Genomic DNA, 72,089 nt, shown 5'->3' on the forward strand with positions numbered 1-72,089 from the left:
ACCTTTTATGTTCTCTCTTTCCTATTATAAATTGTACTTCCCTCTCACTCCAATTTGTATCTTGTAAGTCAGTAAAGTCTTGTTATTTGATGTCTTCCCCCTGATTTTAATAGTCTTAACATTGTACACCGCTTTGACAATTTATTTAAAGCGGTATATCAAATTTTAAATACAACTTGAAAAATTTGAAACTATAGCTGAGGGGTCATATGCAGATATTAGATGGGGACAAGATGGGTGGTACAGAATTCACTGGGATAAACAGATGGGAGGCTAAACTCAAGGCAAGTTATTTATATAGTTAAACAAGGTATAAGGAACTGATTTAGTTAGTGTGTGTGGCAAGCTAGTCTGGTGCAGAATGAGTGTATAGTCAATCACCTATGTATTAAAGGCTTGGGTAAAGAGCCTACTTCCTGAAGTAGAGGTAGTCTGGAGTTAGACGTAGCCCTCTGGGAGTATCACATCATACATCTTTTGATGAGGGGACAGATAGATGCTCCTTGACAAGAATTGTCAAATGTCTCAACAGTGTATAAAGGGCTAGCTTGTTCTTTAAGTATTCTGGCCCGTGTTGTCTGAGGACATTGAAAATCAAAGAGATTTAAATTTAGCCCTCTAAGATACTGGTAGCCAGTTTAGTTTGTGCAGGAAGGGAGTGATGTGGTCACACCTCTTGCAGCCTTCTATCCTGCTGCAACATTCTGAATTAGTTTTGGTTAAACCAGTATACAGGGCATGGACCACTATGGTCAGACTTGTCTTTTCAATATGGAGAGAGATTTCATAGCTGCAGAAGATAATAGAGGCAGTTTTTAAAGGTTATTAGAATTTGTGGGATCAGAGTGAGAGACATGTCTAGCAGTATTCCAACATTCCTGGCCTGTGATTTCATACTTCCCAAAACATAGTAACATAGTAACATAGTAGATGACGGCAGATAAAGACCCGAATGGTCCATCCAGTCTGCCCAACTTGATTCAATTTAAATTTTTTAATTTTTTTTTCTTAGCTATTTCTGGGCAAGAATCCAAAGCTCTATCCAGTACTGTGCTTGGGTTCCTACTGCCAAAATCTCCGTTAAAACCTACTCCAGATCATCTACACCCTCCCAGCCATTGAAGCCCTCCCCAGCCCATCCTCCACCAAATGGCCATATACAGACACAGACCATGCAAGTCTGCCCAGTACTGGCCTTAGTTCAATTTTTATTATTATTTTCTGATTCCATATCTTCTGTGTTCATCCCATGCTTCTTTGAACTCAGTCACAGTTTTACTCTCCACCACCTCTCTCGGGAGCGCATTCCAGGCATCCACCACCCTCTCCGTAAAGTAGAATTTCCTAACATTGCCTTTGAATCTACCACCCCTCAACCTCAAATTATGTCCTCTGGTTTTACCATTTTCCTTTCTCTTGAAAAGATTATGTTTTACGTTAATACCCTTCAAGTATTTAAACATCTGAATCATATCTCCCCTGTCTCTCCTTTCCTCTAGGGTATACATGTTCAGGGCTTCCAGTCTCTCCTCATACATCTTCTGGCGCAAGCCTCCTATCATTTTCGTCGCCCTCCTCTGGACCGCTTCAAGTCTTCTTACGTCCTTCGCCAGATACGGTCTCCAAAACTGAACACAATACTCCAAGTGGGGCCTCACCAATGACCTGTACAGGGGCATCAACACCTTCTTCCTTCTACTGGCTACGTCTCTCTTTATACAGCCCAGCATCCTTCTGGCAGCAGCCACTGCCTTGTCACACTGTTTTTTCACCTTTAGATCTTCAGACACCATCACCCCAAGGTCCCTCTCCCCGTCCGTGCATATCAGCTTCTCTCCTCCCAGCATATACGGTTCATTCTGATTATTAATCCCCAAATGCATTACTCTGCATTTCTTTGAAGTCAGATATTTATCCACTTACTCCTGAAGCAGATATAAAAAGAGCCTGAACTGATTTAAATAAGTTCTTGGTATTAAAATCTGCTAGTCCCATAAATATTTAGGGCCCCTTTTACATAGCTGCAATAGAGACTCCCATGTGGCAAATGCAACACAGCCCATTCAATTCCTATGGGCTGTGTCGCATTTGCTGCACCGGGATTTGCTACTGCAGCTTTGTAAAAGGGGCCCTTAGTTTCCTGGCTACATTTAGTAAAGAACATCAGATTTTTTTTTTAATCTTAACAAATTTTACTCAGAATTCTGAGTGAGTAAAATTGAGTAAGTCTGTGTGTGTGTGCTTGCAGTGCTGCAAATGAAAATCCTTCAGAAAACAAGATTCCCTAATTAGTGTAGGAATAATACATAAATTAGCATGGAAAGCATTGTTCCAGCCCAAAGAGCCTTAATATCACTAATAATTGCTACAGAAGACCCTTTTGGGGAGGGTCACTGCTCCCTCGTGGCCCGGGGGCCACATTCGGCCCACCAGGTACTATTTTGAGGCCCTCGGTATGTTTATCATAATCACAAAAGTAAAATAAAACAGTTTCTTGATCACATGTCTCTTTAGCTACAAATTACAATACTATTATTAAGACAGCCAAAAGGAAAGATTTATAAACTATAAAGAGTTTTACCTCATGTAAAACTGTCATTTTTAAAAAAATGACATTAACTATTTTTTTTTCTGAGGCCCTCCAATTACCTACAAATCCAAAATGTGGCTCTGCAAATGGTTTGAGTTTGAGACCACTGCTCTAAGCTAAGCAGGAGTTATCTACCTACAGTCCTATCGGTTGGGTGTTTGTGTGTGGGGGGAGGGGTGCCGTTTCACTATCATATTTTTAATTGTGAGGCACAGGCAAACTCTGCAGGGCTCCAGGGAACCTGCCTGACCCTAGCAATTAATAACACAAAACTGAAACATTTGCCCCCCCCCCCCCCCCCCCACTTGTAGTAATGCATCTGGAGGCTTCCCTTTCAGCTTAGAGGGAATTTGGGGGTCTATAAGCATTGGAGCATTTACCACACCGGCTCGTGCTAAAAACCTCTAGTGCAGCTTGATAAAAGTGTGCATAGGGGGAAGTAATGTTTCACTGCTTATCAAAGTGATTTGTTTATGCATGGTTAATTCTGTCACCTATCAATCCAGTCTACAGAATTGCACATAATATTTTTCTAGCTATAATCCTGTGAGTACCTTTTTATTGCATATACCACCCAATTTTATGTGTATAGATCAGGGGTCTCAAAGTCCCTCCTTGGGGGCCGCAATCCAGTCGGGTTTTCAGGATTTCCCCAATGAATATGCATGAGATCTATGTGCATGCACTGCTTTCAATGCATATTCATTGGGGAAATCCTGAAAACCCGACTGGATAGCGGCCCTCAAGGAGGGACTTTGAGACCCCTGGTATAGATAATAATTTTGATTATTTTTATTATCATTGCTTGTTATGATTTTTATTATTTGGATTTCATGTATTTATCCCTTCACAAAGCCATTCAGGCGAAACTTGGCCACATCAGGTGGTATGTTACAATAAACCGCATTCCTCGTCATTTTGATCTGCTTGGAGTGTTTCATCTTAAACTTTGTGCTGACACTGAGTCTGACTAAAACTGAAATGTTTCATTGCCCATCCCTGCACGAGAAATCCTTTCTACCAGCAGCAGCAGCATGCAAACATATCTTTACAGGTCTTTAAATTTCCAGACCTAGTGTTCGTGTTAGGATATTCTGAGATCTGTGATATCTTGAATCAAGCAAAAAGAAGTTTGAATACACAGTTGTTGTTGCTGTATGCAAGATTTATATGCCTCAGAAATCCTACCTTCAGATTTCTGAAGACAAGAATGGAGAGGCTTGGAAAGCTCATGCATAGTCGCAATTGTACACACATTTTTTTTTGTTGCTCTAATAAAAGACATTGCAACCACTAAAGTATCCAGTTCTGTTTACCAAAAACTGAAACATAATCCCAACTTTACATACAACTGTGCTGCCATGGCTTGCTGGAACTGGACAGCTTTATATTCAAGAACTTGGTTTTCACTTTATTTAATTCTCTTCTGCTTCAGAAGCACTTACTTATGTAGCTGTTTCATCTAGGTCAGTGTCTCACAAACTTTTCCACTAAACTCGGAGCCATGGCTGTAGGGTCTACGCACATGTGACGTCCGTGCATGCGTGGAGGCCCTCCAGATGGGCTTGCTAACCCTGAAATGACTACGCCAGTGAAGTGCAGAGAGCTGGAGAGGTGCTTGCAAGGAGGAGAGGCACCAGCAAGAAGGAGAGATGCTGGCGCCAGCTGACTCGCCTATACGATACCTAGAATCTCACCATGGCACACAGTTTGTGATACACTGATCTAGGTAGATGGGTTTAGATTTAAATCCTGGGGTTTAATTTAAGGATTCATTTATTTACAACTTATTTTCATTTCCTATGTATTTTTGGGTGGGGGAGGGGAGTCAGTTTCCTCCTCCAGTTCATTTGCTACAGGCATTTATTGGGCTTGAACATTAATTCATAATTTCCTGGATTTTTTTTCTCCGATTTGTATTTCTCCTTCCAGCTCCATCCAAGCATTAGCTCCCTCTTGAATTCTTGATATTGCACGGTCGAGTCACATTGTTATGACCACCACCTACCTCTGACATCAGGGACACACAGCCAATGAACAAATGCATGAGTCACACACAGACTTCGTGGGTATATAAGGTGGGATGTCAGCAAGTTGCCAATATAGCAATATATTGTGGCTGTCATGGTTTATCAGACATTGAAAAGGCAGCATTTTGAAAATGACAGACTTTGTGAACTGTTCACAGGCTTCTGTAGTTAAAGTGTACCACGAGTGGATGAATGGAACCTTTGATGACCTCATGTGGTAGCTGTGAGGTAGCACGAGCCATCGATGAGAAATGTGAATGTCAACTGCAGGAGCTGGTATAGGCCAATAGCATGCTAGGCTGATTGGCATGCTACCATGGAGCAACTTGCCATCTAAATGAACCAAGGGGCTTCCAAATATGTGTCCAAAATGACTGTGCAATGAACCCTGTTGTGAATGGGGCTGCAGAGTAGACGGCTGGTGACTTGCCCCCATACTCACAAAAGTTCATCAGAAAAAATGGCTGAAATTTGCACAGGAGTACTGGCATTGGATTTGCACCAACTGGCAGAGGGCTGCATTCTCCAATGAGTCATGTTTTGAGCTCCATCAAACAGATAGACATTGGCCTGTCAGACGTGAAACCACTGAGAACAAACACCCAGTAACCATTATTGGATGTACACAAGCTGGTGGCTGTAACATTATGGTGTGGGAAATGTTTTCTTGGTATGATCTGGATCCCTTGATATATCTGGAAGGCACTCTTAAACTAATATGGGTATCTCTCCATCCTTGCCAATCAAGTACATCTGTACATGTTGACGGTCTTCCCTATGGCTCGTGGGATCTTTCAACAGGACAATATGACATGTCATACCACCAGAATTGTTTGCGAGTGGTTCGCAGAGCATGACCAAGACTTCCAGTTACTTTTTTGGCCTCCAAATTCCCCAGATCTTAACCCAATTGAGCATATTTGGGACCACCTCGATCGACATGTTCAACAACTGGATCCACCAGAACGCACCCATCAACAACTGTCACACGCACTGCAGTCTTCATGGCTCAAGACAGCTGATGAAGTGGAATGTTACCAATAGAAATGAATAGAAAAGAAAGGAAAGGAAATGAAATGACAGAGAATTTAAACAAAATGAAATGCAATGGAAGGATATATTTAATTTTGAATGAAAACATTACATTACATTACATTACATTAGTGATTTCTATTCCGCTTGTGCCTTGCGGTTCAGATGAATTGAAAATTATAAGCACGTACATAGCACTTTAAATCATAAGTGCAGTTATTCTTTATACTTCAGTCCCGTTGTTGGTTTCGAGTATCAGAAATGGCATGATGATTCTCTAGAGCATATTTGTATCCCATACCATAAAAGTGAGAGTTTTTCATATATTTATATCATTAAAATAGCAAATGAGGTTTTAAATTATTTAAATAGTAGAAATAAAATTTGTAAGTATTTAAACAATAAGATTTATGCAGTTTAGAAAGTGTAAGATGACTAAAGATTAATTAATTAATTTGGTAGGGAGGTGGAGACTAAGCTGGTGATAGAAGCCAAGAGAGAGATACGTTTGGCGAAGGCACAGGCGGAAGAACAAATGGCTAAAAATGTAAAAAAGGGAGATAAAATTTTTTTTCAGATATATTAGTGAAAGGAGGATAAAAAATGGAATTGCTAGGCTAAAAGATGCTGGGAACAAATATGTGGAGAGTGATGAGGAGAAAGCAAATGTGCTAAACAAATACTTCTGTTCTGTGTTCACAGAAGAAAATCCTGGAGAAGGACCGAGATTGTCTGGCAAAGTTACACGAGAAAATGGAGTAGATTCTGCGCCGTTCACGGAGGAGGGTGTTTATGAGCAACTTGAAAAACTGACGGTGGACAAAGCGATGGGACCAGACGGGATCCATCCCAGGATACTAAGGGAGCTCAGAGAGGTTCTGGCGAGTCCTATTAAAGACTTGTTCAACAAATCTCTGGAGACGGGAGTGATTCCTGGGGATTGGAGGAGAGCGGATGTGGTCCCTATTCATAAAAGTGGTCACAGGGATGAAGCAGGAAACTACAGGCCGGTGAGCCTCACTTCAGTTGTTGGAAAAATAATGGAAGTGTTGCTGAAAGAAAGGATAGTGTACTTCCTTGAATCTAATGGGTTACAGGATCCGAGGCAACATGGCTTTACAAAAGGTAAATCGTGCCAAACGAACCTGATTGAATTTTTTGATTGGGTGACCAGAGAGCTGGATCGAGGACATATGCTAGATGTAATTTACTTGGATTTCAGCAAAGCCTTTGATACAGTTCCTCATAGGAGGCTGTTGAACAAACTTGAAGGGCTGAAGTTAGGACCCAAAGTGGTGAACTGGGTCAGAAACTGGTTGTCGGACAGACGCCAGAGGGTGGTGGTTAATGGAAGTCGCTCGAAGGAAGGAAAAGGTGACTAGTGGAGTCCCTCAGGGTTCGGTGCTGGGGCCAATCCTGTTCAATATGTATGTAAGTGACATTGCTGAAGGGTTAGAAGGAAAAGTGTGCCTTTTTGCAGATGATACCAAGATTTGTAACAGAGTAGACACCGAAGAGGGAGTGGAAAATATGAAAAAGGATCTGCAAAAGTTAGAGGAATGGTCTAATGCCTGGCAACTAAAATTCAATGCAAAGAAATGCAGAGTAATGCATTTGGGGATTAATAATAGGAAGGAACCGTATATGCTGGGAGGAGGAGAAGCTGATATGCACGGAAGGGGAGAGGGACCTTGGGGTGATAGTGTCCGAAGATCTAAAGGCGAAAAAACAGTGTGACAAGGCAGTGGCTGCTGCCAGAAGGATTCTGGGCTGTATAAAGAGAGGCGTAGTCAGTAGAAGGAAGAAGGTGTTGATGCCCCTGTACAAGTCATTGGTGATGGCCCCACTTGGAGTATTGTGTTCAGTTTTGGAGACTGTATCTGGCGAAAGACGTAAGAAGACTTGAGGCGGTCCAGAGGAGGGCGACAAAATTGATAGGAGGCTTGCGCCAGGAAGACGTATGAGGAGAGACTGGAAGCCCTGAATATGTATACCCTAGAGGAAAGAGGAGAGACAGGGGGAGATATGATTCAGACGTTCAAATACTTGAAGGGTATTAACGTAGAACAAAATCTTTCCAGAGAAAGGAAAATGGTAAAACCAGAGGACATAATTTGAGGTTGAGGGGTGGTAGATTCAGGGGCAATGTTAGGAAATTCTACTTTACGGAGAGGGTAGTGGATGCCTGGAATGCGCTCCCGAGAGAGGTGGAGTGGAGAGTAAAACTGTGACTGAGTTCAAAGAAGCGTGGGATGAACACAGAAGATTTAGAATTCAGAAAATAATATTAAATATTGAACTAGGCCAGTTACTGGGCAGACTTGCACGGTCTGTGTTCTGTGTATGGGCCGTTTGGGTGGAGGATGGGCAGGGGAGGGCTTCAATGGCTGGGAGGGTGTAGATGGGTTGGGAGTAAGTCTATAACAGAGATTTCGGCAGTTGGGAACCCAAGCATAGTACCGGGTAAAGCTTTGGATTCTCGCCCAGAAAGAGCTAAGAAGAAAAAAATAAAATAAAATAAAAAATTTAAAATTGAATCAGGTTGGGCAGACTGGATGGACCATTCGGTTCTTTATCTGACCGTCATCTACTATGTTACTATGTTATATTATAAGGAAGCAAGAGATAAAGGCGCTTTCCTCCTGAAGAAATCCCAGTATGGGAAGAATGTACTCAGAAGTCTGAGGCTTGTCCCTGCAAAATTTAAAATTTAAATTTAAATATGTATTAATGATTGAATGAGTATAATTTAGAGTCCATGTTCATTTTTGATTTTCTAATGGTTTCCAATATATATATATTTCAACACTAGATTACCATTTGATTTTTTTGTTGTTTTGTTGTATCAAGAAACCTCTAGCAACATTCAGCATCTTATTGAGTCACCTCCACGGCATCTGGCTACCAGAAGAGGATATTCTGGATATTAGCAGGTGGAACACTCATTAATTGTCATGTCTACCTCTATTCTTTATTATCTGGATCACCACAAATCTGTTCTCTTAATTTCTCTTGATCTCTCGTCTGCTTTCGATACAGTAGACCACAACCTTCTCTTGGAAAGATTAGAGGCTATAGGTATCACTGATCAGGTTCTTTTGTGGTTTCGGTCCTACTTCACTAACCGATCTTCGACATTTTCATTCAACAATTCTACCACTGAAAACTCAGCAACTTATGGTATTCCATTCTTTCACCTCTCTTATTCAATATCTTTCTAGCAACCTTGATGACCCTCTGCCAATCCATCGGTTTTAAAGCATTTGCTTATGCCAATGACATTCAGCTTTTACACCCTTTAGACCAGGGGTAGGGAACTCCGGTCATTGAGAGCCGTATTCCAGTCGGGTTTTCAGGATTTCCCTAATGAATATGCATGAGATCTATTTGCATGCACTGCTTTCAATGCATATTCATTGGGGAAATCCTGAAAACCCGACTGTAATACGGCTCTCGAGGACTGGAGTTCCCTACCCCTGCTTGCCTTAGCAATTAACATAAAACTTGAACAAATCCACCAATGGCTCGATATTAACAAATTGGCTCTCAATATTACCAAATCGAACGGAATGCTTTTTCCCTGGAAAGACAACCTCAAATTCGACCTTCCTATCACTCTCAAGGGCAACACACTCCAGGTGGTCACCTCTATCAAGATCTTAGGGGTTATTTTTGACCAGAAGCTATCAGTAGTATAGTCAAAGCTACTTTCTACAGACTATGTCAAATTTGTTCTGTTTCAAAATTCTTAGAATCCAAATCACTTAACATACTGATTTGCTCTCTGGTAATTTCTAAAATCGATTATTGTAATGCCTTATTTAAGGGAATCGCCCATAAGGAAATAAGACGATTACAAATCATCCAAAATGCCTTTACCATGAAAGCTAAGAAATTTGATCACATCTTGCCCCTCCTTAAAAAAGCTCATTGGCTTCCAGTGTTTCATCGTATAACCTATAAAATATGCCTATTAACTCTCAAGTCTCTCCTTTATAAAGTCTCAGCCTTCATCGATAGACTCGTGATTCTGTATGCCCCAGCCAGAAACACTTAGATCCAACAATCAACAATCAATGACTGTCCCCTCTCATAAAATCATCAACACACGTCGACAATTCAATTTCTCTATCACAGCGCCTCAAATGTGTAACTCCTTTCCTATTCAATTGAGGGAAGAGCGTCTTCTAGACAAATTTAAGAGCAAGTTAAAATGCTTTGGGGCTCATAATCGAAAGAGAAAAACATCCAAAAACTGGCCTAAGTCGGCACTTGGATGAACAATGTCATAATACGTCCAAGTGCCGATAATGAAAACAGGTTTTGGATGTATTTCTAAACAACCTAGGCCTTCATAGTGCCGCTGAACGACCAAAGCTAAATGGGGTGTTTCAGGAGGAGTGGTCGAGGGGCGGGAGTTGGATGGGACGTGGGCCGGCTTAGACTTAGTCATACAGCATGTATATCTGAAAGTTATACAGCCCAGCATAGACGAAACTTGGATGTTGTGACTTAGACCATTTAAAACATGGTCTGTCACAAAAACCCACCTAAAGTTACCAGATAAGCACTACAAATACATAATACAGACTCCCACACACTACCCCAGTGATCACTGACCCCCCAACCCCATAAAAATTGTAATCACACCTTTAAAATTCAGCCTCCAGACCATCATCACCTGGCAGGCTAGCATAGGAAAGCCTAGTCGTCCAGCACAGAGGCGGCTTAAGCTGTCTTGGGGGTGGGTTAAGGACCCATGGAGAGGAGGATCCATGCCCATAAGCCCCTGTAATCACTGCATTGATACTTAAACATGTGCAGTCCCTTATACAACCCCAAAACCCTTTTGTACTGCCATATAAGTGGCTCCTGCAGCCATAAGTGCTATTGGGGTGGTAAATAAGTGGGTCTAGGGGAATCTGGAGGTGGTTTTGGTGGCTCACCATGACCTATAAGGGAGTTGTAATGAGATGATGACATGGCACCCTTTTTGTAAAGTTCACAGCAGTGCCCTGTAAGGTACCCCACTATTTAGGTGCCATGTCTGGGTGTTCAAGTCCTTCACTTTGCAGACCTCTCCCACGTCCAACAGGGCTTGTTCTAGGCATTTTTGACTTGGACGAAAAGTTTGAAACGAAAATGTGGTATAAAGATGGACGATTTAGCAACTTGGACGATCAGATCGGCAGAGAACGTAATGTTTTTTCCCATGGAAAAAGGATCTAAAAAAAATTTTCATCTCAGATACTCCTAAATAACATCCCTCTCCAAATAGTAACTACAACAAAAATATTGGGAGTAACATTGAACCAGGAACTCTCGTATCATATTAGTTCAGTAGTTAAAAATTGCTTTTACAAATTACGTCTCATCAGATCATTATCAAAAGTTCTAAAACCTGAAGCTCTCAATACTCTTATTCATTCATTAATCATTTCCAAGTTAGATTATTGCAATACTTTATACCATGGCATAACCAATAAAGAAATAAGAAGGTTACAGATAATACAAAATACAGCAATAAAAATTATTACAAGTTCAAAAAAAATATGACCACGTTACACCACTTTTACAAGCTGCACATTGGCTACCAATTAACACACAGAATAACTTTTAAAATCATATTGCTCACCTTTAAAATTCAACAATCACACGCACCAATATTTTTGGATCGACTTTTGATACTGTACTCTCCATTTAGGCTCTCAGATCAATACAACAAAATTTACTAACTATTCCTTCTCTAAAAATAATAGGGACCAGGAGATCTACCATTTTCTCAGTCAATAGCTTCTCAACTTACCACTGTACCTACGTAATGAACCATCCTTAGAAAAATTCAAGCACTCCTTAAAAAGCTTTCTGTATAAGGATGCATTCAATACATAGACAGCTTAACTTTCCAAATATAAAATCTTCAGATCCTAATGGATTTTATGTGATCCCATCCTATAGGTTCCTCCCTAAATGTTTCTTTTTTTTAATTAAAGACTGTAGTCCATCCTATTAACCCTTTTTGTATCAGTTTGTATTAGAACATATATGATTCGTATGTAATGTCATATTTTGTCCACCCTTTTTTTATTTTTTATGCATTGGAAAATTGTTACACGCATTGAAATATATGATACTGCATAGATAACAAATCTTATTAAACTTGAAATCTTGAATGTATAGTTAGACGATTATCGAAACAAAAAAAATTTGGAGGTATTCTTTTGAAAATGTGTCCTAGGCTGTTTTTTTTACTTTGGACCACTTGCGACTTAGACGAAAACGGACATACCGTATTTCATGTGTATAACGTGCACGCCGTGTAAAACGTGCACCACGGTTTAGCTTGCGGGAAAAAGAAATTTAATGTAAAATAAATTAATATATAGCACGCACACGCATATACCGGCGCATGCTGCTCATTGAATTAAAACCTCCTTCTTCCCCCCTTGAAGTCCTGTCCCCCCTTAAAGGTCTGCCTGTCCCCCCTTGAAGTCCTGTCCCCCCTTAAAGGTCTGCCTGTCCCTCCTTGAAGTCCTGGTCCCCACCCTGAAAGCCTGATGCCCCACCCGAAGAACCGCTGGCCCCCCACCCTAAAGGACTGCTCGCACCCCCACCCTGAAGGACCGCTCGCACCCCCCCGACGTCCGATTCATCCCCCAGGCCCCCCCCCGCCACTGTTTGCAGTGGAGAAGCAGCCTACCATTGGGTTCGCGATGCCAGTGAGTCCTGCTGCTTCCTCTGCCGGCGGTCCCGCCCCTTCTCTGAGCCCTGCGCTGCTTCCTCTGCCACGGTCCCGCCCTTTCTCTGATGTCAAGGAAGGGGCGGGGACCGCGGCAGAGGAAACAGCGCAGGGCTCAGAGAAGGGGCTGGACCGCAGCAGAGGAAGGAGCAGGACTCACTGACATCGCGAACCCACGGTAGGCTGCTTCTCCACCGCAAACGGTGCGGGGGGGGGGCTTGGGGATGAATCGGACGTCGGGGGTGTGTGCAAGCGGTCCTTCAGGGTGGGGGGGCCAGCAGTCCTTCGGGGTGGGGCATCAGGCTTTCAGGGCTGAATCGGACGTCGGGGGAGGGAACCAGCAATGTAAAAAAAAATTTGTAAAACGCGCTCACGCATATAACGCTCATGGTTATGCTTGGTTTGTAAAATCGTGTATAACGCGCGCGTTATATGCGTGAAAATACGGTAGACATTCCTTTCGTTTATGCCCCTCTGTCTTTTTAAAGATGCTTTTGAATGCTAGCATGCTGGATTAGGATCACTTAACAAACTCTGACCTCTGTTCCATCTTAACCTTTCTATCAACTATTGTATTTCTTTCCCTTTTTTTTTCCTCTCAAAGCGAATGTCTGTGCATCTAGTCTAAATTGTGTGTATAGGTCCCCCATAAGTTGTAATTTTATATTGCACATTGCTTAGAATTTTGATTAAGCGATTAATAAAATTTTTAATAAACTTGAACTTGTAATAAAGCTGCAGCCATGTTCATGCTGCCATAATTTAGTCTTGGAATTGATATAGTGGAATAGGAAGTGAGAGGGATGGTGGACGAGTGTGTATGAGTGCCTAAGTTAGATACTCTTCAGATCTGAGGTCTTTGGGAAGAATGGGATAGAAAATGAATTAAATCAAGAAATAAAATAATGTAAGGTCTAGACGAGAGAGCAAACGGGAGACCTGGCAAACCCAAATCTTCCCCATAGAAGTGCATATTTACAATCAAGCAGCCTAGGAAACTTTTCTAAAAGGATTCCACTTAGAAATACAATTGATACTTTCAGGTCGTAAGGAGTGTAAAAATTCCTCTGCCTGTTGTTTTGTGCAATATAGCTTAGATTTCTCCCCTTCTCTTTGCAGGAAGCATCTTGAGAAAGTCAAAGATTTGCAGTTAAACTTTGGTTTACTCTTGAAATGTTGAAAGCTATACACATTATTGCATCAATAACACGGGAAGTAAAAATGATATATTTTCCCCTATGCCCTTTTGTAGCAGTTCTTGATTAAGGGAGTCTAATTTGGTATACATAATTACAGATTTGAGACATTTTCTTTAACGATGATCTAATAATGAACTGTGTCTGTCTGATGACTTCAAAATGTAAAGAAGTCGGGATTCTTGTGTCAGGGGAGCAATAATAATCATGATTAGTCTGATCCATGAAAAAAAACATTATTTTAACAGTGGGAAGAAGGACACGGGTAACTACTCGAAAGGGTCCAGAGAAGAGCGATTAAAATGGTTAAAGGGCTGGAGGAGCTGCCGTACAGTGAGAGATTAGAGAAACTGGCCTCTTCTCCCTTGAAAAGTGGAGACTGAGAGGGAACATGATTGAAACATTCAATGATAATGAAGGGAATAGATTTATTGATAGAGACAGGTTGTTCACCTTCTCCAAGAGTAGGGAGAACAAGAGGGCAGTCGGCTAAAGTTAAAAGGGGATAGATTCCATACAAACGAAAGGAAGTTCTTCTTCACCCAGAGGGTGGTGGAAAACTGGAATGCTCTTCCGGAGGCTGTTATTAGGGGAAAACACCCTCCAAGGATTCAAGATAAAGTTAGACAAGTTCCTGCTGAACCAGAAAGTACGCAGGTAAAGCTAGGCTCGGTTAGGTGCACTGGGTCTTTAAACCAAGGCTTGCCGCATGTGCGGACTACTGGGCACGATAGACCACTGGTCTGACCCTGTAGCGGCGATTCTTATGTTCTTATTTTTGTTCTTTTTTTAGGGGGGGTGGAGGTAAGAGCAGCTACCTAAAAATTTATAAGCATGTCATGGGACTTTATTTTCCAGTTATAGAGAATCTCCTTGCCCAATCATACTTTTCTGACATTCCATATTACTACTACTTATTATTTCTACAGCGCTGCCAGATGTATGCAGCACTGTACATCAGACTTGTAAGAGACAATCCATGCTCAATAGAGCTTACAATCTAATCAAAACAAACAGGGCAAATAGGAGTTAGGGAATTTCACAGAGGGAATGATAAAACAAACATTAAGCAACTCATTTAGCAATGTGCTAACATAAATGTCTCATTTATCTAAAAGTGTTGGCTCGCTCCCACTGTCCCTTCAGTTTTCTACAGGCTAAGCAAGATAAGATATATTTCCCTTAGGATGTGACTTCCATAGAACAATTAGCTTGTGCAGAGCAGAAGGGTAATTAAAAACTTACTGACTTACCTCCTCATAAACCCCTTCCTTTTACAAAACCGCAAAAGCAGGGTTTTTTTTTTTTTTAAGCTCAGGCCAGCGCACTGTATCCTCTGCGCTGCTCCCAATACTCATAGGAACTCTATGAGTACTGGGAGCAATGCAGAAACCTTCAGCACGCCGGCCCTGCACTATAAACCGCTTTCACGGTTTTTGTAAAAGGGGGGGGGGGGAGTTAGTTTTAGTCTACACCAAGGCATATTGCTACTTAAAAGACTATTAGACTTTCTCTCTCCAGTGAATAATTATTGAAATTAGTTGCATCTGTTTTGGGTGATAAGAGGGGAAATCCTGTATTCACCCTTCCAGATAAAATGGCAATATACTGGAAACTCCAGAGATCGGAGGCAGAGCAAAAGGAAACATTATTTTTTTCTTTTGATACCTTTTCCTTTCCTTTTTTTTAACTTCATTAAAGCATTAGGGGCAAGAGTACATGCTGAGAGCCCTTTAGCCACAGTTTAGATGTGGAGGTTAGGTTTGCTATAAGACTGGTCAAATGGCTTTTTAAAAAAATGCTTAGAGAAGAAGATGACGAACAAAACTCCACAAACTATAATCAACAGATAAACACCAAAGTAGAGCGACAAAAAAATCTTACCTCCCTCTTTTACGAAACTGTGATAGCAGTTTCTAGTGCGGGGAGCCACGCTGAATGGCCCGCGGTATTCCCAACACTCATAGGAACTCGATGAGCAGCGCAGGCCATTTGGCGTGGCTCCCCGCACTAGAAACTGCTATCACAGTTTCATAAAAGGAGGCCTTAATCTTCAATAATTATATCAAAAATATTCATTGTATCTATTATGCTGTATATGCTGGATGTAAATTCCAATGCATAAAGAGGGGGGAAAGAGCTCAGACTCCTTTCAAATCATTTCAGACAACCAATGTTGGTCAATTGAATGGAATATCTCTTTAATCATTGGTCTTAAATAAACTCCTATGGATTCTATTTTATTTTTTTAATCAAATGCCTCATAAAATCAAGACACAGAAAAAGGACTTAGCTTTTTTGGGAGAAATCTTCATCTCAATGGGACTCGTTTCACACTAGGCTTCTTCAGGAGATCAGTAAAAATAGCTAAACATGGGAACTGCTATTGGAACCCGTTCATCCTTTTTCAAACCTTGTCCTGCAACAAACATAACAAGCAATCAGCCAACAACCTCTTATGACAAACATAACAGACAATCAACATACAAATTCAACCTATTATACATAATATAGAAATCTAATCCTAAAAAAGGCTAACAAGCCCTGAAGGAAAGACCTCAAATGAGAAACATAGAAACATGATGGCAGATAAAGGCCAAATGGCCCATCCAGTCTGCCCATCTGCAGAAACAATTATCTCTTCCTCTCTCTAAGAGATCCCACGTGCATATATCAGTACTTTCTTGAATTCAGACACAGTCTCTATCTCCACCACCTGTTCCGGAAGACTGATCCATGCATCTACCACCCTTTCTGTAAAAAAAGTATTTCCTTAGCTTACTCCTGAGCCTCTTAACTTCATCCTATGCCCTCTCATTCCAGAGCTTCTTTTCAAATGAAAGAGACTCAACTCATGCACATTTACATCACTTAGGTATTTAAACATCTCTATCATATCTCCCCTCTCCCGCCTTTCCTCCAAAGTATACAGATTGAGATCTTTAAGTCTGTCTCGATGTGTCTAATGACAAAGATCATGCACCATTTTAATAGCCTTCCTCTGGACCGACTCCATCCTTTTTTATATCTTTTGAAGGTACAGCTTCCAGAATTGTACACAATATTCTAAATGAGGTCTCACCAAAGTCTTATACAGGGGGCATCAGTACCTCCATTTTCCTACTGGCCATACCTCTCCCTTTGAACCCTAGCATCCTTCCAGCTCTCGCAGTCACCTTTTCAACCTGTTTGGCCACCTTAAGATCTTCACATACAATCATAACCAATTCTCGCTCTTCTGTCGTGCATATAAGTTCTTCATTCCCCCTATAACTGTATCATTTCTTTGGGTTTTTGCAGCCCAAATAAATGACCATTTTAAATTTTAGCTGCCTAATTTCAGACCATTTCTCAAGCTTCACTAAGGGCTCCTTTTACGAAGGTGCGCTAGCGTTTTTTAGCGTGCGCTACAATTCCATATATGCTAACCCCATGCTACATGGAAAATACTAATGCCAGCTCTATGGAGGCGTTAATGTCTAGCACGCGCAGCATTGTAGCACGCACTAAGCGCACGCTAAAACCACTAGCGCACCTTCAGTAAAAGGAGCCCTAACTGTCTTTCTTCATGTTAGTCACACCATCCATGGATGTCTACTCTATTTCAGATTTTGGTATCATCCGTAAAGAAGGTAAATCTTACCCGACAGCCCTTCAGACAATATCGCTTATAAAAATGTTAAAAGATAACAGGCCCTAGAACAGAATCTAGAGGCACAGTACCGGTAACATCCCTTTCCTCAGAGCGATCTCCATTGACCACTACCCTCTGTCATCCTCCACTGAACCAGTTATCTGACCCAGTCGGTCACTTTGCGGCCCATCCCAAGGGCACTCAGTTTATTTTATTAGACGTCTATGTGGAACACTGTCAAAAGCTTTGCTAAAATCTAAATACACCACATCTAGCACACTCCCTCTATCCAATTCTATGGTCATCCAGTCAAAGAAATTGATCAGATTTGTCTGACAAGACCTACCTCTCGTGAATCCATATTGTGTCCAGTCCTGTAATCCACTGGATTCCAGAAACTTACCATTCTCTGTTTTAAAAGTGATTTCCATTAATTTGCCTTACCACAGAATCAGACTTACCGGCCTGTATTCCTATTTCTTCTTTACTTCCACTTTTGTGGAGAGTGACCACATTCACTCTTCTCTTAGTCCTCTGGTACCGCTTCCAACTCTAAAGAAGCATAGAAAAAGTCAGTCAGTAGAGCCACCAGAACTTCCCTAAGTTCTTCAGCACCTTTGGATTGTACACCGGCCCCGTCGCTTTGTCTACCTTTAATTTAGCTAGCCAGGTTACTGTCTATTTGTCCCAGTTAACACCAATTATAGCCAATAATTGATTGAGGTAAATTATCACTAATTAATTCATTAAGTGTACACTTGCAACTGAACTTATTGTATAGGTTGTGCATGCAAATTGCTGCAGTAGTTGATAATTTGGGCCTGCACCTTCCTAGAATTAGGAGGTCTTTGTGTACTGTCGAATCATGAGTTTAATTTCTGGTACGTGAGTGCACATGTACAGCAAATTCACCAGGGGCCTTAGTGCTACTTAAAAATGTGAGGCTCAACACTATCTTCCTAAGCCCCAACATCAGCATTAAAGATTTGTAAATGAGCCTCCTGGATTAAAAATTAAAGTATTTTTGAATCTTAGCCCTACATTTCTAATGTATCTTTATTCTCTGATTGACACTCTGAAACTGATGTTTTCACTTGCTGACATGTAGACTTAAAAATCATGACCTCCTGAAATTCATTATGACAGAATGTACTGTGAAAAAATGCAATTTTAAATAACATCATTAGAAGAAAGCAAACAAATAGGCTTCTTTTATTGTCTCAGTTTAACTTTCTTTAGGCAATGAGGTGGGAAAGAGAAATACAATCAGACATTTTACTTAGGCCCTCTTTTACTAAGCCGTGGTAGAGGGTTTCTACCATGGCCCGAAATGCTAAATGCTTCCTGGCACTACATAGGAATTCTATAGAAACATAGACATAGAAACATAGAAATCGACGGCAGATGAGGGCCACGGCCCATCCAGTTCTGCCCACCCTAATGACCACTCCCCTGAAAACACACAACGCTCTGGACCATGGGCAGAAAACCTCTACCACAGCTTAATTGTTTTTGTACAAAATGTATGTAAAATGAATACATTTTTGTGATACACAATTGAAAAAAAATTAAATTCTTAAAATTGTTTTTCATAGTAATAATAACAATCATCCTCTTTTATGAAGCCACGTTAAGCTTTATTATCACTGGCTAATGGCGGTAAAAACTCCAATGCTCATAGAATTCCACTACAGCCGTCAAAAAAAAAAAAAAGCCTAACGCGGCTTCATAAAAAGGGGGTCAATATCTCTTAAGAAAATTTTTTTTTTCTAAAAATAAAAAATTGGGGGTTAAATATTGTATCTTAATACTTCTTTAATTATTTCTGCTGGAAAAAAAAACACAAATCCCTAAACTCCTATATAACGATGTTTACATTTGCAAAGCTGAGATTTAGGGCTCCTTTCATTAAGCTGTGATAGCGTTTTTAGCGCATGCAGAATTTTAGCGCATACTAAACCCGTTCTACGTGGCTAGAACTAACGCCAGCTCTAATGCTGGCATTAGTGTCTAGCGCACACAGGTAAATTCTGCGCACGTTAAGCGTGCGCTAAACCACTATTACAGCTTGGTAAATAGGAGCCCTTAGTGAAAAATAAACCATTGGGGAGACTGTGAAAATGGAGGGAAGGTGCAGAGATGCAATTCTCATAATGCACAGACAGCAAGAAACCACAGGCTGAGCCGAGGCAATGTGTTTCTATCTGTCTCTCATTCTGAATTACAAAGATAATAGAGAACAAGGAACTCAAATGAAAAGAATGTTTAAAATACATTGATGCTTTTCTTGAATTACTTTAATTTCAGCTACCAATCTAACATTAGACTGAGCTTCCTGTTTAACGGCAATAATGGCAATGGGCCTCCTTCCCCAAATATTTTGCAAATTTCCTTTAAAAAAATGCCATCATGTAATCTTATGCTATTTTATAAATTAGGCATTTTCAGCTGTGAAAATAAAACACAGTACGGATTGAACATGCACAGAACCTTTAAAAGGCATATCCCAAACAGGAAAACTTGGAACATCCCTCCTCCTCAGGATCACCGAGCTGTGGAACAGCTTTACTGCCCCTCTTCGGAGTTCGTCCTCCCTCCAACACTTCAGAAAACATCTGAAAACTTGGCTTTTCTCCAAAATGTAACTCCCTCCCTCTCCATTATTTTAAATCCCCCATTTCCTTTCTGTTTACCAATTCTCTTTCCATTGTAGTTCCCTTCTTGTTTTAATTCCTGTAAACCGTGTCGAGCTCCACTCCTGTGGAGATGACGCGGTATATAAACTTAAGGTTTAGTTTAGTTTACTTCAGTTTAGAACCTGGCAGTCCCAACCAGAGAAAAACCCTATGTAAAAGGAGGTCCAAAGAGAAAGAAAGTAGGATTTGTGAATTTTCCAATGTCTAACCCTACTTTCTTTCTGTTTTGAACATGCAAAGAACATAATCTTTTGAGAAAAGCAAAACTGCAGTGCTCTAAACCCACCTTTTACACAAGCTTAGCACAGTTTTTTAGCATCAGCTGCAACATGACCAGCACCAAAAACCATGCTATGCTTTTGTAGAAGGTAGGGTAAACAAAGTTAAGAAGTAACTTACCCCCCCCCCTCCCTTATTCAAAACTGCAAAACGATTTTCAGCACAGGCCAGTGTGCTAAATGCTCTGCACTGCTTCCGACGCTCATAGGAACTCTATGAGCGTCAGGAGCAGCGCAGAGCATTCAGCGCACCAGTAGGTGTTAAAAATGCTTTTGCAGTTTTGTAAAAGATGGGGGGAGGGGGGGTTAAACTACTAAGATCCCAAAGATGGAAAACATCAACAAGGACCAAAAGCTTCCAGTCTGTACAAAGCAATAGTTTATTATATTACAAAAAAAAAAAAATCATATCCATTCATTTTATGAGACTTCCTTTACCAAACTTTTTACAGATTTAGGTTTGAATTTAGCCGTCTCTGGATTTGATTCTTCTTCAGCAAAAAGACAAAGTGGAATTGTCCCAATCAGAATGGTGAGCACTAAAAAAGTGTCCTTCAACTCATCTGATGAATGCAAATGCCTTTATTGGTTCAAAATCTTGTGTATATATCCAAAGACTCAACGACCAGACATGCACATGTTTCGGCCCAACTGGCCTGCCTCAGGAGTCTTATGAGCCTTTAACAGTTGTATGAGAAAATCATGTGAGATACAAGTTTGCACACACCCTCTACGGGCAAGTATCTCTAGGACGTGGACAACTGGCGATCACAATGGACGTACTGCATTTTTTCCAGATCCATACAGCATTGCATAAAGATGTACCCCCTCTTTTACTAAGGTGTGCTAACCTAATTATCTTAGACCGCCCATCCAAACCCACACGCAGAATCCATCTGTTTAGCCATCCAACTCTAAAGAAATGCCGTTACAAAAGATACCTGAATAGAACTCTCACCTTCCAAGCAGGTCAGCTTAATAATTGGCTGGCCAACATTATCTCGAGCTTATCATCCTACCTAAACTTCAGGAAACTACTAAAAGCTAACCTATTTAACCGATTTATAACCTAAGACCTCTATGCCCAAACTATGGCCCCCTTTTATTGCTCCTGTATCCTGCTTACCCATTTAAACTGTATCTTCATTTGCTGATTGTACTTATTTTCGCTGACTATCCAACTCCCTCTATATTCACTGATTGAACCTTTATGCAGACTGTCCTGCCCTTCCTTGCTGTATCTATTTTCTCTGACTGTACCTATATTCGCGGATTGTCTAGTCCTTCTTTGTTGTAAACCGCCTCAAACTACTACGGCTTTGGCGGTATATAAGAAATAAATTATTATTATTATTATTATTATTATTAATTAGTGCATGATCAACGTTAATGCGTTAGCGTTTAGCGCGTACTAATTGTTTAGCACACCTTAGTAAAGAGGGCCTAAATAAACTTGAAACTTGTACATCAACCTTTGCTATTACCGTATTTTCGCGGATATAACGCGCGCGTTATACGTGATTTTACGTACCGCGCATACCCCTCGCGCGTTATATGCCTGAGCGCGGTATACAAAAATTTTTAAACATAGTTCCCACCCCGCCCGACGCCCGATTCACCCCCCCAGCAGGACCGCTCGCACCCCCACCCCGAACGACCGCTCGCACGCGCTCCCACCCGCACCCGCATCCACGATCGGAGCAAGAGGGAGCCAAGCCCTCTTGCCCGGCCGACTCCCCAACGTCCGATAATTCCCCCCCGGCAGGACCCACTCGCACCCTCACCCCGAAGGACCGCCGACTCCCCAACAATATCGGGCCAGGAGGGAGCCCAAACCCTCCTGGCCACGGCGACCCCCCAACCCCACCCCGCACTACATTACGGGCAGGAGGGATCCCAGGCCCTCCTGCCCTCGACGCAAACCCCCCTCCCCCCACCGCCCGCCCCCCCCCCCAAGAACCTCCGCCCGTCCCCCAGCCGACCCGCGACCCCCCTGGCCGACCCCCACGACACCCCCACCCGCCTTCCCCGTACTTTGTGTAGTTGGGCCAGAAGGGAGCCCAAACCCTCCTGGCCACGGCGACCCCTAACCCACCCCGCACTACATTACGGGCAGGAGGGATCCCAGGCCCTCCCTGCCCTCGACGCAAACCCCCCTCCCCCCCAGCCGACCCGCGACCCCCCCTGGCCGACCCCCACGACCCCCCCCCCCCCCCCCCTTCCCCGTCCCTTTGGAAGTTGGCCGGACAGACGGGAGCCAAACCCGCCTGTCCGGCAGGCAGCCAACGAAGGAATGAGGCCAGATTGGCCCATCCGTCCTAAAGCTCCGCCTACTGGTGGGGCCTAAGGCGCGTGGGCCAATCAGAATAGGCCCTGGAGCCTTAGGTCCCACCTGGGGGGCGTGGCCTGAGGCACATGGGCCAAACATGTGTCTCAGGCCGCGCCCCCAGGTGGGACCTAAGGCTCCAGGGCCTATTCTGATTGGCCCACGCGCCTTAGGCCCCACCAGTAGGCGGAGCTTTAGGACGGATGGGCCAATCCGGCCTCATTCCTTCGTTGGCTGCCTGCCGGACAGGCGGGTTTGGCTCCCGTCTGTCCGGCCAACTTCCAAAGGTACGGGGAAGGGGGGTGGGGGGGTCGTGGGGGTCGGCCAGGGGGGTCGCGGGTCGGCTGGGGGGGAGGGGGTTTGCGTCGAGGGCAGGAGGGCCTGGGATCCCTCCTGCCCGTAATGTAGTGCGGGGTGGGGTTAGGGGGTCGCCGTGGCCAGGAGGATTTGGGCTCCCTCCTGGCCCAATATTGTCGGGGAGTCGGCGGTCCTTCGGGGTGGGGGTGCGAGTGGTCCTGCCGAGGGGGGAGAAGAATCGGACGTCGAGGGGGGGCATCAGGCTTTTCAGGATGGGGACAGGACTTCAAGGGGGGACAGGCAGATCTTCAAGGGGGACAGGCAGACCTTCAAGGGGGACAGGACTTCAAGGGGGGACAGGCAGACCTTCAAGGGGGGACAGGCAGACCTTCAAGGGGGGACAGGACTTCAAGGGGGACAGGCACGGAGAGGCGGGGCAGTGCACCGAAAGTCAGGGCGGGTGAACGGTGAGTCGGGGCAACCAGAGGAGAGTCGGGGCAGTGCACCGAAAGTCAGGGTGAGTCGGGGCAACCAGAGGAGAGTCGGGGCAGTGCACCGAAAGTCAGGGTGAGTCGGGGCAACCAGATGAGAGTCGGGGAGGGCGAAAGGAGAGTCGGGGTGGCCAGAGGAGAGTCGGGAGAGAGCGAAAGGAGAGTCGGGGTGGCCAGAGGAGAGTCGGGCAGCATGCGCGTTATATGCCTGAGCGCGGTATAGAAAAGTTTTTGTACATATCATCGTGATTTCTGCGCGCTATACCCCTGTGCGCGTTTTACAATGGTGTGCGTTATATCCGCGAAAATACGGTAGATTTCATTCAATTTAAGGTTATAAAAGAGCATTAAAACCTGAGAAGATGAATAATGATGAGATCTCTTCATGTCTCAGCAGCCAGTTTGGTGGTCATGTTATGGACTTGCATATGATAGAGGGCTGTTTCCCTTTTTTTTTTTCCCCCCCCCCCTTTTTTTTATCTGGAAAATTGAGAATCTTCCCTGCGATCATCTTTGAGACTTGGCACCCTTTCAAAATGAATCCTCAGACACCACAACATCCCTGGCAGCATGTCAGTTTTCCTAAGTCTAGGCAAAAGTGGAGTCTCCAAAACAGATTTGTCACCCAGTGGTGTAGAGAGGGTAGGAGGCAACCAGAGAGGTGGTGCCCCCATGCCCTCCTCTCCGCCCTCCCCTGCTCCTTCTGTGCCCCCACGCCACACTTGCACCCTCATTTCCCACCCTCATACCTCTTTAAATCTTTGCCAACGTGAGCAGCTTCTCTGGCCTGCTGCTCATGATGGCATTGGCTTTCCCTCTGACATCGCTTCCTGGCCCCATGACTCAAAAGTGATATCAGAGGGAACCAGGCCGGCACAAGCAGCAGGCTAAAGTAGTTGTTTGCGCTGGCAAAGATTTTAAAGAGGTACGGGGGCAGGGAAGGGAGGGCACGAGTATGGGGGGGGGGGCAGGTGTCAGTGCCCCTACCAAGTTGGTGTCTGGGGTGCTCCGCCCCCTGTCTCTCTTACTATCGTACACTATTGTTATCACCTGATCAGTATTTTCAGAGCACTAGATTTCAGTACTGTCTTAGCTCTAGAGAATGAAGGGTCAGTATAGCGACTCTTATTGTTCTTTACCTACTGAATATAATTATTGATTTCTTTGAGGCAATGGGCTGACCATCTATAACACACAGAAAAGATGGAAGAATTTCATAAGATACTTAGATTTGAAATAGTTAATTTAACAACCATTCATTAAAAGGTGTAATACTAAAAACAGAAAAATGTGCATAAAAATGACAGAATGTGTTTCATTTTACTTGTATTGCACTTTAGTTGATCCTTGCATTCTGAGAAGGTAGTTTATAAAAATGTGAAATATCTATGTACCCCTAAAGCTCCTGTTATTTGTGGATCTATCAGTTTAATTTTCCTGATGCTTTTTAAAAAATGGACTTGATGGTAGCATTTTTCTAAAACAAAAGTGGAGCAACAAAAAAAATCATAATCTTTAATAATGCTGAAGGGCTGTCAGGTAAGATTTGGCTCTCTGCGGATTATACCAAAATCTGCAATTGAGTAGACACCCAGGATGATGCAAATAACATGAAGAAAGACCTGGCAAAGCCTGAAGAATGGTCTGAAATTTGGCAGCTAAAATTTAGGGCTCCTTTTACAAAGCCGCGCTAGTGGTTTTATCGCATGGATTAGCGCGCGCTAGCTGGAAATCTACCGCCTGCTCAAAAGAAGGTGGTAGAGGCTATTGCGTGCGGCAAGTTAGTGCACGCTGTTCCGCGCATTAAGGCCCTTAATGCTAAGAAATGTAAGGTCATGCATTAGGGTTGCAAAGACTCAAAGGAACGGTACAGTTTAGGGGGTGAAGAACTTATGTGCACAACAGAAAAGCGAGACTTGGGTGTGATTATATGGGATGATCTTAAGTTGACCAAGCAGGTTGAAAAGGGAGAAGTATGGCCAATAGGAAAAAGGAGGTACTGATGCCCCTGTATAAGACTTTGGTGAGACTTCATTTAGAATATTGTGAGGATGTTGGGGTGTGAGGGAGTGTTGAGGTGTTGAGGAATGTCAGGTGGATGTTGGGGAGTGTTGGGGAATGCTGGGTGGGTGTTGGGGTGTGTCGGAGGCCTTAATTCATATATTCTTAGAACTCCACTTCTCATCAACCAGAATATCCAATACTTCCCAGATGATTCTCCCCTCACCTAAAGGAATCAAATACAAACATATATTCAACTCACTCTTCACCTACATTGCTATCAAAACCTGGAATTGTCTATCAGTAGACACAAGAAAAGAATCCTGCTACCTATAATTAGGAAGAAAACTGAGAAGATTTCAATTCTGCAAACCACCAGGATCATAGAAACATAGAAATAGACGTCAGATAAGGGCCACGGCCCATCTAGTCTGCCCACCCCAATGACCCTCCCCTACCTTTCTGTGAATAGATCCCACGTGTCTATCCTATTTGGCCTTAAAATCAGGCACACTGCTGGCCTCAATAACCTGAAGTGGAAGACTATTCCAGCGATCAACCACCCTTTCAGTGAAAAATAATTTCCTGGTGTCCCCGTGCAGTTTCCCGCCCCTGATTTTCCACGGATGTCCCCTTGTTGCCGCGAGACCCTTGAAAAAGAAGATATCTTCTTCCACCTCGATGCGGCCCGTGAGATACTTGAATGTCTCGATCATGTCACCCCTCTCTCTGCGTTCCTCGAGTGAGTACAGCTGCAACTTATCCAGCCGTTCCTCGTACGGGAGATCCTTGAGTCCCGAGACCATCCGGGTGGCCATTCTCTGGACCGACTCCAGTCTCAGCACATCCTTACGGTAATGCGGCCTCCAGAATTGCACACAGTATTCCAGGTGAGGCCTCACCATGGATCTATACAATGGCATAATGACCACACAACAGCAATCCTCTTAAACCCCCTTACACCACACAATACTCCCACACTTCTCTAATGTCTAACAAACTTCAGGCAGCTACTACTACATATGCTTACTTGTATTACTTAACTGACTCCATTGTATAACTGATTGTTTTGTATTGTATAACTTTTATTCTATTAAAATCATTCTGTAAGTTCCCCATGTTCTGCCTGGACTCTTTGCATTGTAAATCACCTTGAATCTAATATACCCCCCTTTTACAAAAGCGTAATGCAGTTTTACATACCAGCCCTGGCAGTAACAGCTCGGATGCTCATAGAATTCCTGTGAGCGTCTGAGCTGTTACCGCCACTGCTGGACCTAAAAACCGCGCTACGCTTTTGTAGAAGGAGGGGATAAGCATAGTGTAATCAATTTGATTAGATTAGAAATTAGAGATGTTCTTTCATTTGAAATGACAGTGAGAATGGCAGTTATATTTCTTATGTCATGTCATATCAGGGTTTTTTTGCCTGAAATGATGGGAAAAATGAAATTTTGAGTTTGCTCCTGAATTGTAAATAATGCACCCTCTTTCTGAAGGGTGCCCACTTTTTACAATATTGTCACCGAAACAAAATAAATATTTTTTGGCTTCACACGCCTAACAGATATAGGAGGGGCATTCAATAATTTATCTACCTTACTATAAAAGAGTTTTTAAAAGATGTTTGTTTTATTTTTCAGTACAAACTTTTATAAACCCTGCTGCACCAATGTCTTTTACTACATCCTCTGGCAACAAATTTCACAGCTTAATTATGTGTCGAGTGAAGAAATATTTCCTCCGATTTGTTTTTAAATATGCTAGGGGTGTTCAATAATTTATCCACCTCAGCAGGAAAGAAGAGTTTTCAAAATAATTTTCTCCATTTTGGACTTAGGATCTCTATAATAGACCCATATGATATGATAGACATAATTGTTTTTCTATGACAGAGAGAAACTCCTATACCTCAAGGTGGTGAAGAACTTGTAAAATTAAAGAATCAAGGAGTCTGCATGGTCACTTGGTCCATGTCAACTATTAGGTCCACAGCAAAAATACACTACTGTACATGACTTGTTTTGCCCTTACAAATCACAAGCCTATTAGCTGGGCTTCAAAAGAAGAGAATGGTCACATTTTTAATTGACCTAATTTTAGGCATCTTTTCTGTTGTTAAATGAATTCCCATCCCTAGGCCCTATTAACTTAAGAGTTGTCAGGGTTAGATTTACTACAGTGTGTTAGTAAGTACTTATACAACAGCACTTTAGTCAGTCTCAACTCAGTCACCTTAGTTATCTGGACAAGAGTCTTAGGTCCCTCCCAGTGCATCCCAGGATGCATCAGGAAGGGGAAGGCCTGCCATTTTGAAGAGGCGGATCTGCCAGCTGGGGGGTGTAAGCATTCCTCCTGCTGTCTTCTGAATAAGGTATGGGATGTGGGTTGAGAGTGTATGGGTGGATCCAGGTGGCTGAGGCAGGAAGAAGTGGGTATCCCTTCCTTGCCAATCTTCACGGGGGGCTATAGGGGGGATTCTAGTGGCTGCCAAGGCAGGAGGGAGTGGGCATCCCTCCTGCTGATCTCAATGAGGGGGTCAGGGGTCCAGTGTGTCTGGGGGTCTGGCAGGTAGCTGAGGCAAGATGAGTGTACATAAAATGTGCCTTTAACACATGCGTATATGGCCCTTTTCCTTGATGGTAACACGCTTACCGGCATCTCCAGACCTGATGGTAATTTTGGGTCATTAGAAGTACTGCTCGAAAGGGTCCAAAGAAGAGCGACAAAAATGGTTAAGGGACTGGAGGAGTTGTCGTACAATGAGAGGATAGAGAAACTAGGCCTCTTCTCCCTTGAAAAGAGAAGACTGAGAGGGGACATGATCAAAACATTCAAGATATTGAAGGTAATTGACTTAGTAGAGAAAGAGAGATTGTTCAACTCTCCAAGGTGAAGAGAACGAGAGGGCACTCACTAAAGTTAAAAGGGAATAGATTCCGTACAAAAGTAAGGAAGTTCTTCACCCAGAGAGTGGTAGAAATCTGGAACGCTCTTCCAGAGGCTGTTATAAGGGAAAGCACCCTTCAGGGATTCAAGAAAAGGTTGGATAAATTCCTGCTGGACCAGAACATATGCAGGTAAGGCTAGATTCAAATAGGTCTTTGTCCTAAGGGCCGCTGCGTGAGTGAACTGCTGGGCATAATGGACCACTGGTCTGACCCAGCAGCGGCAAATCTTATGTTCTTATGTACTTATTACTACATTTTGTGCATCACAAAGTGATATTAGAGCATCGGTCAGAGTGCTCGTTTTAATATTTAGGACCTTGTTTTAATACTAATGGTCTCATTACACTATATTTGCATAGCAGAGTCGGAGGAAAAGCCCAGCTGCATCAGATGGTAAATTACTTTGATGCTAAACCGGTTTAAACCGGTTTAGTGTTGATCATTACAGGCAAGGTGACCAGATACATAGCATCTGGTCCTTAGGCTCTCTTCTACTAAGGTGTGCTAAGCATTTTAGTGCATGTGTAGCGTGCGCTAACTGCTAACGCATCCATAGGATAACATAAACGCGTTAGCGTTTAGCACATGATTAGCGCGCACTAATATTTAACGTGCATTAAAAAGCATAGCACACCTTAGTAAAAGAGGGGGTTAGTGGCCAAAGTTGCTTCCTCAGCACCCTGAGGTTGCAAGTTCAGTCCCAGCTTGCTCCTTGTGACTCTGGGCAAGTCACCTAATACTCCATTGACCTAGGTACCACAGTTATTTATGCATTATTTATTATATTTTTAGTATTCATACACCACTTATAGCCTAAGCTGTATACATTCAGGTACTCAAATATTTCTCCCTATCTGTCCTGGTGGGCTCACAATCTGACTAATGTACCTGGAGCAATAGAGCGTTAAGTGACTTGCCCAGGGTCATAAGGAGCAGCGCTGAGCTTGAACCTGCAACCTCAGGGTGTTAAGGCTTGCCTAGCTTGCCGAGACAGATAGGGAAAATATCTAAGTGTACCTGATTACTATTCAATGAATTGTGTAGCATTTTAGGTGAATATCTTCATGAAAAAGTGGTTAATAAATCTAAATTAATAAATAATAATAAATAAATAAATTTTTCTTCTAAGGAATGGCCTAGTATGTGCAAATTATTTTTCATATTTATTTATTTAAAAATGTATATACCACCTAGGGCTCCTTTCACAAAGCTGCACTAGCTGGCATTAGTTCTAGCCACGTAGCCGGGTTTAGCGCGTGCTAAAATTCTGCGTGCACTAAAAACACTATTGCAGCTTTGTAAAAGGAGCCCCTAGAGTCTCGGCGGTTTCCAAGATATGAGGAAGACGTTTTTAAAAAACAACAAATTTTGATCTCAGTATTAGCAACCATTTAACCAAATGGCATAAAAATTGCATTTGGCAAAGAGTGCAAGATATTTCCTAGAGCACAGAGATATCTTGAACAGAGAGTTGAAGCAAGTTTAGGCCCCCTTTTATGAAGCAGTAGGCTTTTTTTATCGCCAGCTGCAACGGTATTAGCTCCGGTGCTCATAGGAATTTTTTGAGCATCGGAGCTTTTACCACTGTGGCTGGCGATAAAAAAATCCTTAACGCAGCTTCATAAAAGGGGGGATTAACCTTGTAAATCCCAGTAATCTAAAGAAAGATGTCAATAGAAAGCAGCCTGGTAAGGAGCAAGAGGAGAATAAGGCGAGACTCAAAAGAGAGCTACACTGAACAATTCAGAATGCAGTTTTGGTTTTGAGCTTGAAACAGGCAGAGAAACTACAACAGGAAAGATAAATTGTGCCCTGTATTTCTATCTTTGAAAACATTAATAAAAATGATTAAAAAAAAAAAAAAAAGTAGGAAATCAGTTTACCAATGGCACAAATTTCTAGCTGTCACCAGCAGATGGCGAATTTTCTTCAGGATTGCATGCAGAGTCCTTTCGCTGTGTGCCATTGATATAGTTTGAGATGCAGTGGTAAATCTTAATTAGTCTAAGAACCGTGATGACCAGTTTTTGTCTAAAGGATGTCCTATGTTGAGAAATTATTTAAACACTGAAATACTACTTCTAATAAACAAGAAGTGAATCAAAGCCATATTTGTTAAATTCCAGCAAGAGAAATTAAAAGGAATAATATTTTAGTTTTACTAGTGTCTGTAAATCAGGGGTGTCCAACCTTTTGGCTTCCCTGGGCCGCATTGGCCGAAAATGCTGCAGCAAGACAGAGGAGGGAGCCGGCAAGACGGTAAACACCCATGGGCATCAGAAGAAAACACTGCATCGCCCTTGACTGGGGCCGCACAAAATACTTCACGGGGCCGCATGCTGCCCTTGGGCCACAGGTTGGACACCCCTGCTATAAATTAAGCTATATACCAGCCTGTCTAGCCTGTCTCTCTATCTCTCCTATACCTCCTTCCCAAATCTCTTATATATGAAGAGTAACCAATTTACTTCTAAATTTTCTTTCTGAATTCCAGATCTCTATCATTTAACTGGTAGTTCATAAATACATGGCTATAACCTCAATATTGCATATCCAGTGAATATTTTGTACAACCAATTAATTTAAAGTTTAAGAAGAAATTAGAGTCAATGAATATTTAAATACTGTATTCAAATTTTATAAGAACCATTTGCTTCAGAGAGCTTGCAAAATATTTTCATTCTGTTTGTACGGTATCTGCAGACATCAGAGTTCTAGAAGAAACTGGGCTTCTCTAGTATCTAAGCTGGTTTGTTTCATTTACCTCCATATCTGAATATTAAACTTTAAACTGCAAAATATGAAAAGACTGACAACCAACTATGCAGTTGTATTGGATATATTTCTTATTTTATGTGGTTCAACAAAAGAACTCCTGGTTTTATGGGTTTTAATTGAATGAGTATCTTTTGTTGACTGACAGTTCCCTAATGCAAAGTGGCACTTGTGCTTGAGTTTGAACATTTTGTAGGGGGGGGGGTCATAAATACAGCTGCCACATTTTTCTTGTTAAGGGGATAGAAGGGTATAGATAGAGGATTACTATACAGGTCCTGGACCTGTCCGCATGAGCGGACTGCTGGGCAAGATGGACCTCTGCTTATATTCTTATGTTTTATCCTGTTCCCAGTGTGGAAAATCTAACTTCATATAAGTGTACGTTCCTATATTAAAACATGATTCAGCAATAACACTTTCTTAACTATCAAGACAATCAACTTCATTTATCCATCAGTGAATGCTCTACCTACTGCTTCTTTGTGGGAGATAAAGGAAAATTGGACTTGACACATCTTGCTTAAAGATGTGCCCACTTCAGCTTTAAAGTTGCAGTATTAAATGGAATTAGCAAATGGATGGTCTAGTAACATTTAGCTGTTTCTATCAAACAAATCTTTAAGTTGCTTTATGAAATATATAAGTACTAATGACACCTCCCTATAGAACAGGGATCTCAAAGTCCCTCCTTGAGGGCCGCAATCCAGTTGGGTTTTCAGGATTTCCCCAATGAATATGCATTGGAAGCAGTGCATGCGTATAGATTTCATGCATATTCATTGGGGAAATCCTGAAAACCCGACTGGATTGCGGCCCTCGAGGAGGGACTTTGAGACCCCTGCTATAGAAAGACCTATTACAGGACTTTTTATGCAAATTATATACATATATAATTTTTGTTTAATTTCACAAAATTTAATTTAATTTCACAAAATGTCTGTTCCACTTTGCTGAAAAAATTTTGTTACATCAACTCCCTCTTTTTCCTAAGGTGCGCTATGCTTTTTAGCATGTGATAAATATTATCACGCGCTAAACGCTAATACGTGCGTGTTATCCTATGGACACATTAGTGGTTAGCGCACACATTGATTTAGCCCGTGCTAAACACTCGCTAAAACGTTTAGCACACCTTTATAAAAGAGGGCCCAAGCTATTGCATTATATGATTATGAGAAAATATTAATTAATCTCCTATGAATGGGTGCTGAGAAGTCCTCAGACCAGCCAAGAATGATGTGGATAAGGTTCAATCAATGATCTGAAACAATGTCAAAGCATAGAATTTCGTTTCTGCAAATTGGCACTTAACAAAGTGGGGAAGTTGGTTGGTTGGGTTGAGAACTTTTCAGCACACCTTGTATTTGCATTTTGTCCGTTTCTTTGCCCACCCTTTCCCCTGAATGTATGTTCACTGCTTTCCAAAGCAGAGTTGTTTGGGGACTCGTAAGCATTCAACTTTGTGAATGCCTGTAAAGCTCTCCGAGAGCTGATGAATTTGCTGGCATCTGATTTCTCATTTGGGGGCTTATTTTTTTTGCTTCCAACAGCTCTACTCTGTTATCAGAAGCAGTTTCAGAGTCAAAATGCTGCTGGGGGAGAGATATTCATCGGATCCCTATGCTTACCCTTCAAGAGGTTGTAGATTCATATTTAATCAGTTATATTACAGATTGTTGTATGTTTCATAATGCTATTAAATGACAATGTAAATTATACTAACATAAGTATTGGAATGTCTTATTATTTTTTTTATTTATTTATTTATTCAATTTTCTATACCATTCTCCCAGGGGAGCTCAGAACGGTTTACATGCATTTATTCAGGTACTCAAGCAGTTTTCCCTCTTATATAGAAATATGCTACCTTCTGGCTTGAGTTCACTCTAACTTAGCTCACGAGCTTCTCGTCCAAATATACACCCCTCTCCCATTTTACAAAATCGTACTGTGGATTTTAGCGCCAGCCACGGCGGTAACAAGAATTCTATGAGCATTGGAGCGGTTACTGCAGCAGCTGGCGCTAAAAAAACGCACTACCGACAGCTGCAGATTTAAAATTAAAACAAGCTTTAGAAAGAAAAATCATACACAATAGAAAGAAATAGAAAAATAATCCATTAAAAATATTCTGTACAGCATGAAAGAAAATAGTAAACAGTGAGTAACCCATTCAATTGCAACTTATGGGCTACTCAGCAGGGGTAGGGAACTCCGGTCCTCGAGAGCCGTATTCCAGTCGGGTTTTCAGGATTTCCCCAATGAACATGCATTGAAAGCAGTGCATGCAAATAGATCTCATGCATATTCATTGGGGAAATCCTGAAAACCCGACTGGAATACTGCTCTCGAGGACCGGAGTTCTCTACCCCTGGGCTACTGTAATGGAATTCCTACTTGCTGTTCAAAAATCTTGACTTTTTTCCTTCTCTTCTTTGGCAGGAGGAGGTAATTGTCCACTGCTGGTATTCTTCAGCTCTTGAGCGTTAAAATTGTGCTCAGCTCTCGTGTACTGATGTGTAAAATGCCAGTATGTTTGAATCAGAGGTTTGCACCAGTTGTTGCAGTGGCTGTCACTGGATGCCCCTCAGAGGGCTCCTTTTACTAAGGTGCGCTAGCGTTTTTAGCGCACGTACAAAATTACCATGCGCTAAACCGTGCGGTACACTTCTAGAATAATGCCAGCTCAATGCTGGCGTTGTCTAGCGGGCACGGCAATTTAGCGCACGCTATTCCGCGTGTTAAGGTCCTAACGCACCTTTGTAAAAGGAGCCAAGAGCGTTCTCCTACCTGCCCTATTTATTTAATGAGTCGTCTCCTTTCCTGAGTCCACCTGTGAGAGATGCTAAACCACAACACAGTGCATCACACAACTCAATATTTCATTTCCCTCTGTCCAACTGAGTGTATCAGCCTCAAGAGAGAGAGAGAAAACAAGTCTCAGGTATTTTTGATGATAGTTTGACAAAGGTGGACAATTTGCTCTTATTTGAGAACATAGGAGTAGAGCATCTTAATCTATCTTGATTTTTTTTTCTTCCAGTGAAACTAGCACTAAGCTTAGTTGAGCATCGCCTCTGGTCCATTTGAGGGGAGAAGATCTGCATCCAAAGATGAAGAATCATGGAACAGCTAATGTCAGACTACCTGAATGACCACAATGTTATCATACGACCGATGGGCAGAGATATGCAGGATCATACTTACTCCAAATAGGGCAGACTCAGGAATCATGGCAAAGGGATGATAGTTTTGCTTTTTTTTTTTTAACAGAATCTATGGGGTCCTTTTACTAAGGCGTGCTAGTGTGTCTTAGCGCATGCTAATTATTAGCATGCGCTAAATGTTAATGAATGCTAACGCATCCATTATATCCTAAGGACGCATTGCCACACGTTAGCATTTAACACACGGTAAGATGTACTAGTGAGCCTTAGTAAAAAGCCCCCCTCTATAATGCAAAATAATTTATAGGTTTGCATTCTTAATGCTTTGAAATAACAGATAAAAAGGGGTTAAACATGATATCAGAAAAAAAAGACCCATCTAGTCTGCCCATCCATAGCAGTTTTAGCTCTTTGATCCCTTTTTTCCCCTCAGTCCTGTGTACTTTTCCACAAGCATTTTTCAATTCACATATTTATTTATTTGTTTGGATTTGTATCCCATCCTCCCAGAAGAGCTCAGAACGGGTTACAAGTTTACTTACATAATAAAGCATAACAGGGTATACATAATAAAGAAGAACGGGTTATAGTAATGTTGAGCATGACAGTACATTTTAGGTCATGACATGATACGACAATACATAGGAGAGCATTATGTTAGTCAAAAAGCATGGCCATACTTAATAGGATATGACAGGACAAGACCTCATACAGCATGGGGTGATGTTATTTGGTTTGACATTGCGGTAACTAATAGAGCTTGACAGTACATTATAGGGCCTGACAGTATGAAGCGTGGTAAGGCAGTACATAATCGATCATGGCAGTGCATTAGGATGCATGACAGTGCATGGCATGGCAGACAATACAAACAGAAGCATGGAAGGAATATGATAGTGCATGGCATGGCAAGATAATACATAGCTGTGAATGATAATATATGCTAGGTGTGATATAGCATGGAATGTCTGGCAAAGTGGGGAAGTATTGGCAATGAAATTTTCTATTATTTTGCCTTTTCAGCATGGGTTCCGCCCAAATGTTAGTACCAAAACTCTTCTAGTTTCACTTCTTTTTAAGATTCAACAGCTACGGTCTAGTAAGAAGCACACTATCTTACTTCAGTTTGATCTCTCTGCAGCTTTTGATGTAGTTAATCACAATATTCTGCATTACCTGCTTTCAGAAATTGGCCTTGATCAAATTGTTCTAGACTGGTTTGACAAATTTCCTACTTTCCGCTCTAATTCAGTCAATATGAAAGGTTCCAATTCAAAATTGTGGAGAGCCCTCTGTGGTGTCCCCCAGGACTTTCCATTGTCTCCAATCTTATTTAATATCTACATGAATTAATTGAAACATTACGATTTGAATTCCTGAGAAACTTTATCAACATACGCTGATGATATCTTCATATTACTTGAGGTTGATCCACATCTCGATAATTTGATACCCAATATTAATCACTGTATTACCAAACTTCAGTCCTGGGTGACGATGGTCCAGATGAAATTAAGTGCTGCCAAGACTAAGCTTTGATGGCTTGGCCCAAAGTTAGATTCTCTCCCTTCTGCTGTGATCTTAGACTCAGGAGAATCTTTGAAAATTGAGTTTTCCTCGATAATACTGGGTATTGTTATTAAAAAGTGTTTTTTCAGCCTTCATACTCTGAGAAGAGTGAGATCACTCTTTCACCAACAACCCTTCTCTCTATTGGTTCAATCAATCATTTTGTCAAGGCTGGATTACTGCAATTCAGTGTATTTGGGTCTTTCAAAGATCAGTCTGCAGAGACTTCAATTAATAAAGAACACTACAGCTAAACTTATTTTGGTAAGAGTAAATTCATTCACGTAACCCCTCTACTCAAGGAATTACATTGGCTTCCAGTGAATCTTAGAATTCAATTTAAGTGCATTTGTATTGCATTTAAGATCCTATTCGGCATTTTTGATACTTTGATTCCTTTAGACTGGAATGCTCATAGATCTCATCTTGCCAGAAGTTCTCAAAAATTAAAACTTATATTTCCCTCTCTCAGTAGTAAAAACAGAACCTTTAAGAGATTTAGTCATTCTTTTGCTTTTAAATTAAGCGGATTCTGGAATGCTTTACCACTTACATTATGAAATTTGGGTTCTTTTGCTTTATTCCAGAAAGTTCTGAAAATTTTTTTGTTTGCTAAACATTTTGGAAACTAACTATTTCAGTCTACTTTTCCTTGTCAAGTTTATGTATTATGTATTACATTATGTTAACCGAGTCGAGCTCCTCTTGGTTGATGACTTGATCTATAAAACTAAGAGCAACTTTTACAAAGGCATGCTAGCGGTTTTAGCGCGTGCGCTAGCCATTACTGCCTCCTTTTAAGCAGGTGGTAATTTTTCAGCTAGCACGCGCTTTAGCACGCGCTAATCTTGTGCATGCGCTAAAAACGCTAGCGCACCTTAAGTTTTAGTTTACTTTAGTTTAGTTCTTATCTCCGCTACCTCTGCTGGGAGGCTGTTTATTATCTACTACCCAAACTGTAACAGATTTCATGGGGAGGGCCTGAGAGGATATGGAATTGTCTGATTACTTATTGTCTAAGCAATTAATTGAGTTCTTATTAAGAACAGAAGAATTGCCACTGTTGGGTCAGACCAGTGGTCCATCATGCCCAGCAGTCCACTCACGTGGTGGCCCTCAGGTCAAAGACCAGCGCCCTAACTGAGACTAGCCCTACCTGCATACGTTCTGGTTCATCAGGAACTTGTCTAACTTTGTCTTGAATTCCTGGAGGGTGTTTTCCCCTACGACTCCGGAAGAGCGTTCCAGTTTTCTACCATTCTCTGAGTGATATAGTAACATAGTAGATGACGGCAGAAAAAGACCCGAATGGTCCATCCAGTCTGCCCAACCTGATTCAATTAAAAATTTTTTTTTATTTTTTCTTCTTAGCTATTTCTGGGTAAGAATCCAAAGCTTTACCCGGTACTGTGCTTGGGTTCCAACTGCCGAAATCTCTGTTAAGACTTACTCCAGCCCATCTACACCCTCCCAGCCATTGAAGCCCTCCCCTGCCCCATCTTCCACCAAACGGCCATACACAGACACAGACCGTGCAAGTCTGCCCAGTAACTGACCTAGTTCAATATTTAATATTATTTTCTGATTCTAAATCTTCTGTGTTCATCCCACGCTTCTTTGAACTCAGTCACAGTTTTACTCTCCACCACCTCTCTCGGGAGAGCATTCCAGGCATCCACTACCCTCTCCGTAAAGTAGAATTTCCTAACATTGCCCCTGAATCTATGTTTGTAAGGAATCTATCCCCTTTAAATTTTAGAGAGTGCCCTCTCGTTCTCCCTACCTTGGAGAGGGTGAACAACCTGTCCTTATCTAATAAATCTATTCCCTTCAGTACCTTGAATGTTTCAATCATGTCCCCTCTCAATCTCCTCTGTTCAAGGGAGAAGAGGCCCAGTTTCTCTAATCTTTCACTGTACAGCAACTCCTCCAGCCCCTTAACCATCTTAGTTGCTCTTCTCTGTACCCTTTCAAGTAGTACCGTGTTCTTCTTCATGTATGGCGACCAGTGCTGGACGCAGTACTCCAGGTGAGGGTGCACCATGGCTCAGTACAGCGGCATGATAACCTTCTCCGATCTGTTCAGGATCCCCTTCTTTATCATTCCTAGTATTCTGTTCATCATTTTTGCCGTCGCCACACATTGCGTGGATGGCTTCATAGACTTGTCGATCATAACTCCCAAGTCTCTTTCCTGGGAGATCTCTCCAAGTACCGCCCCGGACATCCTGTATTTGTGCATGAGATTTTTGTTACCTACATGCATTACTTTACACTTTTCCACGTTGTATCTCATCAGCCATGTTGATGCCCATTTCTCGAGCCTGATTATGCCACGTTGCAGATCTTCGCAATCCCCCTGTGTCTTCACTACTCTGAATAACTTTGTATCATCCGCAAATTTAATCACCTCACTCGTCGTACCAATGTCTAGATCATTTATAAAGATGTTGAATAGCACGGGTCCAAGCACCGAGCCCTGCGGCACCCCACTGATGACGCTCTTTCAGTCTGAGTATTGTCCATTTACCCCACTCTCTGCTTCCTATGATCCAGCCAGTTTTTAATCCATGTGAGTATTTCACCCTCGATTCCATGGCTCGCAATTTTCTGAAATAGTTGTTCAAGCGGAACCTTGTCAAACACCTTCTGAAAATCCAGATATACAATGTCAACCAGGTCACCTTTGTCTATCTGCCTGTTTACTCCCTTGAAGAAGTGCAGCAAGTTTGTCAAACAAGATCTGCCTTTCCTGAAGCCATGCTGGCTGGTCCTCATCAGACCATGTCCGTCAAGGTGATCAACGATGCAGTCCTTTTACCATCTTTCCCGGTACCAAGGTCTGACTCACTGGTCTGTAGTTTCCCGGATCTCCCCTCAAACCTTTTTTGAAGATCGGCGTAACATTCACCACCTTCCAGGCTTCCGGAATCTTTCCCGATTTGATCGACAGATAGGCTATTAGTTGAAGCAGTTCAGCTATAGTCCCTTTCAGTTCCTTGATGACCCTCGGATGGATGCTATCCGGTCCCGGTGATTTATCGCTCTTAATCCTATCAATCTACCTGCATACTTCTTCTAGACTGACCGTCAACCCTATCAGTTTCCCGTCTTCGTTCTAGCATATAGTCTGATGGGTTCTGGTATGCTGTGTATATCCTCTTCAGTAAATACAGACGCAAAAAATGTGTTCAGTTTGTCAGCGATTGCTTTGTCCTCCTTTAGCACTCCCTTTATTCCATGGTCATCCAACGGTCCCACCACTTCCTTCGCGGGTCATTTCCCCTTAATATATTGAAAGAATGGCTTGAAGTTTTCGCCTCCTTGGCTATTTTTTCCTTGTAATCTCTTTTGGACCCTTTTACTGCCTTATGGCACCTGCGTTGATGTTGTTTGTGCTTATTCCAGTTTTCTTCAGTTTTTGACCTTTTCCATTCCTTAAATGAAGTTTTCTTGTCTCTGATCGCTTCCTTCACCTCTCCAGTGAGCCATGCCGGTTCCTTGTTCTTTTTCCTCTTGGATCCCTTGTTGATACGCGGTATATATAGATTTTGCACCTTGGTGACTGCTTGTATGATATTTTAAAAGTATGAAATTAAAGGAAGCTAGTTTTGCCACTGAATAGCTCTCTGGGATTCAGTGAAGGCACTTTGGAGTAGCTGATGTTTTATTTGAATTATGAGTTAAAGATGATGTGAATAGTTAATAAAGCTGCAGACAAATACTTGTTCTACAAATTAGTGTGTGTGTTTATTGATTGTTTGTTGATTATGTTATATAGACTGTATGCAGGTAACAGAATGCAAATGCTGTTTTGAGGTTTAACAGCAATGAAAATTCAGACCAAACCTAATTTTGCACAATGTGACATGCAATGAATATTGGAGAGAGTGTCCAATCAATGTTATGGTAAATTCATGACAAGTTTTACTTTGTCTTGGAATATCATCTCCAGTCTCAAACCAGCTTCCATGGCCCTCCTTCTCCGTCCACCATCTTACCAAGAAACTCGTTTCTCCTTTGGGAGATTCACATGAAGTATTTGTGTAGGTTAACCATCCAAGTTATTCCTCAAGTCCAGCTGCGTAAAGCTTCTGCTGATCCCCAGCTGTTTCATGGGAGGGTTGGCTCTGAGGGACTGGTGTGCATGCGTGCTGACAGACTGCTTGAAAAAGGAGGCGGGTATAGGAAAGAGTTCAGTGCAATTTGAGATCTTGTTCTTTGCACAGCTCGAGAGCAGGGACAGGAGCTAGAAGGGAAGCCAGATCTACCCCCCACCCTCCTCCCTGCACTGCTGCCAGGGCTTGGAGCATGCCAGCTCCCGCTCTGTCCCTGGCACTCCCTCCTGCAGGAATTATACCGGAGCTCCCTACCCCTATCACCGGGGATCCACGGCTCTTACACTTAGCCCCAAGCATCAGCAGTAGGTAAATACTAAAAGGATTTCTTCTCTTCTCATTGGACTTCAGCCTTCTAAGATAGAGGATTCCGCTTTAGAGAGCTGATCTTGGAACTTTGGGGGTGTGGAAAAGACTTTGGTAGGCATTGCATGAAGGTGATTACTTAAATAATGACATTTTTGCTCCTGTATCTATTTTCTTTATATTTAGAAGGTATTCAGTAACTATAGTTACATACTGTACATGCCGAATGCAAACCTAATTAGTCTGTGAATTTATCTAGGTGTAAGAATACATTACATCTAGTTTAGATTTGCTTTTTTTTTTTTTTTTTTAAACAAGTAGCTCCAGGTCTCTGGGTCTTTTGAATATATTTTATTTGCAACCAGATGAGAAACCTGTTTTGAAATGAATTTACAGTGGGCAGGTCTGGCTGCAGGATACAGTATCTGGAGAACACTATTTACTTTATGATCTGTTGAAAGTTGTAAATTTTGATATTAATCCTAGTGCAGTTTTTCCCTGTTATTTTGTCCATCATAAACTGATGTAATCAAAGGTATTTAATAGCTAAAAATACGAGAGGGGATTGAAGTTATTTAAAGCATGTGTTTTTAATGTGCATTAAGGAACAAATTTAGAAAGGACCACAAAATTAAAAAAAAAAAATAGAAATGTTTTCAGGGTACTATCACAATGGTAGTTTCCAGCTGTGAGCATGTACATAAAAGTTGAGTTTAGTAATTTCATATAGTGATTTCATACCAGATTCTCAGATTAACCCCCTACCCCTTTCACAAAGCTGCACTAGTGACTGCTGTAGTGATTTAAAGGACTTTGGGGTTTTTTGTGCAGCAGCCGCTAGTGTGACTTTGTAAAAGAGGAGGTAAATTAAATGAACAAATCAGGCAGCAAACAGGTGTATGAACACCAAAAAGTGTGAGAAATGAAAAAAAAAAAAAAGAAAGAAAGAAAATTAGCTAAAACAGGCTGAAATAATGATCAATTTTTAATATACTTATAAAGTAGATATAAGGAGAATTTTAGGATAACCTCGATGAGCGTGAATTATTTACGGATTATTTATTCCAATTAAGTTATGCTAGAGCAGCATCGATTTTGTTTTTCTATGGTTACAGGCCTTCTATCCAGATGACCTCTATATAATTTAGTAACCTTGCTCTAGAATATCTTCAGCAATAGAAGGCTCATCTCTTAACCATTTTCTGTTTCCTAATGCTGGCAAGTAGAGAAAGTTTGTCCTTAATAACCCATTAGCACTGTCTATCTGCAACAAAGGAAGATGAGAAAGAATAGGAAATTGGGCTAGAACTGTTGACAATATATATATTTTAATTTCCGTGGCTGGGTACGAGTACAGTGTGGCATGAACCAAACACTAACATTCTGAAAGAGGTACAAGTGTAATATTTGTTTCCAAAACATAATTTGTCTCTGGAAGAGAAGAATATAAAGTGCATGTGCTAATTAAATGGGACCTGCAAGCTAACAGATAAGTTTGCCGAGTCTCTTTATGAGTTATTAGACGTTCACAACTAAAAATTTTTTACATGATATAATATGTTGTCTACTCTTTATATGCGATGATTGGGCAGTGAGGTGGTTGGTTCTGGGGTGATCCCCAGCACCCCCCCCTCCATGATTCTGAGCATAATAATAATTCGTGTAGACTCATCTATATCATCTGCACAGCTTCCTTATAAGCACAACAATAGAGTGATTTTTGCATTTCAACAAAATTAAATTTGACTGAGCAGTATCCAGGATCTCATGCAGAAAATAAGTCAGTAGGGGGGAAAAAAAAAAAAAAGTAGTAGCCATAAATGTATACCTAGAATGACCAATGATTCTAATAATCAACACAAAATCCTCAGACCTTGTAATCCATTTTGTTTCGGAAATCTATAATTAATCAGTATTACTGCTGGTGGTCTTTTAGCATGTCACTACTGATTTCCTGATAAAATGGGAATGATGACTTTATAGAGCTTTAGCAAAGGAGAGTGTGGTGTAGTGGTTAGAGCTACTGTCTCAGCAGCCTGAGGTTGTGGGTTTAAACCCTGCACTGTTCCTTGTGACCCTGGTCAAGTCACTTTAATCCTGCACTGCCCCAGGTACATGAAACAGATTGTGAGCCCACCGGGGAAATGCTTACCTGTATGTAAACTGCTTTGAGTGCGATTGTACAACTACAAAAAGGCAGTATACATGTCCCAATCTCCTTCCCTAAAGATATCTGAGGCACATGTTGGCTGACTTCGTGCCGTTTCCATTAATACGAGCAATTGTCTCTTTTGTGTTCTCTTAAACCCTAGTGAACTTCTCACTTGCTCTACAGTCTGTAGCTAAGTTTCTAGCAAACTTGAAATGGCCCAGATCAAGACCTGTTGAGGCTGTTGAATTACTTATCCAAAATGAATAATATAAGCCCATCAGACTACTATGTATCATTTCTACAGCACTGCCAGATGCAACCAGCATTGCATGTTGTATTGGACGTGCAACAAACTTTCAAGGAATATGATGCATGCTGGTGAAACGTCCCCTCCCTCACCCCACCAGCTCTGATACAGTCGCAATAAACTGGCGACAAGTATAATTTTTGTATAAAACATGGCCATTAGATTCAAACACGTCTCAATCACGTTTTGGAAGAGGATCCTAGAAATTTGGATTTTTAAAAATTAGTTATACACAAGCAATGTCCATTCTCCCTTCAACCAGTCATATTTGTTTAGCAGGCTATCTAACATTAAGCATATTACAAATTCCAGAAACAGCTCCTTTCTGGGACCAATGCTCAGCTTAACCAATATCTAGGCAGGCAACATATAAGAAACAGATCATTCAAAGTGACAAATACAAATGGAGAGAAAGGAGCAAGCAAGAAATTACACTTTCCAGCAACAACTCCAGTTCATACAATATCAGAATATGAGAGAACTAAAATTAAGGCTGCCATGGTTTCACACAATGGTACAAAATGATTTCTAGCACCTAGTGTGCATTGTAGTACAAAGAACAAGATAGCCGGGCACAGATGTGGTCTTTCAAGTTTATGGTCCTAGTTTGCAGGGTAAATTTATCTTGGCAGAAAAGGGGTTTGTTTCAGTCTTATGTCAGTGTACTAGCGGTCTGCTCTAAATTGCTCAGCAACCAGGACTTGTGTTTAAAAATGGCACTGTTTTATTGCCATTGGGTACAGATAACTCACCCAGACTCTTCTGTAAAATGTTAGATAAGGATCTGTTTACATGATGCAGAATTAAAGGTAGAGGTGACCAAGCACTGAAGAAATTAAAGAATGTTGTTCTCTTCTTTGGTGAGCTGTGGGGAAGTGAACAGGCATTAAACTTCAGAATGGAAACATGCATTAAATAGGTCTTACCTCCCTCTTTCTCTTAAAGATACAGATAGAGATCATAAACCAGATACAGAAAAAAAAATCAATCATGACATGATTATAAATTCTAATTTCATTATTTTCGTTCTATGCTGCTAAACTGTATTCCATTCTCTTCAATGATGCCACAGAACTGTGTGTGTGTATACGCGTGCAAGAGGTATATATTATGAAAAATTTATACTACCTTTCAGGAAAAAGAAAATAATTATCTCCCACTTCTTACATAGGAAAATTGAGTCAGAAAGCAAGCATGAACATTTTCAATTTTCCAGGAAAGGGAGAGGATCCAAAAGTGTAACATCCCTTTTTCTCTCTTATTCATATAAAGGATATCAGGAATTTCTAATCACCTACAGGTGAATCCAGTTCTTTCCCATTTTCAGAGCTGGAAGCAACATTGTGGAGAGAAATGAGTATTACAAACAGGCCTAAGTAATTATGAGTTTGTCAGTTTCAGTATAAAATTCTGTATCTTTAATGTTTTATTTTATATTTACCATTTTTGGAAAATAATCAATGGCTGAGAGCTCTTGTGACAAAGCTTACAGTTAAAAACCTGTCTTTAAAATACGGCAATTTGCAATCTCCTTCTTTTGAAGTGGTTAAAAGTGGAAATAGCTTTTTATCAGTCACAATTAGTGATATAGACAATTAGCCCACAATCTTGACAAAATTGACATTTTAATTTTTGTTAACCGCATAGAACCGCAAGGTAGCTGCAGTATATAAGAAATTTTGTTATGTTATTATTTTATTCTGGGTCATTGTTGTGGAATGCCACAAATTTTTTATGGTGTTGATTTCATGTGGACTGGAGGGAAAGGTATTTTGGGGTTGTGGTTTTTTTTTTTTTTAAATCTTTGGAGCTAACCATGCTTTCCTAACTTTTACCTAAAATAATCTACTTGGCTTTCTTTCCCTTTTAAATCCCTTTTCTATTCTAGGTCTGAAGCATTTCCACCCTTGCTTACAAACACACTAAAAAGGCATGAAAGCAGTAACCCTTACTGTTCCAAAGACATTCAGTCCTTATTTTCATGTATGTCAGACGTTTTATATTGTGAAATTTTATATCATCAATTAAATATAATTTACCAAATTCTTTAAAAGTGGAAACACAATTTAACTATTCATTCTCAGCAGAAATGCCTTTCTTACTCAAGACATGGTTCCCAAAAGTTCATTTCATTTACCTTATAAATCTAAGGGTGATGCGGACCTGTTCAAACTTCATAATGAATTAAGCACAACTAATTGTTAAAAATCATAAGTAAACAAGTAAAATAATTTCTGTAGGAGAGAGAATTATGAATTAACTCATTCTCCCTCCTTTCTTTCCTCCCCTGTGCTCCTCCTCCCCTGCGCTCTCCTCCTCCCCCCTCCAGACAAAAACAGTTTCTTGAAAACACCTAGGGAGCCAATTGAAGCACACAAATTTGAGATAATTAGAGTTAATTCTGCTGGTAAACAAAAGAGAGATTTTAGTGCTGGGCGTATTTACCTTTCAGTTTCCAGGGCAGGTCCTTTTCCTTGAATGACTGAGGCTGGGGTAACCCGTCTCTGTACGTGCGGCTGCTGAAAAGTTCTCAGCTAAGAAGAGAATGATGTGGAGCCATGGAACTTGCAAGTTATCCCACGCTTTTCTTGACACTTTTTGTTTTAATGATATGAAATTAAAAAGTGTCAAGACAAGTGTGGAATAACTTGTAAGTTTCATGGCTCCACATCATTTTCTTCTTGGCAGGGCTGAGAATTTTTCAGTGGTCCCCTCGTATAGCTGTACCTTTCACCTGCCTTTTGTCACTCTGCCAGGCTGGGCTCTGTGTAGACCAACTGAGATTTCACTGATTTAAGCACTGCGTGAACATTTTCCACTTTTTCCTAGGTGGCGTCCAACGATAAAGGCAGTTTGATCGCTTTCTCACTTGTTTCCTGACGTCTGGTACAGCGGTGTCCTTTGCTTTAGGTAAGGCTTAGATTCTAATGCAAATAAGACAGATGAGAGACAAACACAACTATAACTATAATATGGTAATCTTAAAGCAAATAACCATAAGAGCTGAAATTTAGGGCTCCTTTTACGAAGGTGCACTAATGTTTTTAGTGCACGTACCGGATTAGCGCGCACTAGCTGAAAAACTACCGCCTTCTCAGGAGGAGGCGGCAGCGGATAGCGCGCGGGCGGCATTTTAGCGGGCGCTATTCCGCGTGTTAAGGCCCTAACACGCCTTCATAAAAGGAGCCCTTAGTGTCTGCCTTCCTTGTCTTTTCTTTCTCTAAAGACATTTTAATGCAGACTGGAAGGCAGAAAAAAGATACCTGCTCTGAAAAGTGATTTATAAGTCTATTAAGCGAAAGTGTCTGGAAAGAAATAGTTTGCAGATGATGCAGTTCTACCTGTAAGATTTTGGCCTAAACTTGCTTAATTTGAACATAAAATAAATGTAAGGTTGAAATGCATTTTGCTAGCAAATCCAGTTCATTTACAGGAAAATAGACACTTTTGACCAGGAAAAAAATTGTATATAGTCTGCTTATTCAGTCAACAGAAATCTGACTCTCTACAATAAGACCTTGCCAAAATATCATTGGAAATTTTTAGAAAGCATGTTCCAGGATACATTTTCTTTTAGGAAATATAAAATAACTAAAACTGTTGTCACTCGGAATTCTAATGATTATTTTGTGGATGTTTGGTACAAATATTTGAAGACAACAAGCTCAAGGTAGTCACCTGTCCAAGGGCTGCCCACAGGTATAGCTACTTTCACTTATGTTTTGCAGCAAAACATTGCTACTATTACTACTAGTCTTGCTACTGCTAGTAAAGTAGTATAGTAGTGGAAATAGTAGCATTATTAGTTGTAATAGTAGAAGTAGTAGTAGTAATAGTAATGTTATTGTTTTGTTATTTTTTTTTAAGGAAGTTTTGGAGGGAGACTGAAAAGCCTCATCAAGTTGACTCTACAGCCAACCATTATGGGCAGCAAGACTCTTCCAGCTCCAGTGCCAATTCACCCTTCTCTACAGCTTACTAACTATTCCTTCCTGCAAGCTTTTAATGGGCTACCGGTGCCAACAGACCATTTGCCCAATCTTTACGGCTTCAGTGCCTTACATGCTGTTCATCTCCACCAATGGACTCTGGGCTATCCCGCTATGCATTTACCACGTTCCTCTTTCTCCAAAATTCCTGGGGTTTCAAATTTGATGGATGCTAGGTTTCACATACCTGCGTTCCCTCTGTTGCCCCATACTATCCACCCTAAAAAAGAATCCACAAATATGCCACTTAAGATCAAACCCCGTTTTGATTTTGCCAATCTGGCTGTGGCAGCCACTCAAGAGGATCATTCAAAAATGGCTCACCTAGATAGCCAAGGCTCTCCTGTTTTGAGTTCCCTTCTTGATGTTACGAAACTATCACCAGAGAAGAAACCAACCAGAGGCAGATTACCATCTAAAACCAAGAAAGAATTTGTGTGTAAATTCTGCGGCAGGCACTTCACCAAGTCCTATAATCTTTTGATCCATGAAAGAACCCACACTGATGAAAGACCGTATACTTGTGACATATGCCATAAAGCTTTCAGAAGACAAGACCATCTTAGGGATCACAGGTAATCAATTCTTTAACATGTAAAGAAGATTAGAAATGCCATTACTAGAAACCGTTTTATCATGTAAAATCCACATTACTTCTACATACATTTCAGTCTTATTTTCATAGTTCTGTTGTCAGAAGATTTCACGTGTTTTTCATATTGTCTATTCACATTTCTTGAGGATGCTTGAAAAAAAGCCTCAATTCCATTTATATTTATTTCATCAGTATTTTGGTATTCTTATATTGATAACTGTGCACAGGTAAAATGTTATTGTAATTTTTTATATGCCTACTTCTTAAGGTAAAAAAAAAAAAAAGTATAGTTAAGATTTAATAGATCATGTATTACCATGATCGTAAATTACTACATTTTTATAATGTTGTTATCATACCAGAGGAATTTACATTAATTTCATGATGTATTGATAAAATGCATGTTCCTTTGTCCATTGTCTTAAAACATCAAGCTTTTAAACATTTTAAAAATAATTAACACATAAACATAGCAAATAATTAAAATTCAATCTAATGTGAAATGCACTATATAGGAGGGGGTGCTGAAAATTTCTCAGCCCAACCAAGAAAAAAATGTCGATGTCGATATGGTTCAATTAATGATCCGAAGCAATGTCAAAACATAGAATTTTGTTTCTTTAAATTGGCACTTAACACTCTTTTCAGCTACAGTGGCAAAATAATGCTCAGAATTTAGGAAGTTGGTTGGTTGGGCTGAAAACTTTTCAGCACCCTCTCATAGTGAAACTGAGTAGAAACATTTATCTTATATATATATATATGTGTATTTATTTATTTTTTCATTTTTCCCTAGATATATTCATTCAAAAGAAAAACCATTCAAGTGTCAGGATTGTGGGAAAGGATTTTGCCAGTCCAGGACACTCGCTGTTCACAAGACACTGCACACACAAGTAAAAGAGCTTAAACCTTCAAAAATAAAATGATGAACTATCAATTTTATTCATCAGACATTATTTTAAAGAACTGTTACATCATTTTATTATACCAAACGAGGAGCTCAGTCAAATTAATAAAGCACTAAACCTTATGACAAAATGCCCTTCCATATACATTTTGTTTAAACAAAAAAGCTGATCTGGAGAGCTGGAAAGGATCCGTAGGACTGTGATAAATTTTATGCCAAAAGGTGGCGCTCATGAGTTGGACAGTCATCTCAAGAAACTTTAGATTATGAAAAATATTAACTCCTTTTTTTCACACCTCTAAGATTTGAGGGTAGGGGTAGGAAGTTTTGTGAATAAAATATAACATAATGCACTCAGATATAAAATGCTGATCCTTCCTGTGAAGAATGACAGTTTGAAATAGGGTTAAAGAAAATTTCTTCCCTGGAACTTACCACATCATTTAGGCTCTTCATGGCTAATGCTCGAGTGTAGACCTGGAAAAGCAAAGCACCTGAACTCTGGACATAAAAAATTGCTAACTTTCTCTATGTGTTAAAGTTTTTATCTGGTGCCTTGGGCAATTAGGTGTGGTTAATTGTTTGGTGAATTGATTTGGTTTTGTGGCACATCAAAGGACAAGGAAAGACAATTAATAAACAAACTAAACTAACCTTTTACAAAGCTGTGGTTGTGATTCCCATGCACAAATTCCCACCCATTCAATTCCTATTGACTGTGTCACATTTGCCATTCTAGGATTCACTACTTTGTCTATGTAAAAGGGGCCCTAAATTAACCATAAAATTGTACCGGGTGTACTTTAAGGTACTTTAAAGTACACCCAGTACACAGGGAGTTTTAAAACTGACAATTATGATCTTGTGAGCCTGGGTTTCTTTGTTTTGTTTGGGGTTTTGTTTTAACCAGTGAAGAAAAGACATTCCAACATTTTGTAAGAAAAGAAAATGTATGTTTATGTGGCACTTTATGCTGATTTTTGCTAATTAACATTTATCACAGGATTTTTAAAAGTATTACAATAAATGGTCATTTTACAGGCATATTTAGCAAATTTAAATTCACTCTTTAAAAATAACCCAGTTTAAAAAATATGCATGCTGATATCTGCAATTACTTCTGTGTCTAACTGAGCAAATGTCACCCACAGTTTCTGTGGGAAAAAAAGTTTTAAATGAGCGATGGTATGATTATGACTTGTAAAAGGCCATTGACAGCATTTTGCTCCTTCAGGTGTGGTCAAATTCATCAACTGGTATTCAGAGCTTTAGGTTTTAGTAGGTATGAGTTTAATATAACAAATTATCCCCTCCCCCCCTTTTTTTTTTTTTTTTTTTTACTAAGCCATGCTAGTAACTGTTGCTGTGGTAACTGTCCCGAAGCCCAGAAAGATTTAAAGGACTTCAGTGCTTTTACTATGCAGCAGCTGTAAGCGAAGGTTTGTAAAATGGAAGGGGAGGGGGTTAAATCATTAATAAAAAACATTTTCTCTTTGTCTTTAGGGCAGGCCTGCACAATTTCGGCCCTCGCCAGGCCAGGTTTTCAGGATTTCCCAAATGAATATGTATGAGATCAATATGCATACAATGGAAGCAGTGCAGGCAAATAGATCTCATGCAAATTCACTGGAGAAATGCTGAAAACCTGACTGGATTCGGCCCTCGAGGACCGGAGTTGTGCAGGCCTGCTTCAGGGGAAAGTGAGTGCAGGCACCGATAATTCCCTGCTGGTAGCATTTTATTCTGATCAGTTGCGGTTCATTAGTCAGTCTTAGATTTCAGTTAGCTGTTTTAAATCAGAAATGTTTATTCCATGGAAGAAAAGTTTGAATTGAAACGTGGAAAGGGCTCCATGCCCAGACCACTAGTTAAGCATTTGAAGTGTGCACTGCCTGTTCTGGATTTCCTAAATACCACCTACCTCCAACTGGAGCAAACAGCTCTGTAGGGGGGAAAGTTTGGCATCACCATCTCCTTCTTAAAAAGTAATCTGAAATGTCTTCCAAAACAGAGTCTGAACTATTAGTTCACTCTATTTTGAAAATAATTGTTTTTAGAAAAAAAAAAAAAACCAACCCACACTTTTCAAAATGATGTCCTCAGATTTCAGTTATAACATATGAAAACCTAATGCAAACAAAAAAATATAGTCGTGCTAAACACACAAACATTGAGCTGATTAAATCCCTTTGGCAATGTTTATTCCAAGTATTGGCAATGTTTCCGACGCTGGGCCAGCAAACGTACCCCTCCCCCTTTCATTAACACGCTCTTGCTCATAACCAAAGTTCTGTGCCCTTAAGTAATTCTGGTACAGAACTTGTTAGATCTAAATCTTTCATTAACAGATGTGATGGTATTAACCCGTTTCCTTCCCCAGGACCCATTAGATGTCAGCCCACACATGCAATACTTGAAAAGAGGAAAATAGGGAACTACTTTGCCACCACTGCCCCTAATTATAACACCTTCAAAAAGCAGCATTTATTATACATTTGCTCATTTATTTTCTATTCAATTTAGAAATTTAGAGCTAAGTAATGCACTTTTTTCACATTTATGTTTTTCTTCCCTGTATTTGTTTACCTAAAATATTGGCAATTGTGCCTTCTAGAATATTAACTTGGCAAAAAAAGTGTTTCTCTTGATCACTGGAGATAACACTGTTTTATTTTTGGAGGTGGGTAGGGAAGGATGGGAAAGACAGAACCTTGCCAAGTAAAAGCTTGCACGAACCGAGCTACTCTTTTCCTAAAGAACAGACACATTTTTGTCTGACTGTGCATCCCTGCCTGTCTTTGCATTTTCATTTATATGTTGAGTACAAGGACATGTTGCAACACTGTTCTATCAATCTAAAAAGAATAAAACTGAAAATATAAACTAAATAAAGTATAAGTAATGAATTTCCAAAGTTATGAGGGTCTGATGAAAAGTTCTCAGCTGTCACAACCCGGGGTCTCTGATGAGCGCAGCAGACCACTTGGGTTGCGACAAAATACTGGCCCGACGTGTCCCCTTTAGTTTGAGGTACCCTTCTGGCCTGGCAACAGCTATGCTGTGGTTAACCCCAGTATTTTGGGTAAAGATTTCCCTTTCCAGCAAACAGAAGGAAACTTACGCCAAAGGTTCAAGTTCTTATAAAGATTTATTATTCTTGGCCACTGGACAGTCTCTGTGTTTGCCAGCACTATGCTACGTAAAAACACTGGATACAGAGAGGTACAGTACAGCAATACTTTCAGGCAGGTTCTTAAGGTAGCTAGTAGCAAGGTTTAACTTTATCAAGATACCTTGCCCCTGGTAGCAAAGTCTTAAGTTTATCAAGGTATCTTGCATGCATATAGCTTTTGGCCCAAAGAATTCTTAAATCACTTTCTCTGGTTATAAGTGAAGCAAAAGAGTCAAATGCAAGCTTTACCTCCTTTACAATCCACAAACTAGCAGTCATAAAAAGGACAGTTTTTATACAGGCTGGCTCAGCGTTCAGAACGGCTTCTAGGCACAGCTGCTGCACTGCACTGTCCTGCTGCTAATTAGCTGCCTCTGTTCAAACTGTACCTTAATGCCAAAACCTCAGCAAAACAAAAATAGGAAAAAACAAACGTTTTCTGTGAGCTAGTTTTGAAAAGACAAAAACCCCAATAGCTCAGAAATGTTATAGTTCATAAGCAGCAAAAACTTCTGCCAGCACAAGACACTTTCTTCTAGGCAAAATATTCCAAACAAAAAACATAGCTCAAAGTAATGTCCTCCTCAGAGAGTTAATGGCACAGTCCCCACACTCACTTTTATAGCAGTTGATTCTCTCCAGTTAAACACTAGGTTCTGGTACACTCTCTGTTGTTTCAAAATCCATAACTTCCAAAGTATTCACCTGTATCAGTCCTCCAGCCTCTCACAGTCTGGCTAGGAAAGCAAACGTCCTCTTCTGCTGGGTACTTCCCAGCTCCTACTTCCTCTCCTCTTCTCTCACTGGCTTCCATTTTAGGGAGCTCAAAATCACACCCCCTCTGCCTGGCTGAGGGGGGGAGGTGAATAAGTTCTCAAGAGCAGTGTTCTTCAACCACGGGTTCATGGACCAGTGCCGGTCCACAGAAATTTCCTGCCGGTCCACAGGGCTAACATGTACATTAGGCCCAAAACATTGTTCTTCAACTGCCGGTCCACAGTGCAATCGATGCGGTGTTATCTTTGAGCCAGCTCCCTCTTCCTAACTGATTCAGTGAACAAAGCCATGGGAACTGGAAGCTTTCTCTCTGACGTTGCAACGTCAGAGAGAAGGCTTCCAGATGAGGCACGGGACGTGCAAGGTGCAATTAGTACTATAATGGGGGGGCGGGGTCTGGGGTGGAGATTGGGTAGAGATGGGCGGGGTCTGGCCCACGACTTAGCCCAGTGTTCTTCAACCGCCAGTCCACGGACCGATACCGTTCCACAGAATAATTCTTTTATTTCTGCAGGTCCATAGGTGTAAAAAGGTTGAAAAACACTGCTCTAGAGAACTGCTATATCTGCCAGGAGTCACATTTCCCTGCTCCTTTTTTAAAGGAACAGCAAAGCATTTCAGGAACAAGTCTCCTGCCAGGATTTCAAGGCTCTATACAAAAGTACATGCTTTCCTGCCAAACTTTCCCTGTCTCATACTGGCTATTCCAGAAATAGTCATCGCCTGCAAGTTCCAGGGCACTGACCTGGTCAGCTATTCTGCACTGGGGCCAAACTTTACACATTTCATAGGAACAAAACCACTGTAGGCAGTGGGTTACACAGCCCAACCAACAAAGTTGGGGCAGTCTCTATCAAGGGTTATACTTTTAGTTCAGTGATTTTTCTACTTTTTTCATTCCGTATTTTTCTGGTGGAATAAAAAAAGTGGAAAATCACTGGACTAAGAGCAAAATTCTATAAAAGGTGCCTAAAGATAGGTACCAAAGAGGAGCCTAAATAAATAGGCACCTAACTTAATTAGTATATTGGCTTCAATTATGAACTTTAATAAACGCATAATTTAAAAGAAAAAAAAATTAATTGGGTGATGGGTGCCTATCTTTTTAGGCATGATTCCACATAAGATAAGTGCCCATCTTATGGTGCCTACCTCCAAAGTAGGGATGTTTAGGGGTAGAGAAGGACTTAAGCACTATTAGGCACGATTCTCTAAAGTACTTGGGCGCCTATAATGTAGGCTTTTAAAACCCTGGTCTACATTGTAGGTACCTAAGTTTTAGTTAGGCACAATTCTATAAAGGGTACCTAAGTGTGATTGACATGCATTAGGCACCTACCTTTAAGCACCTATATTTTTTAGGTGCCAATTACAGAATCTGGCCCTTAGTCTACTGATTTTCCACTCTTATCATTCCATCAGAAAAATACAGAATGAAAAAAAGTGTAAAATCACTGGACTAAGCGCCGGATTCTGTAACCGGTGCCCAAGTCAGTGGCCGCTTTAGGAGCGGCCACCAATTGCTTGTCAATCATTTAAGGGCGCCGGTTACAGAATTGCGCCTTTTTCTGTCAAGATAGGTAGCTGAAATGTAGGCCTGGAAAACCCTGGCCTACATTTCAGCCGCTTATCTTTGCCACTAGACTGCAGCAGCCGATTGCAGCAGGGGTATTCCCCCTTCCCCATCAGCTGAACAGCAATTCTGTAACCGGCTGCCAAGTTGGATTGCCTGTCAATCATTCTAGGGCGGTGGTTTCAGAATTGAGGCTTTGGGAAGTCCCTCCTGTTCAGCTGATGAGAGGAATTATCCTGCCATACTAACATGCTCGGCAGGAGGGATACTCAATCCCTCCTGCCGGCACCCTCCCCCCCAAACCCTGACAGACCATTTTTTGGAAGGCCAGCCAGAGGGAGGCCTTCCTTTCCCAGTGCATCCTGGGATGCACTGGGCAGGGGCCAAAGGCCCAGATTGACCCAGGTACCTATAGGAGGGGCTTTTTTCACCTGGGCCAACTAGAGTCTTAGGCCTCATTCCGAAGACTTAGGCCTCATTCCCAGTGCACTCTGACTGGCCAGATCTCTAAAGCATCCCTCCTGCCGGCTGAGTTGTGGTGGGGTTTGGGGGTTCCCTTCTGCAGCCGCTCAGCTGATCGCAGCAGGGGAATTTCTCCCCCTCCCACATCAGATGAGCAGCAGGGACTTCCCAGAGCTGCAATTCTGTAACTGGTGCCCTAGAATGATTGAAAGGCAATCCAACTTGAATGCCAGTTATAGAATTGCGGTTTTGGGGAGTCCCTGTCACTCAGCTTATGGGGGAGGGGGGTACATTCCCCTACCACGATTGGCTGCTGTGGTCTAGTGGCAAAGATAGGTGGCTGAAATATAGGCCAGGGTTTTCCAGGCCTACATTTCAGCCGCCTGTCTTGGAGTGATTCGTAGCCTGGTAGCCGCTTTAGCCCGTCTAACACCACTTCCGGCATTGGCCACACCTACTTTGGCATTCCATGGCCTACAGTGGCTACCTAACCGCAATTCCAGCGGCCATTTCAGCCCACTTTTATTTAGGCATTGATAGGTGTTTCAACACTGCTGTTTCTGACTGCATTTTTCAATTACTTAGGCAGCCCAGTTTCAGATGTTTAGTTTCTATATGCAAATACTACTTGACTTGACAACCATGTGTAGTGAAACTAAACACTTTTCAATATATTGCACAGAAAGTTTGGTGTTCCATCTTTAATGCATTAAGTAGCTTAAGGTTAAAACTTTCCTTTTGAGAGTGCAGCTTTATATATAGCCAATACTATTGCTGCCTGATTCACTTCGGGTGAATCGATTTGAATTGATTTAAAAACAAAAAAAATCGGCCTCCAGATTCAGTGACTGACCCTCCCCCCCTTGCCCCCTAAACCAGGTGCGGCAGCGCTGCCTCTTGCTAGCTGGCCGCTGCCGCTCCTGCTTTAGAGGGGGAGGGGGGAGGAGCAGTCGGGAAGTGCTGCAGTGTCCGGCTTCCTTCCTGGCCTCCTGTGCATCCATTTAACTAATTCCAACAGCGGAGAACCTGCAGAGAGGATTTCTGGTGATAGCAATCTTTGCAAGCTGCCATCGGCCTCTGGAGCTGTTGTATCCTCTGCCACAATCCTGCCTCTGACGTCAGGGAGGGGTGGGACCGTGGCAGAGGGAAGACAGCACCGGAGGCCAATGGTAGTCTGCAAAGATCACTAGCACCGGCGATCCTCTCTGCAGGCTGTTCCGCTGCAGGAATTAGATAAATGGAAGAGTGGGAGGCCATGGGGGGTGCAGGTCTTCAGGGAGGACAGGCCTTCAGGGGGGACTGTGCAGGCCTTAAGGGGGATCAGGCATTAAGGGGGATCAGGCCTTCAGGGGGTGCAGGCCTTCGGGGGAGGGGGCCCTGGTGTAGAAGTGCACGGTCGGAGGAAGGGAAGGTGAGTTCAAAGAGATGTGCATATTACGGACTGGGGGGAAGAAATAATGGGTCTAAAAACAGATGAGAGGGAGAAAGATAGTGGACAATGGGATTTAGGGAGGGAATGAACAGAAAGGGAGAGAAGTTGGACATAAGGGATGGTTTGGAGGGGGGATAGAGATACTGGATAGGAGGGTAGTTGGGAAGAGAAAGGGAGAGATTGTGGACCCTGGGGCAATGGGGAAGGAGGGAGAGATTCTGGATGAAAGGGTAGTTGAGAAAAGATGGATTTGGGGATAGAGACGAAAAAAGGAAAGATGCCAGACCTCCGGGGGAGGGAAAGGAAACGGAAAGGTAGGACAGAGATGGAAGATGGATGGTTAGCACCGAGAAAGAAGAAAACAACAAATGGGCAGGAAACCTTGGCAAGCGAGTTATCAGAAGACAACCAGAGCCTGGGACCACAATGATTTGAATAATGACCAGACAACAAAAGGTAGAAAAAATAATTTTATTTTCTATTTTATGATTACAATATGTCAGATTTGAAATGTGTATCCTGCCAGAGGTTGTGTTAGACCGCAAACGTGAGCTAGGATTTAACAGAGAGAGATCTTTTTTGTTTGTTTATTTTGTTTACACCACAGCACCAGTGTGGGTAGGAGAGGGCAAAGGGGGTGAAGAGGCTATAAAATAAACCCATCAGGATTTTTGAAAAAAACACCCAATTGGGCAGGAAAATTGAATCAAATTAAAAATCGATTCAATAGGCTGAATCAAATTGAATCAAATTATTTTTTTTACTGAATCGGGCAGCACTAACCAATACACAGGCACTGCTGTGAATTAAAAAAAAAAAAAAAATCCAGGCAAATCTAAAGCATTCAAGTGCATGAAGCAAATGATTCATTTCAAAATAAAGATTTATAACAACTTGAAAAATATCCCTTCCCATCCTTATTTTCATTTAACTCATCAAATTCTTTCAAATAAAATTGGCTTTGTTTACCCCTGAGAAAGTAGCTATATGTACCTTTGTAGCTTAGAAATGAACTGTATTGTGACTATGTTTTCTGTAAATGTATAGTTCTTTCCAGTGGCGTACCTAGCATATGTGACACCAGGGGCCCATCATTTTTTGACACCCCCACCCCATCTGTACGAAAAACTTGATTTTTAGTAACATGTCACACATGAGTACCTAGGAAAAGGCAGCATCTTACATACTGCAGTGAGAAGTACAACAGCAATACACCCATTGTAAAACTAAACAAGCCAGACTAGTACAGATCAATCCTACAGTCAATCCTAACAGAAAACCATGTCTTTCGAACACACAGAACACAGAAAACACCTTCGCCTAATATGGAATATGTAGTGTGGATTTTAGCCACGGTGGTAAGAGCTCTGATGCACATAGAATTCTGAGCATCAGAGCTGCTACCACCACGGCTGGCGCTAAAAAACGCTCCACAGTTTTGTAAAAGGGGGATAAAATAGAAATACATAGACAAAGGTTAAATTGAACCAGCAAGAAGCTGGACTCTGCATACAATGCAACACCACAGAAACAGTGACACATGTCTCCTAAAGCAATAAATAAATAGAAATTTTTTTTCTACCCTTGTCTTCTGTGGTTTCTGCTTTCCTCATCTTCTTGTAACTCTCTTCCTTCCATCCACTGTCTGCCGTCTCTCTTCCCTTATATGGCATCTTCTCTCCTTCTATGCCCCTTCCAGAAACTGTATGCCTCCCCCTTCCATCTCTCCTTTCACCCCCATTGGTCTGGCATCTCTCTCCTCTCCTTCCCTCTCCCACACCTCTCCTCTGCAATCCCTTTCCCTTTTTTCCCTCATTTTCTTTTTCAATTTATTTTCTGCATCTATCTAGATTACGTTCTTATACCCTCTCATCAATGTCCTTTTTTACTGTCTACCTAAAGCTTGCCACCTCTTTCCCTCACATCTCCAGTGTTTCCCTAACTCAATCCTTTTCTCCCCATCATGTGCCCTCCTTTTATTTATCCCCTCCTTCCATCATGTACCCTCTTTCTCCAACCCTTTCATCTAGTACCTTCTCTCTCTGTCCACTTCCATCCAGCGTCTGCTCCCCTCTTTCTCTCCTCCCATTTTCTTCCTGCATTTGCTCCCTTATCTCTCCCATCTGCACTTCCATTCAGCATAGGCACCCCACTACCATCCAATGTCTGCCCTTTCTCTTGCCATCCACCCCTCTTCAATCAGCATCTGCCCCCTTTCTCTCCCTCCAATATCCTTCCCCCTTATGTCTCTCCCCTTTCTCTGTACATCAATTCTATCAGCACCACCCTTCCATACCACCCTGCTCCCTTTCTTTCCCTCCACCACTCTTCCATTCCAGCAATCCTGGTCCTTTCTCTCCCTTCATGCAGCAAGGTCCCAGAATGAATGTAGCTGCCGGCTCCCAGTCCACCCCACTCCGACGTACTTGCTTTGGAGCGGACTCAGCATTCGCATGCTGGAAGGTCCCGTGATTATTTGTCTGCTGATTATGCTCCAGAAAAAGTAAGTTATGTCGGAGGGGGTGGACCCGGCAGATGCAGGGAGTTGTGGCAAAGTCCCGCAATGACTGCATCTGCCAGGTCCACCCCCTCCGACGTAACTTACTTCTTCCGGAGCAGAGTCGGCAGACGAGTCAGCGCAGGACCTTCCTGCAGAGAAAGTAAGTCAGAGGTAACGTGACCAATTATTTTTTTCATCAAAAGGGGACATCTATTAATTGACTGGGTATCCTTTCTTTCATTTCTTTCTTTCTGCACTTAGGCCCAACAATTGTCCCTTTCTATTCCCTCCCTCCTTCCTTCCCATGTCCTTAGTGCCCCCAGTGCCTCTGTCCTGTGTCCATAGTGCCCCCAGTGCCCCCGTCCTATGTCCTTAGTGCCCCCAGTGTCTCCGTCCTGTGTGCTTAGTGCTCCCAGTGCCTCCATCCCTTGTCCATAGTGCCCCCAGTGCCTCCTTCCCGTGTCCATAGTGCCCCCAGTGCTTCCTTCCTGTCTCCTTAGTGCCCCCAGTGCCTCCGTCTTGTGTCTATAGTGCCCCCAATGCCCCTATCCTGTGTCCTTAGTGCCCCAAGTGCCTCCATCCTTTGATCATAGTGCCCCCAGTGCCTCCTTCCCATGTCCTTAGTGCCCCCAGTGCCTCCTTCTTAAGTCCCCCCACTACCTTCCAGATTTTGGCCATCCCAAAGCCTGCCTGCCTGTCCACCTATCTCCCTCTCTCCCTGCCGCGCTAAAGCCAGCCAGCTTGCCTGCCTACATCCTGCCCTCCCTGCCGCGGAAAAAAAAAACAAAGCGCGTCTCCCCTTCTTTCCCCCGGTCCGTGCCTGCAATCTTACCTCCCCACGCCAACAAGAAATCTTTCCGACGTCAATTCTGACGTCGGAGAGGACGTTCTGGGCCAGCCAATCACTGCCTGGCTGACCCTGAACGTCCTCTCCGACGTCAGAATTGACGTCGGAAAGACTTCTTGTCGGCGGGGGGAGGTAGGATTGTAGTGGCGCGGCCAGGGGAAAGGAAGGGCAGGAGGCCAGCTGTGCACCCCCCCAAGCCGTGCACCCGGGGCGGACCTCCCCCCAACCCCAACCCCCCCCCCCCCTTGGTACGCCACTGGTTCTTTCCATCTCATCTCAGGATAGGTTCTTTCAGCTAAAAGATTCCTGTAGTTTGCATCCTGCTTATTGATCAATTAGAGGGGCATTTACAACCTATTAGTTGCTTGTCTGTTTAGCTAATGAAGCATCTCTGGGTGCAATTTCAAATGAGTCCCTTGAAAGCAGAAAATTTTCCTCAGGACATGTTTAACAAACAACCCAGAAACTGCTAAGAAAGGGAAATCTATTCCTGAAGCATATCAGCCTAAGTGAGTCATCTTTGGGCCTAGCAGTCCTCATCATGTGTTTATTTGCCTACCAACAATTCTATGTAAATATCAGAAGGAAAACAAATGTGCCTACATTGGCTCCACGCAGAGTCTCGAGGTGGACGGGCAGAGGACAGAATAAACAGTTTCTTCCGATAGGTCAGGGAGAGAATTATCTTTATCTCGGTAATAAATACAAAAGCAGTTTTCAGTTTCGAATCTTGGGAACAATTAATCAGAGGAAGCTGTTATCTGTCAGGGCTATCTGCTGGTAAGATCTCTGAGGGATGGTAGGGAAAGGGGGGTTTATTGAAGCCCCAGACCTGGAGTGCATGGTTTGATCTATGACCCCTCTATTGGTAGGGAGGGGAGAAACCGCCCTGGTGAATCTAACATCCTTTCAAAGAGTCCTTTACATAGAGGTGCTAATAAACACAATTGCTAGATAATGTCTCCAGGCCCAAAGAAATAGCCATAAAATGAAATAGAAATGAGTGATTGACATCTACATTTCTGTCCGTCCCTGCTAAGGGATGTGTAACAATAAAATATTTGTTTTGTGGGCTAAATAATTTCAGTACAAAATAGGATAAAATCAAGAGGTAGAGGAACATTCATTAAGTAGTTAGTATGCATTTATTTTTCTCCTAAGGGAGCTCAGAACAGTATACATTAATTTATTTAAGTACTCAAGCATTTTCCCCTATCTGTCCTGATGGACTCACAATCTAATGTACATGGAGCAATTGGGGGTTAAGTGGCTTGCCCAGGATCACAAGGAGCAGTGTGGGTTTGTATCCACAACCTCAGGGTGGTGAGACTGTAGCTTTAACCACTGCAAAATCAATCAAGGAGTTGACCCATGAGAGATCCACGGATGAAACAGAAATCCAAGGCAAAAAAAACTGTGAAAGCTGATGTAGACTTTATTAGTATAGAAGAATCAATAAAAACATCCACAATTTGGGGTAATGAAGAGGACCCAATACGGTCCGTGTTTCGACCTGATGGCCTTCCTCAGGGGTTCCAGTGTGGGCTCTTCTGGAGTATGTGGATATAGGAAACTACGCCCAAGCACGGTCTATGCTCAGGCGTAGTTTCCTATATCCACATACTCCGGAAAAGACCACACCGGGACCTCTGAGGAAGACCATCAGGTCAAAACATGGACCGTGTTGGGTCCTCTTCATTACCCCAAATTGTGAATGTTCTTATTGACTCTTCTATACTAATAAAGTCTACATCAGCAACTTCAGCTTCCACAGTTTTTTTTTTTTTGCTTTTCCTTTAACCACTGCAGCACACTCTCCCTGTATTACTCATCTATTCACATTTATAGTTTTATGGGCACTTTACCAAACTGGTAAAAATAAAAAAGTGACTTTAATCCTTCCTTACATGGGTCATTCCCACCTGTTAAGGCCAGTTTTGCCACAGGAATAAAATGACTGAATTTTCTATTTTCTCTATTAATGGTCAAGTGCCAATTTTCTCATTAGCATGTGGCCATTACAGCATGATCCCCTACCACTGCTTATTTGGTAGGTGGTAAGGGCATACACGCTAACCACATGCTAATCAGTTAGAATGCAGCAATGTAGCTGAGCTAACCAATTAGCGTAGAACTTGCCTACTCTCTGACTCCAGATCCACCCCAGTGCTAAAAAAATTAATTCTAGTTTTTAGCATGTGCTGATCTCACAACTACCACAGGATGCCTGAGCATGCCTCAGGGTAGAGCGTTATTAGCTGTGGTAAGCACACGTAAGTGCTTATCACAGGTTAGTAAAAGGGCCCCTTAACCTGACAATTTGCTTTGGCGTGTTGTTGTTTTTTTTCCCTTCCTCCTATCATGCACTATGAGAATTGAAAAATGTACTGTAGATGTTGTGCAATGTTTTCAATATTTAGAACAAAAGAAAACCTACTTCTAGCCAGATGCTGACGTCCTAGTTCAGAATATGTACCAAACCTGCATTTTACAATGCAGTCACAAAACATTAGTTCATGTTACATTAAGGCCTTCTTTTACTAAGGTGCGCTAACCAATTAGCGCGCACTAAATAACACATGCATATTAGGCCCTCTTTTACAAAGAAGCGCTAAGTGTTTTAGCATGGATTTAGCGTGTGTTAAGGCGTTCATAGGATAACATGCACGCATTAGCATTTAGCGCGTGCTTAGCATGCACTAATATTTAGCGTGCACTAAAAAGCTTAGTGCACCTTTGTAGAAGAGGGGGTTAGTCTATGGACACGTTAGCATTCAGTGTGTGCTAATTCAATTAGCAAGCGCTAATTCAATTAGCGCAACTTAGTAAAAGAGGGGGCAAATGCTGGATTTTCGCTAATGCTTAGGAAGATAAACTTCAGATTTATAGGTCTTATCGTTTAGTGGGTTACCTTTCTTTATTTCTCTTCCTCACCTTGTCTTCCTCTCTTTTTGTGTCTTCTCATAATATAATATTTTTGTTTTTGCACCATTACCCAGGTCTTTGTATAAATTTCTCTTTCTCTAGCCCATCATTGTATTTCTGCTGCGTGTCAGGTCTTTGCTTGCATGAGGTTATAACAGGGATAAATGGTTTGGCCTTGATTTACTCAAATTTCTAGTGCTAGGGTTGGCGAAGTGCAATGAGAATGATGAGATTTCCAAACAATTATATATGTATCTATATCTATATTTTAATTTTTTTTTTTTTTTGGGGGGGGGGGGTAGAAAACTGAATTATTTATAAATCGTTATATTACGAGGGGCTGCTGAAAAGTTCTCAGCCCAACCAACACTGTTGAGGCCGTCTCCATCTAGGGCTATACACTTACCCCCCTCTTCTATTAAACTGCGCTAGCAGTTTTTAGCGCAGAGACACACACAGAATGGCCCGCGCTGCTCCTGACGGCTCTTTGCTATCACAGTTTTGTAAAAGAGGGGGTTAGTCCAGTGATTTTCCACTTTTTTTGTTTCCATTGGAAAAATGCAGAACAAAAATAGTAGAAAATTGCTGGACTAACCCCCTCTTTTACAAAACTGTGCATGGGGAGCTGCGTTGAATGGCCCACGCTGCTCCTGACTCTCATAGGAACTCAAAGAGCGTCAGCAGCTGCGCAGGCCATTCAGCGCGGCTCCCCACATTAGAAACTGCTATCGCAGTTTCATAAAAGGAGGCCTAAGTGTATAGCCCTCAATGGAGACTGCCCCAGCTTTGTTGGTTGGGCTGAGAACTTTACAGCGGCCCCTCGTAATATGTTCTTTGAGCTATTAGTTCATGGGATCTGTTTGAAGAGAACAATGCCTGTCTGTTTGAGTGCAGCAAAGCTGGTGGGAGAACCTGGAGATGAAACTGGCTGCCAGCCAGTGAACTGGATCCAGTAAAAATGATCTGTTTCAAAAATATTAAAGTATCAGTACAATTAGTTGAAAAGAAACCAAGGAAGTCATTGAGTAGAAATGATACCTTTGTAAAGACAATGCATATTTAAACATACAAGATTTGGGAACCTCTTTTAAAAGAAATACTCTTGATCAAATTTTATTAAGAATATAAATAATTGCATTTCTGCAAATTTTCCATATAACATAATAATGTGCTCTTTGATATATTTTCTTTCTCAAAACAGAAACATTTTTAAATGTTATTTTTTGCTAACATAAACCAGTAATTTTAAACCTACATTTTGTCTACTTACTAAGGGGGTTATTTTTAAAAAAAAAACCCAAAAAAAACCCCACAATCTTTCCTGCTCTATGAACCTTTTTTTATTTTTTGGTTAACCCCATAATGACCTGGAAATTTACAAGAATATTTCTTCATATGATGAATGTAAGATTAGCCTTGCCAATTTTTGTGAGTTTACTCTGCAGAAATATTCCTAATAAAAGATAATATGCAATAAGTGAATGATTAAACAGGTAATGATAAACTTTTAAGGGTAATTTACTGGCAGCGGTAGGGTTCAGTCAAGCACTTAATATACTAGTATACTGTATTTTTTAAGATTTTGATCATTAAAGTAAAGGTAAGCATGCCTCCTCTTCCCTGGATTTCAGTTCTGTAGATTTACCCCCTTTTCTAGGAAACCGCGCTAGCGTTTTTTTAGCACAGAGAGCCTTGCTGAATGACCAGCACTGCTCCTGACGCTCATAGAAGCTTAGTGAGCGTCACGAGCAGCGCAGACCATTCAGCATGGCTTTCTGCGCTAAAAAACCCTAGAACAGTTTCATAGAAGAGGAGATTAGTGATCTTTGTGTTGGGAAGATTCAAAGTTTCTAGCATTATTTATTTAAATCAATTTTCTATACCGTTCTCCCAAGGGAGCTCAGAATGGTTTACATGAATTTATTCAGGTATTCAAACATTTTTCCCCGTCTGTCCTGGTGAACTCACAATCTATCTTACATACCTGGAGCAATGGGGGGATTGAGTGACTTGTTCAGGGTCACAAGAAGCAGTGTGGGTTTGAACCCACAACCCCAGGGTGCTGTAGCTTTAACTACTGTGCCACACACTCCCCCTTATTAGCTGTACGAGGAAGCTACAGTCTAGCACTGAATAGGAGCTGGTGCCTTACAGAGCTAGTTTAACATTAGTTTCCTCACTATCAAACCTCAGGATTATTCCCAAGAATAGTTCCTCTTTCCTTTTACAGATTCATCATTATTTTAGTAATCCAAAAAGAAAATGTGAATTTTAAGTCTGTTGGACAAGCGATTCTTTGACAAGCAATCCTGTTTCCTAAGCCTGCTATAATGCTGACCCATATCAGAATAACTGGCCATAATATCAAGACCTGTAAAATATACCTGAACTTAGCATGAGGAGCTGAACCTCATGGGAGGAAGATTCTTTTTTGCGATGACTGTTTGCATTGAGTGAGCCCAATCTTGCTGCTACTCTACATTTTTTGTGACTTTTTTTATTTTCCTTTTTTACCATGGACCCCTGACGAAGGTTTGTCCGAAACACGGACCATGTCGGGTCCCTTGATTGGTAAAAGGGTTTGCATATAAATTATTTTGTCACAATAAATTTTGCCTACGTCTTGTACAAATCTGCAGTTTTGTTTTGTTTGCTCTTGGTAGGGTGTAAACATATTTTAATCTTCCTAAGAGAAACATTAATAAAATAATATTTAAAAAATTAATGTTGCTTTAAAATTATAAAAAATAATGTAAGATAAAACAATCTAGAAAGGCTATGACCTGAAATGCTTCACTTCCAAGCAAGACGAACAGCAAGCTTTTAAAAAATTATGAGAATAGGTGGAGCAAACTCCCACAATAATGAAATGCTTCAATAACTTGCAGAACTAACAGCAGCTTTTAAAAAAGTATGAGAATAGGTGGAGCAAGCTCCCACACCAATGAAATGCTTCAATAACTAGCAAAACTAACAGCAAAACTGTACCCAGCCGAGTAGTTCTATGGAGTGGGCAACATAATAATTGTACAATTTGAAAATAAACAACAAAACATTAGGATCAAAAATAAATCTTTTTTATTCAGTTCCAATTCCAGGGACATGCAAGAAAAACAAACACTGGATGTTATCACCTCACATCCAGCCAGTTCAAGTTCATGAAATCAAAGTTACAAAATAGAATTCACTTATCAGTTTCCGCTGTTGCAAAACACAGTTCCAAAATACAGCTTCACAAATATCAGTTCTTTCCTGGATTCTTTTTAAGCAATTCCAATAATTCTGGATTCTTTATGGAGTCTTTAAGCACACTTTAGCCAGTGGGAGTTCCCTTCCCCCACAGTAGTCTCTAAGGCTTGAAGTGAAATGTTTGGCAAATGCCCTAGCTTCGCTTATCAGCAGTTTTAAAGCAGGGTTCTTCTTATTGACATTAGATTACAGACTCCTCTTCCCACTGCATTTGTTCAGTATCTGACAAGCATGTTAAATCAGATTCCTCATCCCTCATATACACATCCCCATATGGATGATTAACACTTTCCCCAGTTACAGAAACAAGGTCTACATCTTCTCCTTCTGTAGGAATAGGCTTCTGGTAACCTGGGTGTGGAGAGTTTTGCAGCCAGCTTTCCAGGTTCAGCTCTCTTCAAGCTGGCAGCTTGAACTGTTGAGGACACAGGGCTTTTGCTCCCAGGCTTCAGTGCTAAGATAAGAATCACCCTCTGCTTTCAAGTGGAGCCTGTTCTGCTCTTAGTTGTCTCTGCCCTTGCTGTCCCTCTTCTCTCTGGGTTCAGGGCTCTCATTTACCTACACCTGCAGGTCTAGCTAGGGCTCTGGCTGAGCCTTGATCAGCCTGTTTGCCATTGCTAATGTTTTCCCTGTGGCATATGATAAGCAATCACTAATTTTTCAGTTGGGGCTGTTTCAAGTCAAAAAAAGCAAAAGGACAGCCGATAAATATTTTCCTACTTTGGGCCTCAACACCAACCAAAGTTTCTGGACTTCTACCCCCATCAGAGCACCTGGCCTCAGTCACACATGCAGAAAACAGAAAAAAAAAACCAATCCCTTTTCAAATACAAACCCACAAACTAAAAGTACTACTGTACATAAATGAAACCCTAATATGCTAAACACTGTTCACAGTACACCACAACAGAAATAGAAAGAAATGCATTTTTTCCTGAACAGTCCAAAATATAAAAACAACAGATATACATTTTCAAAACTGACATACTATATATTCAATCAATAAATTGAAAATAAAAACATTTTTCCTATCTTTGTTATCTGGTGATTTTATTTTTCTTGTCATCTTGTTCCATCTGTGCTCTTAACTCTGTTTCCAATCCAAGGCCTCCTTATGCATTTGCTGTTTTTTCCCTTTCCTTTACTTTTTGCACTACATCCTTCTTTGGAACTGATTTTCATATTCAATTTTCTTCCATTTTTCTTCCTCTATCTCACCATCTCTTCCCCTTCCCTCCGTGCATATGCACCATCTCTTCCCTCTCTTCCCCTTCTCTGCCCATGTGCATCATCTCTTCCCTCTATTTCTACTTCCTTTCATCCTTATGCCCCATCTCTTCCCCTGTCCTCCATCCATGTGCCCTCATTCCTCTTCTCTTTGCTCCTCCCATTCAGCATCTCTCCTTTTTTAAAATTTCTTCCTCCCTCCTTCCCCACCTCCCATGGTTCCACCAAATGTTCTTCCACCCGGTTCTGAAGCCCCCTCACCACAAAAGTTACAAAGAGGATGCTGGCATGGGAGCGATTCTCTTGCACTGCCTGCTTGCCTCCTCTGTACCGTTCCTTTGCTGTGGTCCACCCAAACGGAAACAGGAAGTACAGAGGCCGCCAGCAGTGTTAGAGAATTGAAGAACAGTGGCTTGAGCATCCTATCCTCCACTAGCTGCTCCCCCTTGCCCCTGATCTAGGGTTACCAGATGTCCAGATTTCCCAGGACATGTCTTCCTTTTCAAAGGCACTTTGTCCAGGTTATGAAAAGCCTCCTCTAAATCGCATCGGGCAGAAGGAAATCTGCACATGCACGGATTTCCTCCTGCCCAACAAGGGCAGGCAGCGGGGGCAGGGCTGGGGCAGGGCTAGGGTGGGATTGGAGGCGGGACTGGGGCATAACAGGTTAGGGAAGGGTGGAATAGGGTGGGCCTAGTAGTGGGTTTAGTAAAATCTGGCAACCCTACCCAGACCGACATTGTACTTACAGGTCTGATGCTCTGGAAACCATTGCTGATGCTCTGTGCTGGTGAGGTGAAGGTACTCAAGGCTTGTTGGACTCCGAGAATCCCTGAGAGGGCAGGAGCCAGCAGGCCTTGAGCAGCTTTCAAGCACCACACTTCCTTAAACATTAAATTGTGTTTGTTGGAAAATTCAGGCCCTTCATATTCAAAGATAGAAAATGTATATCTCCCATTAGATCCTAGAAGTAGGTAATTTTGCCATTGCTCCTACAAATATCTGCTTTTGCCCACCTGCATATCCATTCCAGCTTTACTGATAGGCCCATAAACTTTATTCATAGTAAACTTTTGGAGACTTCCTAATAAATACCAGATGGGTAAACCAAATAGATTAATTCTATGAGTTACCAGAAGGGGATTCCCCTTAACTATTACACCACACTTCCCTACCCTCCCAAAACTGAATAATTGGTATGGCATAAGTAGTATTGCCATACCAATAATTAAAGGGAGAGGTCCGGTCCCATAATCAAAAATATCTTGTGCAATGCACAATATCCTCTCTTATATACAAATGATGTATCTAATGCAAAGGACACAAGATTGGAAGAGATAAATTATAAAACAGCCATATTCAAACACATCTGGCAAACTAAACAGCATAACACATTACCAGTCTCTCAAATTTCAGAACAATCTTCAGGTCTTCCTTTACCCTGAATTTACCAGGATGGAAGCAGCTAGTCCCTTAGAGCAGAGGTTCTCAACATGCAGTACACATGCCTCAGGGGGTATGCGTACCCGTGTCAGGAGGTATGCGGTACCATCATCTCTTGCCCTCCTGCTGCTGCCGCTACCACCGCTACCACATCCTCCTGCCCTTCTGCCAATGCTGTTGTAGCTGTCAATTTGGCTCCTGTACTCCTCCCAGACTAGCAGCCTCAGCAGCGTCTCCTTCTTCCTGCCCTCCAACCACACGCACCCCTTCACAAAGTTGCATGTAGGCTCCTAGCAAGCTACCGAAGCTGACCTGGAAGCCTTCCCTCCTACTTCAGAACTAACATCAGAGGGAAGGCTTCCAGGTCAGCCACATGCAGGAGTCACTGCCCACGGCCCTGCAAAGAAGCAAATGAGACATGAAGAAGGCCCACCTGGATGGCCCTGAAGGGAACGAGCGAGTGTGTTGGGATAAGTAAAGGAGAAAGGGGACATAACGTGAGAGAAAGGAATAAAAGAGAGAGGGGGAAGGGATGTATTTGGACATGGGAGGGGCACGATCTTGGGACAAAGGCTGGAAGGAAGGAGGGAGGGGGTACGAACTCAGGATACAGAAGAGAGGGAGTGTGTTTGGTCACAGAAGGGAGGCGGCATGAACTTGGGACACAGAAGGGAGGGAGGAAGGAGGCACAAACCTGTGATATAGGAGAGAGGGAAAGATATGCTAAGATAGGGGAGGGAATAGAAAGGGAGAATTGTTGGACATTAGTGTGTGAGTGAGAGGGAAAGAGATGGTGCAAAAGGGGAAAGGAAGAGGAAAATTTGGGGGCATAAGGAGGAAGAGGAGTGAGGTAGAGATGCATAGAGAAGAGAAGGGTGAAAGGGTGAAATGTTGAATATGGTGGTGGAGAGGGAACAGTTGGACAGATTGAAAGGGATGCAAGAGGGAGGAATGTTGGACATAGTGGTGGAGGTAATGGAGGGCAAGATGTGGCATAGTGCAAAGGGAGATGTGGCATAGTGCAAAGGGAGTGGGGAAAGAGAGAGGGATCCAAGGTTCATCTCTCCCACCCCCTCTACTGCCACATCCAATCTTTTTCCCTCTCTTATCTCTTGGACCATTTGCAGCATCTTTCACTCCTGCCCAACCAGCCCCATGCCCACTATTTCTCCTATCACCCCTCTCCAGAGAAGGATGAAAGGGCTGGTGGTGGAGAGGGAACAGATTGAAAGGGATGCAAAAGGGAGGAATGTTGGACATAGTGGTGGAGGTAATGGAGGGCGAGATGTGGCATAGTGCAAAGGGAGATTTGGCATAGTACAAAGGGAGTGGGGAAAGGGATCCAAGGTGCATCTCTCCCACCCCCTCTACTGCCACATCTAATATTTTTCCCTCTCTCATCTCCCGAACCATTTGCAGCTATTGTGAAAATTCAATAAAAGTTGTTAAAAAAAAGGAAAGAAAGAAAGAAAGAGGAGGGGGCAGGGAGAGAGGAAGAAAAGTTGGACTCATGGAGGGACAGAGAGAGATGGTTGGGGAATGGAGTGAGGTCTGGAGGAGAGGAAGCATGCAGGAGGCAGAAAGAAAGGCAGAAAGAAAGAAATATTGGATTTATAGTCAGAAGAAGGAAGTGCAACCAGAGACTCATGAAATCACCAGACAGCAAACGTAGGAAAAATCATTTTATTTTAAATTTAGTGATCAAAATGTGTCCGAATTTATATCTGCTGTCTATATTTTGCACTATGGCCCCCCTTTTACTAAACCGCGATTGTAGTTTTTAGCAAAGGAAGCCTATGAGCGTCAGGAGCAACGCGGGGCATTCAGTGTAGCTCCCTGTGCTAAAAACCACTTTCGCGGTTTAGTAAAAGGGGAGGGGGTATATTTGTGTATCTTTGTATAGTTGTTACTGAGGTGACATTGTATATTTTAAAGTCATGTGCCTTGACCTCTTTGAAAAAAAACCCAAATATAAATGATAATTAACATTATCTCTGCATACAATATGCTTTGTGTTTTTTTTAAATTTTATTGTTGGTAGATCATTTAGACTTGGTCATTTTAAAAGTAGCTTGCAAGCCCAAAAAGTGTGTACAGCATAACTTTCCCTCATGCGCAATTATTTTACTGAAAGCCTTAGAAAATCACCTTTGGTGCTGTGTTTCTTTTATTCCCAACATTGATAAATAGTATCAGCCTCTTTGTTGTGTTAGCGTTGTCACTACAGGACAAACTGGCTATCTATATTTCAACTGGCCAGGTTTAGGTCTTAAAATCCTGAAAATGAATATGGATCATATTCATTTATTTAGAATTATTAACTGCCTTTATGAAGAGATTCACCCAAGGTGGCGTATAGCAAGCTTGTGATGCTTTTTATTTTTTTAAATATAAGCCTTAATACTCTCATTTTGGTCAGATCCAAAGCAATTATGTGTTCCTAGTGAGTCTGGATTGTTTAACTCTCCCCCCCCCCCCTCCCCAACACACACACACACATACACACTCATGCACACTTCTTGTGCTATAAATGGATAATGTCTGGTGAAAGGCCAAGAGGGGATTGTCTTCAGCTTGTGACTCAGACCTTGTGCTAGATCTTAGCAAACATAAAAAAGGCTATTTTCTAATCCAATTGCATATTTAGACACTCTTTTAACAAAAAGTGATATAAAGTAGCTCTAACATGGCCTTGCACAGGCCTTTCTCGCACACTTAGGACAGTTTTACTGCGGGGGTAAAATGGCAGAATATTTTTTTTTTTGTACTAATGGCCATGTCCTAACTTTCCTATTTTGTAGGTAGTAAGGGCTAGATTCTATAAATGGTGCTGCAGTCAAGGATATCTAGGGATGCCTAACTAAATTCCACGCAAAACCCAAATTGTTTCAATTAGCTTAAGTGGTGTGGTAATTGACTGTGCCTTTGAAGTTAATTGATAAATTAAAAAAATAACCAATTAAAAGTCAACCCTCCCTTTTACAAAACCGTAGCGTATTTTTTTTTAGCGCCGGCCACAGCGATAACAGCTCTGACGCTCATAGAATTCCTATGAGTATCAGAGCTGTTACTGCCACAGCCAGCGCTAAGCTATGGTTTAGTAAAAAAGGGGGAAGGGGGGGTGGTAAGTGCGGAATTCCATGCAGCACCTAATGACACCTAAGTTGAGACACCCTACGATGCCTAATGGCACCTACCTGAAAATAAGCATGGTTAAGGATAGAAATAGGTGTGGTAGACTTAGGTGTTGGCCTAATATACCGGCGCCTACCTCTAGGACAGCTTATAACACCTAAGTCTACTTGGGCACCACTAGGCATGATTCTACAAGCGACACCTAGCAGTTGATTGACAACCGCGTGGACTGGCGCAGTTAGGTGCCATTTATAGAATCTGGTCCTAAGGGTTTATGCGCTAAACCTGCACTAATCTGTTAGTGCGCAGTAATGTCCCACATGATAACATATTATGCACACTGTCCATCCCCAGACATATCCCCTGCAACAAAAAATAAAAATATTTTTTTCATGCATGAGCACATGTTCAAAATACTGTGGGATGCCTCAATGCATCACATATGCCATTTTAAGCTACGGTAAACACGTGTTAGTGCTTACCGCAGCTTGTTTTCAACAGCTCAGTTCAATACAGTTTGAATCCATGACAGCTTTCCTTTCGAAACTTCTACTCTGCAGAGAGTAAAGACCCTAAGGCACTTTGTTTTTTCGCAAGAGTTGAGATGTTACCTATAGTATCATGGCTGAATTCCAAAACTGTTTATACAGTCTGCATTGATGAAATTCACCCTGTAGAAATAATTTAATGAGGCTTAAAAAGCCTCAGCTCCTTTCTAATATGTGGTTTTCTTTACTAGAGCTCAGCATGTTGATGAAAAGTGGTCTAGACATGAACGAATTGCCATACTGGGACAGATCGAAGTTCCATCAAGCCCAGTATCCTGTTTCCAACAGTGGCCAACCCAGGTCCCAAGTACCTAGCATGATCCCAAGTAGTAAAGCAGATTTTATGCTGCTTATCCTATCCAAGTCATTTCAATAATGGCCTATGGACTTCTCATCTAGGAAATTAGCCAAACCTTTTTTAAACCCTGCAAAGCTAACTGATTTCACCACATTCTCTGGCAATGAATTCTAGAGTTTAATTAAATGTTGTGTGAAGAAATATTTTCTACGGCTTGTTTTAAATCTACTACTTAGTAGCTTCATCGCATGTCCCCTAGTCCTAGTATTTTTTGAAAGAGTGAACAAGCGATTCAATATCTATCCTTTCCACTCCAAGCTGAAGAGCTCTAGCTGCTTAGCCTTTCCTC

At 41.8% G+C, this 72,089-nt stretch overlaps 1 protein-coding gene across 3 annotated transcripts; it reads left to right on the forward strand.

The window, feature by feature from the left end:
- Positions 1-39,971: 39,971 nt before the first annotated feature.
- Positions 39,972-49,196, forward strand: LOC117358026 (protein odd-skipped-related 1-like). 3 transcript variants are annotated; one of them, XM_033939439.1, is made up of 4 exons: positions 39,972-40,330; positions 45,488-45,568; positions 46,526-47,222; positions 48,039-49,196. In XM_033939439.1, exons 3-4 carry the CDS (start codon positions 46,582-46,584, stop codon positions 48,169-48,171), a joined length of 774 nt encoding a protein of 257 aa, XP_033795330.1. In that variant the 5' UTR covers positions 39,972-40,330; positions 45,488-45,568; positions 46,526-46,581; the 3' UTR covers positions 48,172-49,196. The 3 variants fall into 3 exon arrangements, with proteins under 3 accessions (XP_033795330.1, XP_033795328.1, XP_033795327.1); XM_033939437.1 differs by having other exon boundaries at positions 39,972-40,313; XM_033939436.1 differs by having other exon boundaries at positions 39,972-40,202.
- The last annotated feature ends 22,893 nt before the right edge of the window (positions 49,197-72,089 follow it).

The sequence above is a fragment of the Geotrypetes seraphini genome, chromosome 3, assembly GCF_902459505.1.
Source record: "Geotrypetes seraphini chromosome 3, aGeoSer1.1, whole genome shotgun sequence".
NCBI lineage: Eukaryota > Metazoa > Chordata > Amphibia > Gymnophiona > Dermophiidae > Geotrypetes > Geotrypetes seraphini.

Excerpts from the sequence above, each read along its gene's own strand:
- LOC117358026 (XM_033939439.1), top strand. The coding sequence starts at position 46,582 with ATGGGCAGCAAGACTCTTCCAGCTCCAGTGCCAATTCACCCTTCTCTA. Across the intron at positions 47,223-48,038 it reads GACCATCTTAGGGATCACAG|ATATATTCATTCAAAAGAAA; the intron begins GTAATCAATTCT and ends ATTTTTCCCTAG.